The sequence below is a fragment of the Chenopodium album genome, chromosome 6 (assembly GCF_948465745.1).
Source record: "Chenopodium album chromosome 6, dcCheAlbu1.1, whole genome shotgun sequence".
In the NCBI taxonomy this organism is placed as follows: Eukaryota; Viridiplantae; Streptophyta; class Magnoliopsida; order Caryophyllales; family Amaranthaceae; genus Chenopodium; species Chenopodium album.
In genome coordinates, this window is record NC_137839.1 from 71072043 (window position 1) to 71144131 (window position 72089).

The window sequence follows — 72089 nt, forward strand, 5'->3', positions numbered from 1 at the left end:
ATTCAGAAGATCATATCATCAAAAGCTCTATTGTTCAGAGACGCGTGGACATAACAAAAAGGAAACTCTTTTGTTCAGAGACGAGTGAACATCGAAATAGCAAGACGGCATTCACTAAGATTGTGGAAGTTGTCACCAAAGATTTGAGAAGATAGCACGAGATGGGCGGTCTTCGACGGCATTCGCTAAGATTGTGGAGGTTGTCACCCAAGATTTGAGAAGATAGCACGAGATGGGCAGTCTTCGACGGCATTCGCTAAGATTGTGGAGGTTGTCACCCAAGATTTGAGAAGATAGCACGAGATGGGCGGTCTTCGACGACATTCGCTAAGATTGTGGAAGTTGTCACCAAAGATTTGAGAAGATAGCACGAGATGGGCGGTCTTCGACGGCATTCGCTAAGATTGTGGAGGTTGTCACCCAAGATTTGAGAAGATAGCACGAGATGGGCGGTCTTCGACGGCATTCGCTAAGATTGTGGAGGTTGTCACCCAAGATTTGAGAAGATAGCACGAGATGGGCGGTCTTCGACGACATTCGCTAAGATTGTGGAGGTTGTCACCCAAGATTTGAGAAGATAGCACGAGATGGGCGGTCTTCGACGGCATTCGCTAAGATTGTGGAGGTTGTAACCCAAGATTTGAGAAGATAGCACGAGATGGGCGGTCTTCGACGGCATTCGCTAAGATTGTGGAGGTTGTCACCAAGATATGAGAAGAGTGGTTCATGATGAGGCGGTCTTCAACGACTTTTGCTATGATTAGAAAGGTTGTCACAACAACAGCAATGCAACAACAACAATCGGTTACTTTCAGAGACGTGTGCTCGACGGTTCAAGATACGTGTTTCTTAACTCTTTTATCTGTTTAACTAAAGCTAATTTTGCAGGTATCGGCGTTGCAAGATTGATTTAGGATCGCATAACGTTCTGAATCATTCTCCGTCCCTATCGATACTATGACTTTTGTTTTCGAAACTTGCGTTTCTCCAAACTTAGTCAAAGTGGGGGCTTCTGTAGACACCCATTTGTGTCTCCCCAAAACCAAACCCAGTGATGAGTACCTTTCGCGTCGAATCATAATCGAATGAAGTGAAAGTGTGGAAAATCTAGTGTTGCGGAAAGTTTTAATTTCTTTTCTCTTCTCTCTGTTTTTGAAAACTTATTTTAAGAAAACAGCCAATCCAGTTTGGTTGGTCCATGATATGGTTCCAATAGTAGTGTAGTTGGATGGGGCTTGCAAAGACCTTTCCAACGATATATTATAAGCCCAATTCCGATGAATATTGAGGAAGTTATGGCCAATTTACTAAACTGGGCCCGGTTTGAGCCTTATATGTGGCCCAATGATCTAGGGGAGGGCCTAATATAGATTTATCATTCCTAATGTAATTAGGAATGGTTTTAGTCTTCTAGATTCTTCTAGAAGGTTCTTTTCATTCCTAATTCAATTAGCATTGATAAATTGACTTTTGTTGACTTTTCAGAGATTTAATCAAAATCAAATAGCATTTTCGAGGAAATTATATGATTTTATCCTCCAGTACGGCAAACTTATTTGATTTTCGAAAACGCGTTAAAACCAGGCTTGGCGCCTGACTCCAGGCCTGGCGCCTGGCGCTAGCCATTGGCGCCTGGCGCTAGTGTTGGTGTCTGGCGCTAGTTAGTCAGGGTTTGCGCCAGCTCTGTTTTTTTTTGCGTCAGACTCTGTTTTGTTTATTTTATCTTTTTGGCTGATTTATCTATAAATAACGTATTAAAAACTCCGTTTTCATTCATCAACAACCAGCTTTTCAATTATAATCACCTACAATCAGTTTTTATTCGCAATCATTAATTCTCTAATTCTCTTAATCATTCACCAACTCTCATCAAGATTTTCTTGATTATTCTCTCTCTCTCTCTCTTTTCTAAACTAGCCTTTTCTCAAATACAAAATTCCGCATTCACAAGATCTAAAAACACCTAGCCATATTCGAAGTTGCCTTCGCCCTAGACGTGAAAGGTTTAATTTATGAGGGTTTGGTCTCAAATCTCTCTTTCAATTATTTAATTTAATTGTTTTGATTATTATTTTCCTTGAAGTTACTAACGTGTGTATTTTGTTATTAGAAAGAGGTACGAAACATCAAAGTAAGTGCTTTAATGGTTTTAATTGATATTATGATGTAGAAATCATGTTTAGATTGTTATTATGATATTCCTAGTATCATGTTTAGGGAAAAGGTTATAATATCAAATATGCTTATTATGATTGTTACGATGCTTCCTATGTCTCTTCCTAATATTTATGATTGTTAGTATCATGTTAGGGCTAAAGATTTGATTTTTATTGCTTAGTGACATGCTAAGGTTTGTTATTAATCTTGTTAGTATCATGCCTAGGATCTTGCTATTATTATTATGCTTTAATATTAACATGAATATGATTATGATTATAATTGTTATGATTTATGATGATTATTATTATTATTATTTTGATGATGATTATTTTATTTATGATGATATTATTATTATGATTATTATAATTATTAATCATGATTGATTATTTATTATGTTGCTTGATATTTATTTTTATTGCTTGATCACTCCTTTTATGCATGTTTAAAGGGAATTTGTACTTGTAATCACGCTTAATAAGATAATTAATAATTTTGTTAGGGTTAATTTGATTATAATTTCAAGTGATCGCCAATAATAGATTTATTTGTGCATTAATATTCAACCAACATATATAAACAGGTTTAGGGTTAATCTATTGATTGCATGTTAATTAAAAAGCGCACATGAATACGATCAGAATAAAGTAGAGGCCTATTATTAGGGCAGGTTCAATCTCTTTTAGGTTGGATTTGTACCTTCATCCCCGAACCCTTATTTGGTTCTAGATCTTATGGAGTTGACAATCTCTTAGATCGTTAAGGGGTGTAACCTTCACCTCGTGAACGGTTTACAAGTTCCTAAAACTTGTTGGCGACTCTTTTGCTCTATCTTCTTCCCTTTTGGACGCCACCGTACTTTAGTGTATGATCACAGTGGGGTTCAAGCTAGTGGGATTAAAACTTGAAATTATTCCCTACAATAAGGGTTTAGATATTTTACCTGTAATTAGTACTAAGCAAGTCAAAATTGAGCAAAATCAATCTATCGCAATTCCCAATTCACAATTGTTGTTGTTCGTACAGTACACCAAGTCACCAAGTCCACGAATTTCCTCCTTTTCTTGCAACAATTCAGCTCACAACATTAAACCGAGCATCGAAGAAACCAGAAAATTTTAAAAAAAAATTACAGAGGAAGAGTAGTCATTAATGGCGTTGGCAAAGGAGTAGTTGGAGAAGATTAAACAAAGTCTTGATTTAGGAGGGAAATTAAGTCAGTAAAGGAATTATCTTGATTACCCGGTTACCAGTCATAAGGTTTGTTAAAAGAATATGGGTTTAAAAGTTGGCATTATTATAAGTTAACTTAAAAGTGGGACTATTATAAGAAGATGAGTAAAAAGTAGGATTATTAATTTCAATTATTCCTTAAAGATACGAATGGTTGAATTAGTGAATTGGCAAACGCAACTAAAAATGTGTCAACTAAAAAAGAAACGGATGAAGTATTATTGATTTTATCCTTAAAATCACTTATTTTGTATAATGTATTAGATTTATCCTACGCAGTATTAGTTTTCTAATCTTATATTTATTAGAAATTACACATTAATAAGCAATCAAACTCATTATAAAATAAAAGTCACCTTATCTATAATATTGTTAAAACTCATGGGGACAACATGCTAACGACGTGTGTCACTCATATGCCACATATGCACTACATGTCATCCTATGTGTCATCCCTCTTCTCTCACCATATTGAATTGTATTAATGTATAGTCTCTTTAACAAAAACTCTTCATTGATCTAATTTTAATGCTATATAATACAGTAGTGTTTAATTTAAGGAAAATTTGTAATTATTAATCCCAACTTTCACCCATTTTCTTTTATTAATCCCAACTTTCAGTTATTACTGATTAATCCTAACTTTAGTACCCATTTTTTTTTATCCGGTCCAATAGGTTACCAAACCTATTGTACCCGGTTTAATCTGACGTGGCAGTAGCTATTGCAAAATTAATTTATTTTTTCTTTTTTTTTTTAAAAACGGTAAACAAAACACCCCTTTGCTATTTATTTCCCTCGAATTTAGCCGTTGCAACCCCTATTTCATCACTCTTCTTCTTCAAATTTCCCCTTTCAAAATTAGGCCCTTTTGTAATTGGAATTGTAATTTGTCCTTCAAATAAAATCGAAATCCTATTTCCTCACTCTTTTTCTTCAATGGCTGTTGGTTCCTCTAGCTCTTCTTCAAACACAAGGGGAGGGACATATCCAAGAACTAGATGTTCATGCGGAATGGTTGCGGTGGTTCGAACAGTCAAAAGGGGCCATAATATTGGGGCTAAGTTTTATGGATGTCCGAAATGGCCAGTATGTGTAGTTGGGTTGTTTAATTTCATTGCTGGGTACTCAAATTTCAGTTTGTTTGAATTAGGGTTGAACTTGTAATTTATGACTAAATTGTTGTGTTTGGATGTGCAGGAAACCAATTGTAATTTTATGAAATGGGTTGATTGCAATCCTGTGGAGGAAGATCTACGCTTTCAAATATTTGAGAAGGATACAACTATTGCAGAAATGGAGCTCCATATGAGTTCATTTGAAGATAGAGTGAAGAAATTGGAGGGAAAGAAACTGAAATTGGAAGATTTGGTGAAAGAGTTGAAAAAAGAACTCTCTCAACTTAGGATGCAACTTGTAAGGGCATCAAGGACCGAGACTCAGTTGTTTATGGCTCTATTTTTCTCATGGTTGTTGTTTGGCATAGTTGTTGTGTACTTGAAGTAGGGGTAATGTAATGTTAAGAGGTTATGGTGGATCTTGTAACAATGACATTGATCAATAGAATGCAGCTCTTAGTTTTTCTATAAATTTTGCAATCATGTCACCATAATAGTCATATAAACATGCATCTAATTATATAAGTCACCACAACATAACATCCAAATCCAAATATCAATGTTATACAGCACAGTTGCTGTCAAAATTAGGCAAAGTTAGGCAGCTAAAATAAACCAAAATGCTGCCACTCCCAACATACACTACTTAAGCATCCAGTTTGTACACACATGTACCAAAAGATTACTGCAAATACCTCAAACTGTAATCTTAAAACATTAAGGTTGTATTCCTTGGTGAAGGGTGGATTGCTGGCTTGACTGACCTAGCTGGTTGACTGACCTGGTCATTGGTCTTCCAGTTGACCTTGCATTCCTTGACTAAGACATGAATTAGAATGTAGTTAGTAACAAATAATTATGCATTCAAAGAACAATAATTCACTAAAGTTCAGTTGTTCCTAACCTCAGTGATTAAAGACCCATCATTTCCAATTAAAACACCAATTCCTCTAGGCAATTGATGTCTTCCCCTACCTCTGGCTCTGCCACTTCTTCCCTGTCCCCTCCCTGAGCCACCAGTTGGTGCAGGTGCACTAGAAGATGATCTTGTTCCCTGCCCCCTGGAGCCTCTTCCTCCTCTGATAGCTCTGCCCCCTCTTCCTAACTGTGTAGGCTGTGCTGTGACATTATGGTGTTGTGCTGCAGCAGTTGTGTTCAGTTGAGGCTCACATGGTGCAGATACAATGGAATGGGGTTGCTCTCCATTTTTCTTTGGTCTTCCCCTTGCTCTTTTAGCAGGTGCTCAGATTGGATTAATGTGTCCCTATTTGGACACCTCCTCTTATTATGCCCCTTAACTTTGCAAATTGTGCAAGTCATTTCAACACCAGTTTTTGTCAAGGAACCAGGTTTCTTTGGATTCTCAAAAGGATCTCTGATGCTATTCTTCCTATACCTTCCTGGACCTATTTTGATTGGGGGTGGGTCCAATGCAAGGGCTACTTTAGGCCAGTATCTCTCTCCAGCAAGGGGTGGAATTGAACCTGTACCACAACCACATTAATTAGCAACAACACCATGCAATTCTTATAAACTAGCTAAAGAAACCATGTTACCTGCATATGATGTTAGGTAAACCTCTCTCCTGTAACAGGGATGAACAAATTGCTCAGCTTCCTTGTTGGCAAAGAAAACACATGCTACAGCATGACAACAGGGAATGCCAAGCATGTCCCATTTTCTGCAAGTGTAGGTCTTTGCCTCAAGGTTTACAACCACCTGATCAAGGTTGTAAGACACATTGAATAGAGTGTCACTTGAGGGGAGAACTTCACAGTAGGCTGCCTTATTTTTCTCTTTGTCAAGCTTTGACTGTATTCTAGGACAAAGATAGGTAGTTGTCTTTTCCATGTCTTGCCTTTTTTTCACCATTCTCTGCATCAATTGACTTCTAATCTCCTCAAGCATGAATAACAGATGCTTTGTCCTTGCATTTATGATGAATCCATTGAAAGTTTCTGCAATGTTGCTTGTTATTGCATCAGTCTTCACATCAGTGCTTAAGAATGCTCTGCAGAATAGATGAGGATTATATTTTTGGAATGCTAGAGCTGCTTCAGGGTTCATCATCTCAAGCTCAGTCAATGCATACTTATAATCTGCCTCATTACATGACTTTGCAATTTTCCAAAATTGCAATTTCAACTCATCACCTCTATAAGTCTTGTGCCACAAGGCAAAAATGTGCCTTGCACAATGCCTATGTTCTGCTTTGGGCAGAACTGAAGTAACAACATTCAAAATTTCCTATGTAATTGCATTATAAACAAGCAAACAAAACCAGAAAATGAGCAAATTTTCTCTTTGTCATTGAAATTAAATAAAAATGATTCAATATCAGAGAGAGGCTAACCTGATGCTCATTAGAGATAATAGATTATCCTTCACCTTCACCAAGGTCCAAGCATGCTACCAAATGTATGAAAAACCACTCCCAACTCAGATTGTTTTCCCCCTCTGTCACAGCCCAAGCTATGGGATACATTTGGTCATTTGCATCCCTACCAACTGCACATAACAGCTGCCCACCAAGGAAAGTCTTCAAAAAGCATGCATCTACAACTATCACCTTCCTGCATCCTTCCCTCCATCCTTTCATTAACCCTTCAAAACACATAAAAAGCCTCTGAAACACTGGTGGTGGTTGCTTAGGCATGACTGTCACCAACTCTGATACAGAACCAGGGCTACATTTCCCCAATTCAGCTAAGTATCCACCCACTTTCTGGTAGTGTTCATGCATAGAACCATGTAGCAATATGTGAGCTGCATATTTGACTCTGTAAGCAAACTCCCTTTTAACTACCACCTTGTATGCTCTCCTTATGCACTCAATTATTTCTTTTGCAGGCCAGTGAGGCCTAGTTTTGAACACCTCAATAAATTGCTTGGCCACCCATGAACACTTCGTTTGCTTATTCATCTGCATGTTTCTCTGGCAAGTGTGCTGACTGACAACCCTCTTCACCATCAATTCAGATTTTCTAGAATGCCCTGAAGCATAGACATAAAAAGGGCAGCCCTCACTGCACTTCACCCCTACCCTTTGCCCTCTCTTTTTGTTACTATCAGCTATAAACAAATTCTTCCCCTGCAGAATGGCATATTTTGCTACTGCCTCCTTAAAATCCTCCCTGCTAGCAAATCTCAACCCTACTTTCCACTTAAATTGACTAAAATCAGCGTTAGGGCCTACTAAAAGACTAGATCTCCTTCTTCTACCTACACCATCATCCTCAGCTTCAGAAGATGGTGGGGTGTCTTCATCTTCCTCACTGTCTGCATCACTCAAATTTGCATGAGCACCAGTGACAGTACCTTCTCCTTCTGTTGGCTCAGCCTGTGAACTAAGCCTCCCTGCAGCTGCTTCCCTTTGCAAATTCTGGGCTAACTCTACTATCCCCTTGTTCCAAGCATTCACTCTCTCTCTAGCAGTGTTGTACTCATCATCACTGACATCTGAATCAAATTGTTGCTGCTCCTCTAAGATTTCTTCCTCAAACTCATCCTCAAACTCTAGATCTAAGTGCTCTAAAAAAGCATCTCCCTCATCTTCAAACCCTGAATCATCATCAGTATCCACATCACTGTACACTTAAGCAACAACTTTTCCCTTCCCCTTACTACTGTCTCCCAAAACTACTCCTTTCCCCTTACTACTGTCTCCCAAAACTACTCCCTTCCCCTTACTACTGTCTCCCAAACCAACTCCCTTCCCCTTATCTGTAGTACACTCAGGCACAAATGTTGGATCTCCACTATCACTCTCTTCACTGTAATCTCCAATCAACTCATTCAAAGTGAGTGGACTGTCAGGCCTATTATCATACCAGTCAAAGTCATCAACAGCTGCACTTGGTTGTCTTTGATGTTCAACTGGTGAAGTGGTTTTCTTCTTTGTTTTGGTGGAAGGGGTTTTGGTGGATGCAGTTGGTTGTTTAAAACCTGAAGCTAGATCTGCTTTTTGTTTAGGTGCATTATGAATTAGTGAGCTGGGGGTTTGCTTTTCAGTAGGTGAGGAGGCATCAGTATCCAATGGGGGTTTTTTTTTATAATAAATGTGGGGCAGTGGGCTGTTTTCTTCTACCACTGGACCTAACTCCTGGAGTCAAAGCATCTTTACTTTGTGGTGGGGCCTTTTTTGGGGTATGTTTTTTGGCTTTTGTAGTAGCTGCATATGATTGAGAAGCTTGGGTTAGGGGTTGGAAGTGTGTTTCAACACGTGGGGTTTCAATTGTTTCAAGTACAGGTGCCTCTTGAACAGGCTGTACATATACCTCCACACATCTATGTTTGTCTCCAAAATATGAAACCTCCCAAACATCATCGTCATTCATCAACTTCCTCAACCCATTGGTTAAACTCACTTCAGGGAATAAATAACACAGACCCCCATAATTATTTCCATAAATCCCCTCAACCAGTTCAATTAGCCCAGAATACGATAAAACATCAGGTTCTAATTGCTTTGTCCAAGCAGACCCTCCCCGATACACTAATTCACCATTACTAACAAGCTTAAACACTCCCCCATACCATATCTTCAGAGTAAAGGTACCAACCATGTTAACCTAACAATTTGCATCAACATTAAACAACAAAGCAATCAATTCTACCAAAGCCTAGACAAATAAGCAACAATTACACCCAGAATTCCAAAAATTCGCAAACAATAACAATTACCTACCATTCAATCAACCATACACTTTTAATCATTCCACAAAACAAAAATAGCATACATTCATCAAATTAAACTACAAACGACCTAAAGTTATCACATTTTCCATAAAAAGATGCAAACAAACACCATTCAAGCATCATAACAAGTACGGATTTAGGGTTTTACCTCAAATGGAAGATCAGCAGAGTCTTGCTCCAAGTTCAGCGCTTTTACCCAAAATGGAAACTCGATCACTTGCAAATATGGATGAACAGTCGCTTTCGCCTTTATTGTGGGCTGTTGAGAAATTTTTTTTCCTGTTTATGGCAAAGAAGAGAAGCTTAAAAGGGAGGAGTAATGGCGGGGAATTAATTAGAACAGAGGGGTGGTTGAAGGAGGTGGATCAGCATTTAATTAGGGAGGGAAATCACCTTCCTAAGTCAACAAAGGAATATGTTGACTTCTTAAACCGGTCACCAGTCAAAATGGCCGGATAAAAAAAAAGGGTACTAAAGTTGGGATTAATCAGTAATAACTGAAAGTTGGGATTAATGAAAGAAAATGGGTGAAAGTTGGGATTAATAATTACAAATTTTCCTTAATTTAATTGAAAAACTTTTCATATTGACCTCTTATTACATTTTCATTTAGTTATTAATATTGTTCAACATTAACTCTTCTAAATTAATTTAATCAATTTATAATTTAAGATTATTCGGGGTATCGCCCGGGTCAATAACTATTAGGGATTAAATTTACTATAATAATTGTTAAAGTTAACCTACAAAGATCGTCTTACAATACAATCAATGTAATGTTGCCTTATATAAGACTTATGGTTAGGAATATAGGAAATATACTATTGTGATATATTTTCCATATACATCTTATAATACGTATTGGGGATAACTTGGGTTCCGCTCAAGGACCTAAGCTATTGGTTTAGGTAAGTATCTAATGCGTTCTTCGACTGGAGAAGTTATTTTTAGGGGAGAAACTATGCGGTTTTGGGATTTGCGCGCTCCCTGATTAGAACCCGTAAGAGAGTCAAATGGTTTGGACTTGAGTCGGTCAAAAAAAGACATACAACCTTGGCAAGAACGCCGTTCAACAGAATTTATTTCTCGTGCTCCTTTAGGTTCTTTAAATTATGGGTGGGGTGGCTACCGAGATCAATGCAATCAATTATATATATCTCTCCTAGAAGTTGGTTAGCTACTTCATTCTCATTTTGTTTTAGGATTTTTCCTATTCGTAGGTCGTCATTTGTGGCATGCGGGTTGGGCTCGGAATATAAGAAATTTTTGTTAACGCTCACAAGGTCTAAACTGGCTCTGACACCATGTAAAATATTTATGAGACACTACCTTGAATTATATTGATGATCTTGACCAATATTTATAGCCTACGAAAGATAAGATTAAAATTTTACGTAAACTTTTTAAATCCTAAACAATATCACACTACTAGAAAACAGGTAAATAGCGACGGACTGCTTCCGATGGACCCATTTTTCCGTCGGAAAAGTCGAAAATTTCGACGGATTTCTATTTCGTCGGATATTTCCAACGAATTTAAGAATTTCACCGGACATCCGTCGGAAATTTACGACGGAAAATAATTCCGTCGGAATATATGTACTTTCCGACGGAAAATTCCGTCGGAAAGTACCATTTCCGACGAAATAAAAATCTGTCGGAACTTTCTGACGAACTTTCCGTCGGAATAATAATAAAATAAAAATTCCCAAAACCCTACCCTATCTTTTTCCGCCTCTTATTTCTCTTTCCCCCAACTCTTATTTTCACCTCTTTCTTTTTCCACTTCTCCTTCTCTCTCATCTCTTCTCATTTCTGGTTTTCCTTCAACCCATTTCTCTTTCCTCTTCTCCTTCTTCTGTTCTCCTTCAGTCCTCTTTCTCTTTCCTCCTTTTCACCTTCTTCTTTCAATTTCCTGTCTCTCTATCCTCTCTCTAGCCGCACAACCTATCTTCTCTTTTATCTGATCTCTTGCTACTCCCTCTCTTCTCTTTTATCTCTCCTCCATTTTTGATGTCCGAAGCTAGCCCACGAAGCACCCCGATGTATTTCTCGACCAAGTTCTCGGCATGTTGTGGTTTTAAGGTCAAGTTCAACCATGGAAATGCTAGATCTAGCGTTTCCATGGTCGAATTTGGCCTTATATAACCAATTTTAAGACCAATTTCAAGACTTTGAATCGTTGTGGTAAGTTTTTTGGTCTGATTTCAACTTTTTTTGTTCTGGGATTTTAATTTTTTTTCTTTTTTTTTTATTAATTTTTTCGGGTTTTTTTGTTGGGTTTTGGCGATGGTTTGATGTTGTGAATCGGCGGTCTGTTTCCATTTTTTGTTAATTTTTTTTTGTTCTGTTTTCATTTTTTTTTCAGGTTTCAAGTTTTCATTTTAATTTTTTTTCTTTGTTTTTTGTTAATTTTTTCGGGTTTCGGCGGTGGCGATGGTGGTTTTAGATGTGGGTGTTGGTGGTGGTTGGTGTCGGTGTCGGTGTGCAGTGGGGTCTGGTGGTGGTTGGTGTCGGTGTGTAGTGGGATCTGGTGGTGTGGGGTGGAAACTGGTGATGTGGGTTGGTGGTTGGGGGGTGGCGGGAAGCTTTTTTTTTTGTTTTTTTTTTAAAAAATAATTTTTCGACGGAATTTCCGTCTCAACATACCGACGGAATACAGTCTGTCGGAAACTTGCGACGGACTTTATCGGGCCTGAAAATCGCTTTTGACGAACTGAATTCCGTCGGAATTTCCGTCAGAATAGTGTTTCCGACGGAAATTCCGTCTGAAAAGGCCCAAAACAGGGTGTTTTCGACGGATTTTTTCCGTCGTTATTTGCCTATTTTCTAGTAGTGTCAGATTACCATAAATCTATCTTAGAATATCATTAACATATATTAATTCTAAGAGAAAGCGGCATAGGAGGAACCAGGGGTGGCGAAAGATTGGAGAACATGTAGCGAATCTCACAAGGAATTCTCATACTTTAGAGTGTTTGAAGCCATTTGATAGATAGATTTGTGCGACAGTGAGTTTTACGACGATGTAGTGGATTTTGAATTACGTAAGTGTAATTGTGGGAAAGAGGGTGGCAACTATGACTCACCAACAAATATTGTCGACCAAGGTTGAATGGAGAAAGTGTGGCGGTGTTTATGAGGGAGGCCTAAGAAAGAAAATAAGTGGCGGTAGTGTGGTGCGGTGGTTGTGAGAGAAAAAGAAGAGGGAGATAAATAGAGAAATGGTGGCTAAGAGGGAGGAGAAAAAAAAGGGGGGGTGTTGGTGGTGGATATGGGGGCTCGGAATTGAATCAAGAGAGAATATGTAGGTTAGGGGTTTGGGATGAATTAATTAGTTAGGTTACTTTGATTTACTATACTAATTGAATCTAAGGGTATGTTAGTAATATTAGATTTATAAAAGTGAAAATAAGGTGAAAAAAATAACTGGTACATAATGCCATGCCATGCCACAGGTCTTTTTACATTACACTGTTCTCCATCTCCTTTTACACTTTTTAATCTTTTTTTTTTTTTTCAACCCAATGCCATGCCACAGGTCTTTTTACATTACACTGTTCTCCATCTCCTATTACACTTTTTAATCTTCTTCTTTTTTTTTTCCAACCCAATGCCATGCCACAGGTCTTTTTACATTACACTGTTCTCCATCTCCTCAAAGTAAAAAAAAAAACTTGTAAATTCTTACTAATTTATCACCGAATAGAATTTAAAATTAATTAATGCATTGCCGGCAAAACCATACACATTAGATAATTAAATACACTAGATGCACCTAAGTATCTTGCCCTGCCTGTACATTGTACGGGTCAAAAGCCTAGTTATCCTTAATAAGAAAACATCAACAATGGTACGGTAGTTATAAAGGAAAGTAAATAAGGACAAGACACTTTCATAAAAAAATCAATATATACATATATACTGAAGTAATCCTTATAATTATCCCCTAAATACATGTGTCATCACCTCATTACAAAAATTTCTGCCAAAAATTTTGTTACTTTTTATTTTGGTTTTATTTATTTATTTATTATTTTTATTTATTGAAAGAAGGGTTTTTTTTTATTTATTTTATTTACGGGAATTTTTTTTTATTATTTATTTTTTTTTTATCACCCATCAAAAGAAGTTTGTTACTATCCCTCCGTCCCTAATTTTTTTGCCCCATTGTTAATATTTAGTTCAAACTTTTTTAAAAAAACTTTTAAAACTTTGACCATTAATTGTCATTGATCTATAATAGTTAATGTAGTCATGTGTAATCTTGTTGCGTTCATCTCATTGTGTATTTTATCGATATCAATTTTTTATAATTTTTAAGTGAATGGAATAAGAGATATATGCATTGTAATATAAGGTGTGTCTTGGAGACCGTGAAAAGTCAAATGCGGCAAAAATAAAGGGACAAATGTAGTATATCTCATGGAAAAGTTTTGGGCTTTTTTTAGGGAATGATGCCCAACAATAATTATTTAAATAAATTTTAAAAACATAGTGATAAAGAATAAAAAAAATGTAAAGTAATACAAATTATAAAATACTATTTAGGATATTATCCAAAAAAAGTTTTTGTTTTTTTTTAAAAAAAAATTTTGGTATCAACAAAAATAACATGAATAGTGAGTACTTTTTAATTAAGAAAAGAATATGCTTTCATACTTAAACTTTATTAATCCTTCCCTCTCATTAGTTGTATTATAATTTAAACATTGAAATGAATATTATGGTATATCACAATGTTTATTGTAGGTTTTTTTTTTTTTTTTTAATGATTCATTTTGTACAATTTCTAATATAGAAATAAAAAAAATATTATTGTATCGGGGGTAACAAGTGTCACATTCAGGTGCTGTTTTTTTCTTCCAAAATTTCCCTTTCCTTTTTAGTCAAAATATATATTTAGTCAAACAAAAAATTTTATTGACTAGTTATTGTAAAATTGTGCGTAGTATTTGTTTATTTTTTGTTATTGAAAGAAGTTTGTTACTACTTCCTCTGTCCCTAATGTTTTGCCCCATAGTAAATATTTAGTTCAAACTTTAAAAACTTTGACCATTAATTGTCACTGATCTATAATAGTTAAATGTAGTCATGTGTGATATTGTTGCATTCATCTCATTGTGTATTTTATTGATATCAATTTTTTTTTTTATAATTTTTTTTTACGTGAATAGAATAAGAGATATATGCATTGTAAGGTGCGTCTTGGAGACCGTAAAAAGTCAAATGAGGCAAAAATAAAAGGACGGATGGAGTATATCTCATAGAAATGTTTTGGCCTTATTTTTAGGGAATGAAGCCCAAATTGAACTTTTTATTTAATGTTTTTATTTATTTATTTTTACTTCTAATGATTCATTTTGTACAATTTCTAATAAACAAATAAAATAATATTATTGTAAAATTGTGCGTAGCACGGGTTTTGAACTAGTAATTCAATAATAAAACAGACATCGGGAGTGACACGTGTCACATCTTGTTGCTATTTTTTCCCTCCAAAATTCCCCCTTCCTTTTTAGTCAAATTTTTTATTTTTTTGGAATATTTATACAATACCACTATAATAATATTATTCCATATCTTTTGTATTTTCCTTATAATAAATGTATACCTTTTTAGTCGGTGTCCTTAATTCTTCCATACACATTTACTTAAAATAAAATATTAATCCAATTATATTTAATTAATCATCTTTCAACGGAGTATTAGACCATGTTCATTTCACCTTAAATAAAATAATATTAAGTAAAAATAATTTATGTTCAGTAAAATTAATGTTAATTTAGCAAAAATAAGTTCAGTTTAGCAAAAATAATTTAAGTTCAGTAAAAATAATTTTAGTTTAGTAAAAATCAGTAAAATTAAAGAAGTAATATAATAGAAAATCAGTAGAAATAATTTCAATTTAACAAAAATAGTTTCAGTTCAGTAAAATTAATTTCAGTCTAGAAAAAATAATTTAAGTTCAACAAAATTAATTTTAGTTCAGTAAAAATATTTCAGTTCAACAAAAATAAGGTAAAGTGAACGGGGCCTTATAATATTTTGCCAAAAAAAATTAATAAAATTGATTCTTATTATTAAACTTTAAGGGTAGTGGTTAGAATTGATCTCAAGGTCTTCTGAAATCGAGAGGAAGCTCTAACCACTTGAGCTATCCCTCACTCTATACATTCAAATTAATTAGTAGTAGTAGTACAATTTTTACTTTGCCTTTTAATATAGATTATATATTATTAAAATTTTACTTTGCCTTTGAATATAAGAGCAATATAATTTCTATATATTTGATGTGTATGTTTTATCAAATAATTTATTTGTTAAATATAATTAATTTTTGTAAGAAAATAAGCTTAACCTTGCATGGCACGGGGCCTAAGCTTGTACATAAATAAAGACAAGACAATAAATAAATTTATAAAAAAAAATAAACTATTTTGGAATTGTAAAGGCATACATGGGATATTTATGCAAGTTAAGTATCTATGTTAAACATTAGCGTAAATTTGAAATATTTTATATCTCATATATGAATAATATTCCAAAGTTGCAACTAATATTTAGCGGACGTAATATTAAAATCTCTAGTTGCAAAATTTATTAATACAAAAGTACAAAATAAATATGAGATGAGTGAGTCTTGTTGGTAGTTGAAGCTGTTTTAATTGCACAAATATGTCATTTTTTTATACCTTAAGAAATGCATGATGACAACAAGGATGTTTGTTATTAGTCACAAACGTCATAATCTGTAAATTTTCTTTTGGTCAATTTTACGTGGGCACAAGATTCATTATTTGGCATTTATCTTCAAACTTCTCCTTTTGTGGGAAAATTGTTTGCTTGTTCCTTTCAATTTAAGGAAATTCGACGTACACGTCCACCTAGCTTGCTTAGCTAGTAAAAGGTGTATGTCATACTCAAAATGCTACGAGTAATAAAAAGTTATAAATCTCTTTTTGAATTTAACACTTTAAAGCTAGATCTCATTTTGATTTTAACCCTTTAACAATTAAAGGAGAATTATTATTTATTTAAGGCAATTTTTATGTTTTTTGACAACATATTTGAGGCAATTTACAATAAGTAATTGATTGTAGGATGTAGAAAAACGTATGCCATGCTTACCAAATTGTCCTAATTGTGTGAATGGATATTTTTGTCTTAAATGGGGAAGGACTAAAGATGATTTTTTTTTTTTGGGTGAAAAAGGACTAAAGATGATCGTATAATGTACTTATGCTTTGATCACAACACTTTGCAAGTGGGTAACGAATAATGAATATTGAACAATGCAATATTTTTTGACTTTAAGAAAATATACTTAATTGGTTCTCAATTTCATTAGCCACTTATTATTGGATCTTTAATTCTTATTATTCATTTCTTTTAGAGTTTGAGTCAATTAATCAAATGTCTTAGAACAACATATGATAAATGAAGAACAACTATACTTGGTACAAAATGCCTTATAACAACAGTTATCATACGTGGAATCCGAGAATACATTTATTATATAAATAATAATCACATAAATAGTATTGTAAAACGTAAAACTTGCATTAGTAGCTTCCGCTTTGGTATATTATAACACGCAACTTAATACTAGTAGAGAAAAGTAAACTTATACTTAATCATCATATCATAAACTTAAAAGCATAGATAATGGTTTAGTAGGGCAAGATCAAATTAAAAACATAGCTAAATCTCCAAGATTAAGCCTTAATAAAGTGAGTTGACATTTAACAAGGTGAAATCCCAAATATACCCCTTGAAAAACCATTTCATTTCTTTTCTTCTTCCACCTCAAAAGCAGAAATTGGGTAAGTGCGGGAAATACCGGTAGGGGTACCAAAGGTAATTTTACCAGAATTAGGATCATCAATATAAATTTCATTAAGAGTGATCCAAATTAAGAGCTCCTTAGCTTTAACTCCATGAAGTTTCTTCATCCGACGATTCTCAACAAAGGCCGTAACATGAGTATCATATGATACTTGTTTACCGATCTTTTCGAACCGGTGTTGGATCGGTTTTTTTTGGGTTAGCCACACGAACCCGGTCGTACGATTATACCCGACTTCCTCAATATCATCCATGGGTAGTAGACCATTGGGCATGTTGATTTCGAGTAAAAGCTCTTTTGATTTTTGCTTGCATAGGTCTGAACCGGTGTATATTTCTGCGTTTTCGCGGTGTTTTTCTATGAACTGAGCCGACATTTTTGGAAGTTTGTAAAAATACGTTAAAGTTAGGACAATCTTCTCGCAACACTAAAATTAATATAATTGGAAGGTATGGGGTTATAAGGAATGATGGGGTTTAAAAGGGTTTATATAGAGTCTAAAGGAGTTTAAGTATGAAGAAAAAATTAAATTTTTTATGGGTAAAGAATTAAATTTTTGATGGGTATAGTTGGTTGGTGACTTGGTGTATATGTAAAGAGGTAGTGTTGCATTTATTAGTTGTTTAAAGGTGTTAGTTTGGAGGATGGAATAGGATTCTTGAGGATGTGGAATTTAGATGGGGTATGAACGTGTGATTGCCCTCCCACATGGAAAGTTGTTGGGAATTGCTTGATTTACTAACTTGTTTTTAATTGATGGATGTATGAATTATGATTTATGAATGAATATCATGCATTATAGAGGGTGGGCAACGAATTGCTCGAAATCAAGGTTGGTTTGTGTCAATTCGGTTTGGATCATAATTGTGTGATTAATACATACTTTAACTGGTTAATGTCTATTCAGATCATCATAAAATGATAAATGTTTTGATGTGAAGATAACCAAGTAAATTTCTTAAATCAGGTGATAGAAGTTAAATTACGATGCACGTTTCGATTTTACATTTCGAGTAGATTATTAAGTAGGTTACTCAATGATAAAATATCCTATCAATTTTTGTAGTGTTCAGTTTCACATAAGGTGTCTTAGGACCTTAGGTTTAGGGGTGTAAATGACCCGAGTATTAACTTGTTCATGTTCAAGTTCATTTAAGTTAGGCGAGTTCGAGCATGATCCCGAGTTTTTAAGCGAGCTTAAATTTCTGTTCAAGCTCGGTTCGTTTAGTACACTATATCTTCATGAACGGTTCGTGAACAACTCGTTTATTTAACGAGCATTTCATGAACGAACTTAATAATAATCGAGCCTCTCCAATAAATGAGCTTTGTACTTTTGATATTTGAAAATTCAAAATTAGCATAATAATTGAATCTTAATTATAAATTTTATAACTAAATCAACTATTGTAAATAAATCAATAATTCATGAACATAAATAAACGTGTTGTTCATGAACTTATCTGAACGAGCATATCTATAACTATATATGTTTGTGTTCAAGCTCCTTTATTAAACGAGCTTCAAAATTTGTTCAAACTCGGCTCATTTATTAAATAAACGTACATGAACGAGCTTCAACCAACCCCAAACACGAGTAGTTTATTGATGGGCTTGGTTCATTTACACCCCTACTTAGGTTGATTTGTAAGATGACATAATAGAGTTAATAATTTAGGTCTGAATTGAATTATTTGAATTGGGTAATGACTAATGAATGCGGGTTTATTGGAGTTGGGCCATAGTTGAGTATGTTTTTTTTGTTTATTTTCATGTCAAGTAGAATAGGGTAGTTCATTTTGAATCAAAGTTGGGCTAATCTGTTTGAGCTCAAAAGAACAAAGCATTAAACTAGGACCAACAATTTATTTATCCTCTCAGATTGGTATATTATTGATTAGTCAATCAACAATATACACATATCACAAGACGAAAACATTTATTTACATACAAACCATAACAAAATCTGTCATTGTTTAGTACAGCCTTTATTTAAAGCCACCACAGATTAGCTACAACAGTTGATAAGCTTGATGAAAGGACTACAAAATCAAGCACTACTGAGGATTTGGAGGCCGACTGTTGGCAGAGGCAACGCGAGATCCCCATTCCAACAGTTCTTTGCTGGTATCGTCTTTGTGCACAAGGATTTCGATAAAACAAAGAGAGTCTTTATATTCACCCGTGGCAGCTGCTATTGCATCAATCAGTTGTTCCTCTGTTTGGACCTGTATTTTACAATTGTTCACAACAACAAATTAAAATTAACACTTGACAAGATGAAGAATTTCTTAAATCATTTGCTAAGCCACATTTTTGTTATCAGCCGTTTGATAATTGAGAAATTATGCACCATATGATTGATCAATTGCTTTTAAAACTACACATGATTCTACATCTCTTCAAGTGGCCAAAAAACTGAATTGATCTTATGCATTAAGGTCTCAGTTGAGCTAATGAACACGAGTGAAAACATGCATCTACCATATAAGTCTAAGAAAATATAACTAGAAGGAGTTGCAGAATTCAAATAAGTTTATATTAGTGGTAAATTACCTTTGCAGTCCAACAATTTCCTTCACCATTATGGATAGCCTTAATAAAGCCTGTATAGTTCCAGTTCTTAATCACATTGTAGGGGCCATCATGAATCTCGACTTCAATTGTATATCCGCCATTGTTGATGAGAAATATTATCGTCTTCTGTCCACAACGAATCATTGTTGAAACATCTTGAGCAGTGACCTAATAAGATAAAAAGAAACTGTCAGTTTTCCACTTTGTATCGTATTTCACCAAACATAATAACTGTACTTTAAATTGTTAGGATGGCAGACTGAATAGCAGCCTCAATACGCTGAACTGAGCATGAGATTCAAAAAGAAATTACATTTGCAAAAGTGGTAAATTTTCATTAACAGCTGACCTGAAAGCTCCCATCACCAATGAAAGCAACAACTCGCTTGTCTTTGGCAGCTTGAGCATATCCCAATGTAGCACCAACAGACCAACCGATAGACCCATATTGCATCTGAAATTCAAACCTGTATATATCGAACACACATCCACAGTTTCAGGCATGAGTAATACATGATCAGACTTTAGAAGTCATTAAACACTTTCGATAAAAAGGAAAGAACCTTGAAGGTTAAAGGTTCATTAATAAGATCTACCATACATTAGCAGCCAACATTCATAACCACAAAATGCATGTATATGCTTGCATGTATTACTTTCTATCCCAAACCCATTGGCCGGCAATAAATCATCATGAATGACTTGTACACCATGGTATGTACTTATGTCACAACGGGATCCAATTCAATTTTGTACACATGAAATGCATAAAAGTTGCAGAAATAGTTTCGATAAAGACTTGGTGGTTTCCAGGTGTTTTGACTTACCCACATCCTTCTGGAAGCCGGAGCTTTTGACAATTGAACCATGAGTCTCCTGTTTCTGCAATCAGTGCAGTATTCCCATCAATCATAGCCTGTTTTCATACCATTTCCAATATCAAATAACAATTGAATGAAATTGAACTTATAGTCCATCAAGAATATAGAAAAGTATGCAAAAAGAATTGAACTTATAGTCCATTAAAGGCAATGAATGTTGTGTGCATAAATTGAAAAACACCATGAATGCAATAATTGTTGTGTGAATAAATTAAAGAATATGGCTTGCCTGTATATGCTTGAAGAGAACATTGACTTTGAGAGGTTCATCCTTCCCACATTTTAGAGGCATTCCTGGAGGGGTATATATCCGTCGATAATTTTCCATTGCTGTGGTGTTTCTCTTAAGTTTTTTTGCCAATGCACTTAAGAAGTCATCCATGAAAACCCATCCATATGAGGGACCATTAGCAATAGTCACGCGGTTAGGCTGCACTAAGATCATTTTTTCTTTCTTGATCAGCAGGGAATACCCAACTGAACTATAATCATTAAAAATAGGACCCACGAAAACATAAGCATCAGCTGATTCGACCACTTCACCAACATAGTTAGTACTGACAGCACCCCAGTATGTGCCGATAAAGTGGGGATGGTGTTCAGGCACCAGCCCTTTACCTGATGGCATGACTGCTATAGGGTAACCACATGCATCTGCAAGTTCTACAAACGCCTTTTGCGCCTTTGCCACCCTAAGTTTGGGTCCGCCAATAATGACAGGTTTCACGGCCTTGTTTAGAAACTCGGCTGTTGCTTCCACTGCAGCTTCTAAGCCTAACTGATTGCTCTTACTGCATTGCAAACTCAGTGTCATAAACCAGAAACAGATCATAGAATTTACGTGTTCTAGTTTTATCTAATATATACAAGTAATAAAATAATTATTAAAAATTTAAAATGCATACTGTGGTGCAAGGAAGTATGGAACAGGATCCCTAGCAAAAGTCGGATGAGGAATTCCAGGCAGATTACAGCCTATGCTAATGTAAACTGGCTTGCTTTCCTTTAAAGCAGTTGAAATTGCGGTGTCTATCAGCTCATGTGCATCATCCAAGTTGTTCACCACCGCCTATTGTGTTTATATGATCAACACATTATACATCAAACATGAGCAACAGAGCACTCCCAACTCAAAAAATGCAGCAAGTAGGTAACATGTTGATCCCTTGTCCAATAATTTCGTAAAAAGATGCATATTGTGTGACCTTGAGTTGGTTAACTAAAAGCAGGTGAAATATGAAACTTACCCAAACATTTTCCAAGTACCTTAACAACAAAATACTCTATGTATTCATAGGTACTAATTATATGTCATTGTGGTATAATATCTTATGTGCCATTAACACAGTGGTACCCTATAAAATGTCATTATAATCCTAAAAATAGCTTTAATGACCGTTAGAGTACTGAGTACATGTCTAATTAGTACGAAAAATATATTGTTTCGTTTTCTTGAGACATAGTTGATGTAGTCATGTAGGATGTAGCCACGCAAACCAAGAAAATGTGAAAATAAGAACCATACATGTGAGTATTTTTGCTTTAAAATGAGATGAGAGATAGAGAATGAGGGATAACCAAAATAACAACTAGTAATTTTTTATTTTCATAATTGGTAAAGAGGATCTTGATCAGACTTCAACCCTCACAATTCACCCAAGCACCCTCACTTGGTAAGATTCGAACCCCAAACCTCTAAGATCTGAGGTAAGAAACTTACCAAGTGAGCCAACACTTTGTTGGTTGCGCCTCTTGTAAAGGTGAGAAGTTAGAAAATTGAAACCAATTACTGGTATTTTATGCATACATAATATCAACAATCTTACTATACTTTCTGTTTCAAAACATATAGCAGCCATTTCTTAGGACTTCTCCTAAATACTCTGATCATACCAGTTTTAGAAATACTGCATACATATTATTTGATGCTTTCATAATTACTACTAGGTAAATGAAGGAAATATATACCTGAAAACAAGTGACAGTCTGAAAGCAACGCAATTCCTGAGTAAAATCAGGCAACCCAATAGTATGATGCAAAATCCTATTAGTCCCATAATCATTAGAATTGGGTCCACCAACAATACAAATGACAGGTAAATTCTCACTATTAGCTCCAGCAATAGCATTAAGCACACTAAGCCCACCAACAGTGAACGTGACAACACACGCGCCAACACCTTTCGCTCGCGCATACCCATCAGCAGCATACCCTGCGTTCAGCTCATTGCAGCAACCGATCAAGTTCAGCTCCGGCTCATCAACAAGATGATCTAATAAGGTTAAGTTGAAATCGCCGGGAACCGAGAAGACGTCTCTTACGCCTATTTGAACTAGCCGGCGACCGAGGTGCCGGCCTAGTGTACCTGCACCAGGTTGAATGGGTTTGACTGGTAAGGCTCCGTTATTCATTGATCAAAACAAGTTTAAGGGAATGTAGGGAATGGTGTTTTAGTGTTTGGAGGAGTGGAAGGTTATATAATTAGGCACTTGGAGAGTAATCAGTGGGCTAAAATGGGGGAATTTGATTAATTAATAATGAAAAGAAGGGGATAAAGTGGGTTTGGTTTGGTTCGGTTTGATATAGGCGGCGGAAACAGGAAACCAGACTCTGTTTTTGGGAATAAGATAAATGGAAATGATGGGAAAACAGGGGAAATTATGGGATTCCTAGGAATAAAGGATTTGACAAGTTTGGGTATTGTTGAAATAAAAAAAAAAAAAAGGTCCACCGTTTGTAGTTTTTGATATAAACGGTGATCAATTTTGATTTTTCTGTCTTGTTCTTGGGGAAGTAGATTCTTTTCTTAAATTTCTTAAAATAATACGAAAGTACTACCTTTGCTCTGAAAATTTTAAGGTGCAGCAGCCAGTACCTTTAGGTACAGACAAAAAAATGCGGAAAAAACATATAGCAGTTTTATAAAGAGCATTCAATTTTTTTTTTTTTTTTTTTTTTTTTTTATTTATCTAAAGAACATATGTAATATTAATAAAGAACATGATATTACTATTTAATGAACATTACTTGTATATACCCATCATAATTTTAAGACAAAATTTAAAGAACAATTCACAATAAGTAATGAACATTATATCACAAATAAAAGTACATTACACTGATAATCAAAGAACATGGACATATGTTCTTTTCACTTTTTTTTGGTGCAAATATGTTCTTTTTACCTTAGGTATATGTTCATTACATTTTAATAGTATGTTCTTTTCACTGACTATATGTTCTCTACATTTATATAATATGTTCTTTCCTTGAAACGTCTGTACCATGCAAGGTACCCACGCCTGTAGGAACCACACATTGCCTTTGCTCTGCATTACTCGTAATAAATGGGTATTATTTGTGAGATATAAAATATTCATTTGTTGCGAGTAATGTGAAGCAGAGGTAGTGTTATTTATAATAATTTGACATAAAATATAAATACTCTCTCCATTTTTAAATACTTACTTCATTTCTCCATGCGCGGAGTTTTAAGAGAAATTGGATAAAGTAATAAAATATGGAGCTAGTGGAGTTGGTGAAAGAATAAAAACTTATAAAAAACCAAAAGTAGTGGGGAGAATTGAAGGAGAGAGAATATGAAATTTATAATGATGGGTCCACTTGGTCATGAGAGAAATTAATTATATATTGTAAAAGCTTTCTAAATAAGAAAATGGAGCAAGTATTTAAAAACGTCCGAAAAAGGAAAGTAGAGCAAGTATTTAAAAACGAAGGGAGTAATAAATATCTAATTACTAGTTTAAGTCCCGTGCCATGCACGGTCATAATTAAATTTTAGAACAAATAAATAATAAATAATGGTGTTAATTCAACAATAATTTATCCAAAAAAATTATGTGTTATAAAATAACTTGAATTTCAGTTTAAACCAATTAGGGGTGGCAATTCGGGTCAGCAGGTCGAGTTCGAGTCAGATTTCGGTTTGATTTTTGGTTATGCTTAGAAACTATCAAAAATAGTGTAAAACTTAATATAATTATGAAATATGAAATTTAGGTCAAATTATCCTTGATTTGTTTCAAAAAAAAAAAGGTCAAATTATCCTTAGAAACCATCAGTTTAAGGTTTTGGTTGAGGCCCAAACAAATATGTTTTATACTCTATCAAATAATTAGATTTAATTTTCTAATATATGTTATGTACGTTTGTACGAAGCATACTATAACAAAATGATTTTGTTTCTATAAACCTTATGTATAATTTTAAAATTTATACAAAGAATTTATACAAAGAGATATTTCTTTTTTTTATTAAAATAAATTTTTTTATCACATGATAAAAGTTGGAGAATTTTTTTAATATAAATATGTAGAATTAAATTATTTTACTCGTATCCATTGTTAATTGATCATGCATAAATTTGATATTTAATGGTGAATTGAAACTATATGTAGATAGTGTTGTGGAGTATGAAAATAATATTGGAAATTTTAAAAGATTTTATACTACATTTCACATTATTACTATTTTGTGAACGATATGGTTGATACGGTGTATATATTTACTATGTATACATAAATATTATATGATAAGAATATATAAGAATATAATAAAATATAATAATTAAATGAGGAAATAATTATATAATAAAATTAAACTATAATATAATAATTAAGGAAATAATGAAATTGGCGGGAAAAAAAATGAATGACATTATGCCAAGTGTCATTAGAGGTTCGCTTTTAGTATAGGTTAATAGATAGATTACAAATGAAATGAAATGGGGTTCCAAAAAAAAAAAAAAAAGGTAATAGTATAGTTTCTTTAGTAGACTTGTCGAGAATGAGTGTGTGTGGATTTTAATTTTTCTCTGGCTTAGTGGCTTACAAGCTGTAAAGTTGTCAAAATTTGAAATTTATGTTTTTTTATAAATGGAGAGTTGTTAAAATTAAACCCAATTTGTATAGAGAGCAACTATGATAAATTAAAGTGAAAAAATTTAAAATTGGTTAATATAAACAAAGTGATCCAATGTGATTTGTGAAAGCAAAGTGATTTAATATGATTTAAATATTATTACTATGCAAGTCTTGTTTCTTACTACGTAGTTAAAGATTATCTGGTACCAATGATTGATCACATTTGTTGATTTTACTAACAAATTGAATTATATGCTTTGATTAGCAATTAGTATTACCTTTATTTCATATTATTTGCAACTTTATGGTATAAAAATAAAATATTTAAAAGTTTTTCTCTAAAAAAAATAATAAAAAATTAAAAATTTACTTCAAAGTTGTAAATATGAAATGGAGGTAGTTTTAGGAATTACAAAGGTTTATATGTGGCTGGTCACACGATATGGTCAACCACTACAGGGGTTACTTGGTCAGTGTTAAAAGAGTTACTTTATTAGTGTTTTAGGATTACATAACCAGTATTATAGGGGTTACTCGTTCAGTATTTTAGAGGTTACTTGATCAGTGTTATAGGGGGTTAGTTTGTTCTTTTATTTGTAGTCACACAGTGTGACCAACCACGCACAAAACAAGCTATCTAGCGACTAATAGTACAGTGTATATATAGAGAGCGCTTTGGTAAGTTAGTATGCAATTGCTAGTTGTTATTTTTATTGAGTTGGCAATAAAAAAACAACATACCTAATCCTTATAGTACTCCAATAGGTTAGAAGTGATCAATGGGTGGGCCTGGCCAGGCCGAGGTATAAAAAAAAAAAACTATCCATTTCTCGAGCCATGCCAAGCTTTGGGCCGGAAAAAGTGTGCCCAACCCGCCCAAACTAGTCGGGCCATGCGGGATTTTTGGGACAATTTCGGGTCTAGCAAAAGAAAAAAAAAACTAAAAATGCATAAAATCTATTTCCCAAACCCTTCCAAACATTTTTTAAAATCGGGCCGGGCCGAGCCCGACCCAATTTCAGGCCAAAAATTCTGCCTAAAACCCGCCCAAAATCAGGCCAAGGAGCTGAGCTTAGCGTGATCAGCTCTACAATAGGTTAACATGTTATCTTTTCAAATGGAAACCAAACTTCCAGATTTTCCCTCATTTAGAATTTTAAAGACAATTGTAATAAAGCCATCTATTGGAAACTGTTGGGGAAAGCGTGCATGAGCTCACACGATGCATTTCAATGCTAGATAATGGTAGTCGGGAAACGAAGGTAACTAATATTTTTCATGAAGGTAATCGCGTGGCGGATTGGTTGGTCACCCGTGAAGTCTCTTAAGACAGGGATTTAGATATTCTTAGTTTTATTTCTTTAGGACTTGATAGTATTTTAGAAGAGGATGCTACGGGAATGGCTAGAAGTGGGTATGTAGCGGGCCGTGCCTCGTTGAGGCTCGTGCTGGGCCATGTCGTGCCTGCAACTTGGCGGGCCGTGTCGTGCTGGGCCACCATTTGGCACACCCCAGCCCAGGGCGCGGCACGACACACATGCCTGGTGTGCCGGGCCAGGCTGGGCAACGGGCTGCCCATAATTTTTTTTATTTTTTTTTTAAAAAATCGATATATATTTTTTTGAACAACTTTTAAAATGAGTATATTTAACTAATTTTATAAATTTATGTTTTTGTTTATGTTTTGGTATTAATTATATTATTATAGTTCTTTTTACTATTCTTATATTTTTTTTATTATTATAGTTCTTTATGTTTATGTTTACGCTTTATTATTATTTATGTTAATTTTATTATTAATATATTATTATAGCCGTTTTATAGTCATTTTATGGCTGTTGGAAGCAGCGAATTACTGTTGTTTTGCACGGACCGTGTCATGCTGGGCCGTGCCGACCGGTCGTCCTGCGGACCAAATTATCGTGCTGCCACTTCCGATTTTTCAAAATTGTGTTCACGGCACGGCCCACGACCCACTTTCGATCACAATGTCTTGCCGTGCCGTTGGCGAGCTCGGGCCGGGCCGGGCCACCACCGTACCGTGCCCATCTTTAGGAGTGACTTTTCCACGCCCTAGCTCCTCCGTAGGTGTCTTTTGTTTTCCTTGTTTTATTGTAGTGTGTTATTTTCTTAGAGCATCTCCAATGGTAAGCTACAAAGGCTTGTAGCTTGCTTTGCCATGTCAACTTTTAGAGCTACAACCTTTTTAAGCTACAAAGTACTCCAATGGTAGTTGTAGCTTGATTTGCCACATCAATATTATTTTTATTTAAAATTGTAAAAATAAAAAAATAAATAATTAAAAAAAATAATAAAAAAATTATGAAAAGTGAAAGATACATATTACAATCATTACATTACGAGTGAATTTGTTACGTGAAACCTATTGTCCTGTAAACTCCTATTAAAAAAAAAAAAAAATTCTTCTCACCAAAAAAAAAAGGTCAATATCACTTATCTATATGTAAGTTGATAATAATGAAAATAATATCTTAATATTTATTTTTGTAGAAATAGATAAAAAATGATATTTTTAATTTAATTTATAAATGTACTGCTCAAGAGAGCAGATATTTTAATAGTGCTCCAATGGTTAAGCAACACTTTTATTATTTTTCATATTTGCGAGCAAGTCCTTAAAAAACACCATTGGAGATGTTCTTATTCCCTTGGCTTTGCCTCATTTGAATAAAATAAATACATAAAAAAATAATTTAAAAAAAAAAAAAAAAAAAAAAACCCTATTGGAAACCTCTTATTCAAAAAGCCCTAGTCAACATTTTAATTTTTTTCGTTTTGGGCCAAAGTTGTTGATGCAAAGTCAGAGACTAATTACATTTTAAAGCCCAACATATTGCCTAAATCGAGCCCAATAAGAAAGTGTCTAAGTACTTGTCTCTTGGTCTCTCTCCAAATGTTACCCATGTGACCTTATTACTTTTTGTCCAACATTGATTATTTATTTATTTATTATTTTCAATCAATTTGGTCATGAAATAAATTAATAAAGTTTGGATTTTTTAAAAGGCAATACTCCATATTATTTAAACTAGCTTTCTAGTCCGTGCAATGGCACGGGTTGTTTATAGAAAGTTGTATTGAAAAGTAATGATTGAGGAATGTGTAATCTAAAATATAATTAAAGAAATTAGATTTTTAGGGCTCTAATTTAAAATGAGGCTTTAAAAAAAGAAGGTGAAGGGACTAAAATTAAAGAGAGAAAAGGAAAAGGTTGAATTGAATAGGGGAGATGAATATGAAGCGTGTATGAGAGAGATGAAAATATAAGTTTAATGAAATAATTAAGATAGTGTAATAAAAAATTAAAAAATATATATATGAAGACACGTGGCACATCTAGTGTAAAAGAAGCTAGAAAAGTGTAACAAAATGGAGACATGTGTATTTTCCGGTTAGAATTTTTAAATACTAAGTATAGATTAAATTAGTTTAGCATAGATGTATAATGCAAGTATAATAACAACTTTTCCTGGAAAAAAAAAGTATTAACGCCGTTAATTTTTAGTTGCAATAAAAGAATTTTTTTTATCTTACAAATAATACCCGTTGTTGCAACTAAAAATTAATGGAGGTAGTATACAACTAAGGTTATACTAGTAACTAAAAATTAAAGAAGTCATGTGTGAGATGTTCTTAAAATTGTTTCATTACATATATACTTCTATAATATCTATTTTTATAGAAATTATTTTCTAAAATTAAAGATATTAATGACTAAAGTTATGTATTGATAAGGGTTTTTGTTAGAGATATCGGAAAATATATGTGTGATATATTTTCCGTAGATATCATTTAAGAGAATAATATATTTAATTAGGATATTTATGTTAAGATATTATTTTGAGAATATATCTTTAGGGTTTATGGTTAGACGTATATCTTTTAGGAAGATTGTTTCCTATCTTATGAGTTTAGGTTTTGTATAAATACTCAACCTATTGATGAAGGCAAATTTTTATATGTGGCTGGCCACATGGTGTGGCCAGTCCGTTTCATATAACGGACTCCGTTATACCAAACGGGTCCGTTATTTTAAATTAAAAAAAAATAAAAGGTGTCTTTCTTTTTTTTTTTTTTTTTTTCATTTTATTACATCAAAAGATTCTTCTTTCCCAAAGTTTTCTCATTTTCTCTGTTTCCATTTTTTCTCTCCTCAAACTATTCTACTTCCATTTTCTCTCTCCTCAAATTCTTCTCCTCAAATTCTCTCTCCTCTAAATTGTTCTTTTCGTTGATAATGACTAAAATCAAGATAATCTTCCCCAAGGGAAAGAAATGATCGACATATACGCTGAACTCTCCTACATATGATATAAATCAAACCCTAATTTTAGTAATTTTTCGATTTTCCTGTCATCTATGCTCTGCAATTTGAACAAGTATCGTGAGATTGTTTTTGGTGGTGTGAAAGAATTCGTGAGTAGAAATCAAGCAATTTATGAAGAATTACTAGAGAATGAAAAGAAAAAAAAAAGGCAGATGAAATGGAGGCTGCTAAGAAGATGCTGGAGGAGCTTGCTAATGTAGAAGATACAACAATAGTTACTTTTTTCATTATGTAGGGATTACTTTTAAAAATTACAGTGTACTTGTTTTAGGGGTTACTCGTTGGTTTTATAGGGAGGGGTTACTTGTTGATTTTACAAGGGTTATTTGTAAAGTTTTAGGGGGTTATTACTTGTTACTCGTAGTTTATTAGGAGTTAGTTGTTTGTTTTACAGAATTTGTTGTTAAGTTAGAGGGGTTACTTGTTAATTTTTGTTCAGTTTCAGGTGTTACTTGTTAGTTTTATAGGGGTTACTTGTTATTTTTAAGAGTTACTTGTTAATTTTTGTTAGAGTTACTTGTTTATTTTAGTGGTTACTTGTTAGTTTAACAGGGGTTACTTGTTAATTTTTGTTAGGGTTACTTGTTTATTTTAGGGGTTACTTGTTAGTTTAACAGGGGTTACTTGTTAATTTTACAGGGGTTAGTTATTAGTTTTACAGGGGTTACATGTTAATTTTACAGGGGTTACTTGTTAATTTCTTCAATTTCATTGTATTTATTTTCATCTTCCAGATCCAATACCTGATTACTGGTTTAGATTTCAAGATTCATCAAAGAATCTTCAATTTGTTCGATCTCTAATGATTCTTGTGAATCAGGTAATTTTTCGAATTCTTCTGCCATTGTTATTCTTTAAATTCTGGAAGAAAAATTGTGTGAGGTTTCGCTCAATTTTCGCATTCGTTCCTTGTAAATGAGTTGTTATGGGTTTTAAGGTTTAGAAATTTGCGCGTGTTTTGTAGAGCCATTTTGTTCAGCGTTTGTTTCCTAATCCCGTTATACGCGCGTCGTTCTCCGTTATTTTGCTGACTTGGAAGCAGGCCACACGGTGTGGCCTGCTGCACCAAAAAGGCGCCGATTGATGAATAATAAACAAGCAATTTATTCTATTTCTTCTCCCTAATTTGTCATGGTATCAAGAGCGGGTTAAATTTTAGGACCGTTCATAAAAAAAATTTCCCCCCTACCGGTGGGTTAGAAATTAAACCCACCGGTGGGATGAACCTTTAGCAAAAATTACCATTTTTTTCACATAGTTTATTCCGCTGTGCAAGTTAGTGTTGGTGCAGAGTTTGAGTTGATGACTTGATGTATACATTACATCATGCGTGGTTAATAATTTAAAGATTGAGATTAAGTTGTTGTGGATCCTCCAGGACGAATATTGGGGGCGGCATACATGAGGTTTTCACCAAAAAAAATGACTATCTTGTGTCGTGAGACAAGATATATTTGGTTCTCCTTGTGCCGTGAGACAAGGTTTGTGACTTGATTCGAGCATGATTTTGCTCCTTTTGATATGAGTTTGGTTTACTCTTAAAAGACCAAGAGATTTGAGTGTGGTTTACTCTTAAAAGACCAAGAGATTTGAGTGTGGTTTACTCTGAAAGACCAGTAAAAGATTTGAGTGTGGTTTACTCTGAAAAACCAATATTTGATTGAGCTCGGTTTTGCTCTAGAAAAACCAAAATTGTTATATTTGCTGGTTTGAAAAGAATGACGTTCCTGTTTGATCGATGACAAATGAGTTTGAAAAGATACGTTCTCATCATTGAAGAAAAAAAAAATGAAGGCGACATCACCAGAGAGTGCATCTCGACTTCAACAAAAGAAGAATTTCCAATCGCAACGTTCGTGTTACTGTCGTTACGATTGCGGGAGGGTGTTAGAGATATCGGAAAATATATGTGTGATATATTTTCCGTAGATATCATTTAAGAGAATAATATATTTGATTAGGATATTTATGTTAAAGATATTATTTTGAGAATATATCTTTAGGGTTTATGGTGAGACGTATATCTTTTAGGAAGATTGTTTTCTATCTTATGAGCTTAGGTTTTATATAAATACTCAACCTATTGATGAATAATAAACAAGCAATTTATTCTATTTCTTCTCCCTAATTTGTTGGGTTTTAGATGCAACAAGTCTACTAAAAAAGAACAAATCGGAAGGGAAGCTCTAATCGTCTAACCACTTGAGCTATCCCTCACCCTTTCATCTTTATTTATTATTAATATTGAATGACACATGATCATTAACATTAGAACTTAGCAAACTCAACCGTAGCCTTACCATCATGAGGCTTACTAAAGAAGTGCCCAATATAATCGGAGAAAAGAACATCTTTATAGATGGGCTTTGCTCCTTTATCTATAATCTGTTGTAACGGACCAATAACATCATTTGAAGTTGGATGGACAAAAATTGGGACCGAAACTCTACTTTTGCTTGCATTAGGGATAACAAGGTGCTCCGCACTCTTATACTTGCCATTGCTAAGTATTTGAAGCACGTCACCAACATTGACAACGAGAGCACCATCGATAGAAGGCACATGAATCCAACTCTCATCATCAAACCGCCGAACATAGAGGCCACCAACGTCGTCTTGAAGAAGTATGGTGATGATTGATGCATCTGAATGAGGACCGGTACCAAAGGTTAACTCAGGGTTTGGACACTTAGGGTAAAAAGTTAGGTTCATTCTCTTGCAACCCATCAAAAGAGACTCCTTTTGCTCATCAATCTTATGGACGTTTAATCCCTTCATTAGCATGTTACAAAGTTTTCTTATCACATTTTCGGTACTTCTCAAGTATTCCAATGCTTCATCCCTACATAGAAAAAAAAATAATAATAAATTAATAGACTCATGATTATAAGACTTGAAATTGCATATTTCAGCTTGAAAAGTCAGGAATGTTACAAAAAAATAATGGCTATTACTCATAATCAACTTTATTCTAAACTTTAATTATTATTCTCGTATTCCAATTATTTTGTTGTTGCCCACGTTTCTACGTTATACACATTATATATATATTTTGAAGATTGAACGGATTGATCAACAATTTTGCTCTTTATATATATATATAGTGGAAAAAGAATACTTCATAAAATGAATTGCATGATCACTCACCTTGCACATGTTCAAAACCACCCCTGATCTTATTTTAACCCAATTTATCAAGACACTCCAGTCGTGGATTTAACTCTAATATTATGCTAAAGGACCAACTCAGTCAAAAATCTAAATCCATGACAATAGATCCTCATGATTGGGTTTTTATTATATAAAAAGTTCCATGGATCACCCAGTCACCCTAACACTTTGCTTATATTAGTTACTCCATCCGTCCTTGTACTATTTTTTGTCCCATTTGAATTTTCAAGATATATCTTAAACATATACTTGTATATCTCAATTTCTATACCTGTAAATATTATAAAAACTTGATATAATTAAATTTACAATGAGACTCATTAAACAAAATCTCACATAATAACTACCTTTTATAGATTAACTGGAAATTATGTCTAAGTTAGTTTTTGAAATTTAACACAAATATTGGCAATGGAACGAGCAAAAGAATAGGGACATAGAGGGTTGGAATTAACAAATCATAGAAATCAAAAGCCAAATAAAAAGAAGTTTTTAACAACTTTACCTGCATGGAAGAGGCCAATGAGCAAGGGCATCCTCCTCAGAAGTAACAAAGAGACTAAGGTGATCCTTCCATTCAAAAACCTTCTCAAAGTCAGGTGAAAAGCTAGTACCATACTTGACATTTTTGGAGGGTGAATTCTTCTCCAAATACTTGGCCTTCTCCTCAACCGACAACTCGAAAAACCGGTGCGTGGCAGCCTTGATTTCATCTAGCACCTTAAGAGGCACTCCATGGTTGACAATTTGGAAAAACCCCCATTTTTCTGCAGCATTACAAATGAGTGTTTCGATTTCATCCTTTTCTAAATTCGACATGTCAATGATGGGGATCGAGTGATCTTCACCATCTTTAGTAAGGGTGACTTTTTGTTCATTGAACCTCTTTTCTTCGGGTTGGATGTATTGGTTAGGCAAAGAGGTAATACCAATATCAGCTAGACCCTTTACACCATGCCCTTGATTTCGGACAAATTCGGTGATATTTTTTGGGCATTTTATTGGAGACATTGGCATTATAATTGTTAGAAATTATGGTGTTTTAGTGATCAAGTAGTTAGGCTGAGAAATAAAGAAATTGATTCAAAGTAATCAATGTTTATAGTCCGAGTTCTACTACTTTATAGTTTGAATTATTGGTTCTTAGGACTTCTTACTAGTAATTTTTTTTTTTTAATTTTTTTTATTTGGTTACAACTTTTCTTTTGCGTTTGAATTTTTCCACTAAAGTGAGCAAAGAGTGCAGTGGAAATAATAAAAGTAAAGAAAATTCGAGCTAAAATATGTTTTTGTCAGTAGCCTATTACTCAGTACAATAATTCTAATCTTAAAAGTTTAAGTGATTTCTAATAAAATCAAATAAGTTTATGATAATCTTATAAAGTGGGATTATTAGCTAACATAAGATATACTATGAAATTATCAAATCGCTTGAGGTCTTATTAGATTTGTGTTAACGTGTAGTTTAATTTAATTTTCAAATATATAATTTTCATAAATACTACTCCGTATGAAATTAATCGATCGCATATGAATAAATAAAGATGATATGAGCTTATCACTTTTAATCTATTTGATCTGAACTTTTATATTTGTTGTGATATTATAGTAAATAATATAACATCCAGTTTTGTGTGTGGCTGGCCATATCATGTAACCGCAAGTAAAACAATAAAATAACTCCTAGAACACTAAGTAACCCCCTATAACACTTACCTAGTAACCCTTGTAACACTGACTAAGTAATCCCTATAACACTGATAAGGTAATCCCATGATGATTCGCTACACAGTGTGACCAACCATATACGAAAAGCTTATGATCATATAGCACTTAAAAATACTAAACTAAACATAGCCTTATTCATCAACCTTTTGTTTAGATAACTTATTTTAACTTAACGAAGGATATTTAAATTTATGTTACCTATAAATTAAACTTAGTAGCCTTCATTTCTTATGAACAAAACTAAGTTGATTAGTCGTCTTATTTTATCTTAATTTATTTTATATATTTAAAATAAATGAAAATAAGATGAACAAAATACTATCTGATTCAAATTAAAACTATCACTTAGGGCCTGTTTACATTTACTTAATTTTAATTCAGCTCCAATCAGTTCAGTTCAGTTCAGTTCAGCTCCTAATTTCCTTCTCTCATAAAATATTCATTTTATCTCAGCTCAATTTAGTTCAGTTCAGTTCAGCTTCAATCAGTTCAATAAATGTGAACAGGCCCGTAATTACCTAGTTATAGAAGTATATGACAGTGTGAGTAGTATGACAAATGGTGTTCACGTGTAAGCATCAATTAGGGGAAAAAAAAATTAAATTCAACTTATATGTCATGTATAAGAAAATTAAAATAAATTATCAAATTCAAAATTTCTAAGCTAGGGTGCTAACAAATTGAGCACTCACCTGGTAAAAACATGTGCAACAACTAATCATCCAATATTTTGACAAAGGTTCCAATTTACTTTTAATTTTTAGTGAAAACTAATTCAATTTGGTTTATATTCATGCACTCATGCTTGCCAAATGCCAATAGTTAGGGCAGGAAGCGATTATTTTAGACAATTACCAACCTCGTTATCCGCTGTCAAGTTGGACTAGTACCTAGCTAGAACTTTCAACGATTTCACCATCATAAATATAGAACATTGATTTTAGTAACATACAAAATATCATTAGATAGATAGATCTATATACTTAAATATATGTTATTGTATAATAATAAGATAAGAAGAAGCCAAGGGAACTTATTTGATTGGCGCGATAAGAGAAATCCCCATAAGTGAGTCTTGAAGTTTGATCCTCCTTAAACAATAGAAACATGAGAGATGATCAATATTTATTAAAAGTTAGAAAGATATGTAGGAGTTTCATTTAATTAACAACAGAGTAGCTAAATAGGAGTTTTATTTAGTTTACTTTAGATTTGTGTTTAAAATTGAGGTCTCCTATTTCTTTCTTGTTTAATACAACAGGATGTGACAAAACTCCTATTACATACTTGGACACATTAAGAGGTTCAAATTATATTTTTTTTTTACTCATAATTTTTCTACATACAGTTGAATTAATCAAAAGGTGGTGTTATTTATGGAAGATCACTCAAAGGTCGTGTTATTTCCGGCAAATTTTCCAAAATTATAACCTTTCAAAGCCGATTCTAGTGAATTATGTTGGGTCACATATATAGTTAAGGAATGTCTTAACTCATTGCTTGCAAAGGCTTTAACATAATTAAATGGTTTGTTCAAAATTAAAAGTATTAAACATCAATTAATGGACGACCAATAATATTACAACTCTAAATCATATGTGCCAAATGCCAATACAATTATTTGTTGACAAGGCCTACTCCACCAACCGTACCCATTCTGCCTATATTACACCACACAAGTGAAGTAACACAATCAACTAATTAACAAAAACCATCAAACCAATGGAAGTCATTATCCAAGAAACTTCAACAATTCACCCTTCCAACCCTCCCTTCGACCACCCACACACCCTCCCCCTCTCCTACCTCGACACCGACCTCAACCTCAATGTCACCTTTCGCTACTTCCGTGTCTACGCCAACCAATCTCAACACCAACCCGACCCATTTAATGTTATCACTGCCGCCATAGGGACCGCCCTCGGTCCCTATTACCCTCTCACCGGTACCCTCCAAGGTACAGTTGGTGGCCGGTTTGAGTTGTATTGCACCCCAGGAAAGGGTCTCCCCATAATAAGGGCCTCCATGGACTGCTCCCTGGAGTCCCTTAACTACTTAGATGACCCGGATGACACTCTCGCCGAGTCCCTAGCCCCGAACCCGGGTACTACAGAAGCAATGGAACATCCCATGATATTACAACTAACTTTGTTTAAGTGTGGTGGGTATGTTCTTGGGTCAGCTGTTCATAACATGTTATGTGATGGGTTAGGTGCATCAGAGTTTTTTAATGGGGTGGCTGAGTTGGCTCGAGGAGCGACTCGGCTGTCGGTTGAACCGGTTTGGGATCGAGCTGCTTTGCTTGGTCCAAGAGAACCTCCCCGAGTAGAGTTTCCGTTCGATGAGTTATTGAGTTTGGATAAGGAGTTTTCGCCTTATTTGCAAAATGTTGGACCGACTGTTAGGGTTTGTGTCTCAGTGTTAGAGAAATGTTTGGACCGGTTTAAGAAGTATTTGTTTGAACGGTCCGGTTCGCGGTTTACCACATTTGAAGCCTTGGGTGCTTTCATATGGCGAGCAAGGTTTGTATTGGCATACGTAGTACATTTTTCTTTGTTTCATTATCTACTTTATTAAAATGAAATTAGATTAGCATAGGATATATGATTGTGAAACATATACTACGTATAAAGCTTAAATATATATTACTTGTACTTCGTAGAATTTATAAGTTTTCTCTTTCCATATTTTTATCACAAAAAGTCAAATTAGTTTTTATATAAAGAAGAATGAAGTAAGGCAACATTTGCTTTCAAAAAACAAAAACAAAGAAAAAAAAAAAACAAAAAAAAAAAAAAGTAAGGCAACATTTTGGAAAAAAAAATCATGGTCATAGTCTAAAAATTCTTTCCATTATATTTAGAGAATGCAACTATTCACAAAATTTGAGGAATCTTCTAATTTATTTCCAAAACATAAGATAAAATATTTATGCATGTAAGTTCTTATTTAATTGTTTGTGCATTTTAAATTTAAATATATCAGTTTTAAAATTTACTCCGTATTAGAGAGTAATTGGCCACGTACAAAAATTTGTGAATGATCAAAGAAGATCGACAAACTTGTGGATAGTCGATTTTATAAAGACGAGGCGGAGTAAAAATTAAAAAGATGCTCTTCAAATCCTTAAAACTTGCGTTGACTAGTATACTTGAGTTTTAGCCGCACATTGTTACACTATTGTCATTATCTTCTAAAAATTCTAGGCTAGATATTTATCTATCAATAATTCAACAACTAATTATTCCCTTTTTTTTTTTTAATGAAGGAACTAATTATTCCACTTTGTATGACAAAACAGGGTGAAAGCATCAAATATACCAAATGATACAAAAGTCAAGTTTGCATACTTAATGAGCATAAGAAAGCTACTAAGTCCACCCCTACCTAGGGGATATTGGGGCAATGGATGCATGCAAATGTACGTTCAACTCACTGCCGGAGAAGTAACCCATCAACCCATTTGGGAGACTGCAACCTTGATTAAAAATAGCAAGTACAACGCTAACGACGAATACGTAAGATCGTACATCGATTTTCAGAAGGAGAGCTACGAGAAGGGGATAACGGCGGGGAAGGAGGTGAGTGGGTTTACTGATTGGAGGCACATTGGCCATTCAACGGTTGATTTCAGATCGGGTGGTCCGGTTACCGTGTACCCTCTTTCCAAGCATTTTTTAGGGAGTATTGAGCCATGTTATTATTTACCTTATTCTACTAATGATAAAGGGAAGAAAGATGGTGATGGGTTTAAGGTTTTGGTGTGCTTGAGAGAGTTTGCTAAGGATGAGTTTATGGTTGAAATGGATAAGTTTAGTAGATTGGAGTTTGAGTTTTGTTAATTAATTGCTAAGCTATTGTATTTGAATTTGGCCTTATTAATAATACAGTATAGATTTCGATTTGTCTAGTTTTATATCCTTAATACTACCTCCGTTAAATATTATGTGCGACGTTGTAACAAATATATTTGACATTTGATTACTAATATTGGCTATCTATTCATATTTGTATGCATATATTTGACATTCCGTCCTAAATGAATTTATTGTTAAATAAAATACATTCATGCATGGTTTTGCGTATTTGTACAAGTCATTAAGGCTTTTTTCTCCTCTACATCTTTTTTTCACTTACTTCAATTCTAATATGTTTGAATATGCATGCTAGATATGATATATGGACTTTGAAATTTAAATAAAACACGACTAATTAACAAGTAATATTTGATAGGTTAATTGGATGTGTTATGATTCCAGTTTGAGGTGGGTCCATGAAATTGAGTGAGTAGAAATAATAATAAAAAAAAAAATAAAGGTTATTTTCACATGAATTTTTAGAGGCTGAATGTTTTTTTGAAGGATTGAAGCCTGTGATGGTGTATAGACCAGCCGCACACTCAAATATGCAAGAACGCACACATAACTAACAATGAATAACACACACACAATGACACAATGACACACACAATGACACAAGTACTACGCACTTTTATTAAACATCTGACTATAGGCCTATAACTTATTCACTTAGGCATAACTACCACCCAAGCGCCCACTACTTATTGTAACTGCCCACTACTTCACTATACCTCCCTTGATTGTGTATCTAGGTCCTATTTTTTTAAGCTTCCGAACAAAGCATAGTAGAGCAAAAATCAGTAGAGTAGAGCAAAAATCAGTATAGCAGAGTACATTTCACAATTATTATTGTTGCTGCTGCAACTGCTACTGTTGGTGTTGTTGTTGTTGTTGTTGTTGTTGTTGTTGCTGTTGCTGTTGTTGCTACAAATTTTTTACGACCATCATTAAAACGATCGTAAAATTGGAAATTTGTGACCGTTTTATAGGCGGTCGTAATTTTGCTACCGTTTTAAAGACGGCCGCAAGTTTACGATCGTTTTTAATCTATTAGACTGTCGCAATGGTATTTGAATAATTTATTTTTAAAAAAATGTCAAAAATAAAATAAATTAAATTAAAATAATTGTGACCGCCAAAAACGGTCGCAGCTTGCGACCGTTTGTTAAACAGTCGCTATTTGCGAGAATTGCGACCGCCTTAGCAGTCGTAATTGTATATTTTCTTAATTTTTAAAATAGAGTATAAAAGGGTTCCAAACCTAGGTTTTTTTTTTACACAGCCGCTCTTCCTCTTTTCTCTCCCTCTCTCTCTCTTCTCATGCCCCTCTTCCTCCATTTTCCTTATCTCCTCTCTATCCTTCTCTTCCTTCTGATGTCCCTCATTTCTCTGCTTCATTCTCCTCTTTCACTCTCATCTCCTAATTCTCTGAATTTCATTACCGAAAATGAAACAAAACAAAGCCGGAAACTCGTTGCTCATTCTAGCTTCAGCTCAAATCGGAAGCTTTGCTTGTGGTGTTGATGTCGGTGCTTTCTCTCTCCTCCACGCTACTCGTCACCACACACACTCGCGCCACCATCACGACCACACACTCGAGCCACCGTAACGACCTCCACCGTCACAAGAACGAGCCTAAGAGAAGTCAAGGTTTTCTAGATCTGATGTTTAATTTAGGTTATATTATTGATCTATATTTATTGTTTTTAATTTCTGATTATGTGTAATCGTTTTATTGTAATTTTAGTTTATAAATTTTGAAAGATCTATATTATTGTTTTATTTCTGATTTGTGGCTTTTCTGAATTTTGTATGATTATTGTTTTATTGTAATTTTAGTTTATAATTTTTGAAATATCTATATTATTGTTTTATTTCATATTTGTGGGTAATTTTCTGTATTTTGTGTAATTATTGTATAATTGTTTTATTTCTGATTTTGTGGGTAATTTTCTGAATTTTTTATTATTTTGTGGGCGGTGGTGATGGGTTGAGGTGGTTTCGGGTGAACAGCGGTGGATTGGGGTGGTTTCAGGTGAGCGACGGTGGGTTTACGTGGTTAGGGTGGGCAGTGGTGGTGAGTATAGTAAAGGTGGTTTGGGTTGGCAGTGGTGGTGAGTAAAGGTGGTTTCGGTGGTTGGTGAGGCTGGATGTGAAGTACGGGGGTAGTGGGATTTTTTTTTTGTTTTTTTTTGTAAAAAAAAAATTTAGCTACGGCTTAAGACGGTTGCTAATTCCAATTTTGCGACCGCTTAATTAACCGGTCGCAATTATTATTTTTTGCGATCATTTTACTGATGGTCGTTGAAAATAATAATAACGGTCGCAAAAATTTGCGACAGTCAAACGGTCGTAATAATGATCTTTTGCGACCATTTGAATTACGACCACCACCATATGACCGTTGACGGTCGCAATTATTTTCAGCGATCGTCAGAGGCGGTCGTAATTTGGCCGAATTTTAGTAGTGGCAACTGCCTCCTTATATAATTCCCCAAGTGAAGAGAAAGAGAAAGGGAGGAAGCCATATCCAATTGCCCGACAACTAGATTCGTACTTAATTCGCTTCCAATGAGCCGCATCAACCACAACCCGTCTAGGAACTGTAGGGAATATTTTCAAGCCTTTAAAATCCCACTAGCTTGAACCCCACTGTGATCATACACTAAAGTACGGTGGCGTCCAAAAGGGAAGAAGATAGAGCAAAAGAGTCGCCAGCAAGTTTTTAAGGAACTTGTAAACCGTTCACGAGGTGAAGGTTACACCCCTTAACGATCCAAGAGATCGTCAACTCCATAAGGTCATGAACCAAAATAGGGTTCGGGGATGAAGGTACAAATCCAACCTAAAAGAGATTGAACCTGCCCTAATAATAGGCCTCTACTTTATTCTGCTCGTATTCATGTGCGCTTTCTGACTAACATACAATCAATAGGATTAACCCTAAACCTGTTTAATCTATGTTGGTTGAATTTAATGCACAAATAAATCTATTATTGGCGATCACTTGAATTATAATCATATTAACCCTAAACAAGATTATTAATTATCTTATTAAGCGTGATTGCAAATACCAATTCCCTTTAACATACAATAAAGGTGATCAAGCAATAACAAAATAAATCATCAAGCAACATAATAAATAAATAACATCATGAATAATAATTATAATAATCATAATCATAATCATGTTAATATTAAAGCATAATAAAAATAGCAAGATCCTAGGCATGATACTAACAAGATTAATAACAAACCCTAGCATGTCACTAAGCAATAAAAATCAAATCTTTAACCCTAACATGATACTAACATGAATTAACATTAGGAAGAACATAGGAAGCATCGTACTTTTAATCATACTTGATATTAAATTTACCCTAGACATGATACTAGGAATCAAAATAACAATATAAGCATGATATCTACATCATAAAATCAATTAAACCATTAAAGTACTTACTTGGATGCCTCGTACCTTTTTCTAATAACAAAATACACACGTTAGTAACTTCAAGGAAAAATAATAATCAAAACAATTAAATTAAATAATTGAAAGAGAGATTTGGGACCAAACCCTCAGAAATTAAAACCTTTCACGTCTAGGGCGAAGGCAATTTCGAATACGGCTAGGTGTTTCAAGATCTAATGAATGCGGAATTTTGTATGAAAACCAAAGTTTAGAAAAGAAAGAATGCCAAAAGATTAAGAATTGAGAATTGATGAAAGAAAGATGATGAATAAAGAGAATTGGAGAATGTTGATGATTATTGATTGTAGATTGTAGAAAATTGATAATCGGTGATTGGAGATAATTGGTGATGGTTGATTGTAGATCCATCACAACGGAGTTTTTGGTACGCTATTTATAAAGAAAATCGGCCAAAAAAGATAATTTATCAAAAAAGAGTCTGAAGATCACATAAACAACTTGGCGCCAGCCCTGGCTCATTGGCGCCAGGACCAGTGGCTAGCGCCAGGCGCCAATGGCTGGCGTCTGGCGCCAATCCTGGTTCCAGGCGCCAAGGCCTGGGGTTGGACGCCAAACCGGCTTTTAACACGTTTTCGAAACTATGATAATTTTACCGTACTGGAAGATAAAATAATATAATTTCAGTCGAAAATGCTATTTGATCTAATTAAAACTCTAAAGAATCCTAATTGAATTAAGAATGATAAGACCTTCTAGAATGTTCTAGAAGACCAAAACCATTCCTAATTACATTAGGAATGATAAATCATATTAGGCCCTCCCCTAGATCATTGGGCCGTACTTAAAACTCAAACCGGGCCCAGTTTAGTAAATTGGCCATAACTTCCTCAATATTCATCGGAATTGGGCTTATAATATATCGTTGGAAAGGTCTTTGCAAGCCCTATCCAACTACACCACTATTGGACCCTTATCATGGACCAACCAAACTGGATTGGCTGTTTTCTTAAAATAAAGTTAAAAAACAGAGAGAAGAGAAAGGAAAAGAAATAAAACTTTCCGCAACACTAGACCTTTCCACACTTTCGTTTCATTCGATCATGATTCGACGTGAAAGGTACTCATCACTGGGTTTGGTTTTGGGGAGACACAAATGGGTGTCTACAGGAACAAAGTCAGAGATTGTGTCAAAGGAGAAGACCCTATCAAGTTAACATAGACATCACGACCACAATCCCAGGAATAAAGCAACACATTTGTAGGTCTGAGGGCCACGTCATTGCCTCTAGAAAACCCAATGCTAACCTCGTTTTTAGCTGAAATCTCATATCGATAAAAAACATCAACAAGAGTATCCCGAACAACATTATAGCGATGTTTAATATCCACCATACTAGCATACGACACCACATGATCACCGAAAATATCCCCAGTAAAAACCCTTGAACAAGCAAAGCACGTAGAGAACAATGGAACACCCAACCGGTACACTACTAGAAATAGGCAAAATAGCGACGAATCTCTTCCGACGGACTGGTTTTTCCGTCGCAAAGTTCAAAAATTACGACGGATTTTTTCCCTCGCAAGTTTCCGACGGATTTCAATGTTTTCGACGAATTTTCCGTAGTAATACTTGCGACGGAAAATTTATCCGTCGTAATTTTCTTTTTATGACGGAATATTTCGTCGAAAATATGTTTGCGACGGAATATTCCGTCGGAAAAAGGAATTACGACGGAAATAATTCCGTCGAAAATTATAAGCCTTTTTTTAAAAAATACCCAAATTGACTTAACCTAAAAAATCGAAAATTCCAATTGAAGGGGAAACGGGAAGCTACGAACAGAAGAAAGAGAAGGAGATAGAAAGAGAGAGGGAAAGAGAAAAGGGGCCACACACCGCCGTCGGCCGTCCCGCTTCCGGCGCCGTTAACTAGAAATAGAGGACGAAAAGGAGAAAGAGAAAGAGGACGAGAAGGAGTAAGAGAAAGACAACGTTGGTCGAAGTGCCGGCTTGTTTTCCGTCGAGCCTCCGTTGAAGCTGCTGGTTGTTTCCGGCGCCGCGTCTAGGTAAGTTGTTTTTGTTTTTTGTTTTCTTTTTTTTATTCGTTTTTTTTAAACACATTCAAATCTGACTTGACCACCACAACCGCAGCCTCCGGCCTACTCCCTTCCCTCGCCGTGGCTAAAGCAGTTGGTAAGTTTTCCTTTCCCCAATTTTTTTTTAATAATAAACCCTTATTTATTTAATTTAATTATTTTTTTAAAATATTTTGTATGTAGGATTTGTACAATTAGATGGTTTAATTGTCAAAAAGAAGTGCAGATCTAAAGGTTAGTCACATTACAAACCCTAATATAACTTAGTTTGGTTTGGTTTTGTTTAACATAACTTAGTTTCGTTAAGTTTATTCTAATATAATGTGTTTTAGTTTAGTTTAGTTACTTTTTTTTTTGTAAGTATGTTAGTTTAGTTAAGTTTAGTTTACTTTTTTGTAAGTATGTTAGTTTAGTTTAGTTTATTTTAATATAATGTGGTTTAATTTAGTTTAGTTTTACTAAAGTATATTAGATTAGTTTAATATTATGAAACTTTAGTTTGGTTTATTTTAATATAATGTGGTTTAATTTAGTTTAGTTTTACTAAAGTATATTAGATTAGTTTAATATTATGAAACTTTAGGTACGTTTTGTTTGTTTTGTTTAATATGATGTATGTTAGATTACTTTAGTTCATTATAATCTAGTTTAGTTTTGTTTAGTTTAATATAATGTTTCTTACTTAAGTTTAATTTTTTATAATGCATGTTACTATATTTAATATTATGATATGTTAGTTTAGTTTGGTTTTGTTTGGTTTGATTTGTTTATATTAATGTTATGGTTTTATGATATGTTTGTTTATGTTAAGTTTAATTATGATATATTTGTATAATTTTTTGTATGTTAGTGTAGGGAATAATTTCAAGCCTTTAAAATCCCACTAGCCTGAACCCCACTGTGATCATACACTAAAGTACGGTGGCGTCCAAAAGGGAAGAAGATAGAGCAAAAGAGTCGCCAACAAGTTTTTTAAGGAACTTGTAAACCATCACGAGGTGAAGGTTACACCCCTTAACGATCCAAGAGATCGTCAACTCCATAAGGTCATGAACCAAATAAGGGTTCGGGGATGAAGGTACAAATCCAACCTAAAAGAGATTGAACCTGCCCTAATAATAGGCCTCTACTTTATTCTGATCGTATTCATGTGTGCTTTTTAATTAACATGCAATCAATATGATTAACCCTACACCTGTTTAATCTATGTTGGTTGAATTTAATGCATAAATAAATCTATTATTGGCGATCACTTGAATTATAATCAGAATTAACCTAACAAGATTATTAATTATCTTATTAAGCGTGATTACAAGTACCAAATTCCCTTTAGACATGCAATAAAGGTGTGATCAAGCAATAAATAAAAATAATCAAGCAACATAATAAATAATCAACATCATGAATAATAAAAATAATAATAATATTCATAATCATCAATTATAACGATTATAAGCATAATCATGTTCATGTTAATATTAAAGCATAATGAAAATAGCAAGATCCTAGGCATGATACTAACAAGATTAATAACAAACCCTAGCATGTCACTAAGCAATAAAAATCAAATCTTTAACCCTAACATGATACTAACAATCATAAATATTAAGAAGAACATAGGAAGCATCGTAACAATCATATTTAATATTAAAAATACCCTAGACATGATACTAGGAACCATAACAACAATATAAACATGATATCTACATCGTAAAATCAATAAATCAATTAAAGTACTTACTTTGATGCCTCGTACCTCTTTCTAATAACAAAATACACACGTTAGTAACTTCAAGGAAAATAATAATCAAACAATTAAATTAAATAATTGAAAGAGAGATTTGGGACCAAACCCTCAGAAATTAAAACCTTTCACGTCTAGGGCGAAGGCAACTTCGAATATGGCTAGGTGTTTCTAGATCTAATGAATGCGGAATTTTGTATGAAAAAGTAAGAAAGAAAGAATTGAAAGAAAGAATGCTAAAGAATTAATGTTTGTTGATGAAAGCTTGAGAATAAAGAGAATTAGTGAATGAAAGACGATGAATGATGATTGTAGATGAATGAAAACGGAGTTTTTAATACGATATTTATAGAGAAAATCAGCCAAAAAAGATAATTTAACAAAACAGAGTCTGACGCACAGAAAACAAGGTTGGCGCCAACCTTGGCTAACTGGCGCCAGCCACCAATGGCTAGCGCCTGGCGCCAAGCCTAGTTCCAGGCGCCAAGGCCTGGGGTTGGACGCCAAACTGGATTTCAACGCGTTTTCGAAAATCTGATAAATTTCCCGTACTGGAAGATAAAATAATATAATTTCTTCGAAAATGCTATTTGATTTTGATTAAAACTCTGAAAAGTCAACAAAGTCAACTTATCAATGCTAATTGAATTAGGAATGAAAAGAACCTTCTAGAAGATTCTAGGAGACCAAAACCATTCCTAATTGCATTAGGAATGATAAATCATATTAGGCCCTCCCCTAGATCATTGGGCCGCACATAAAGCTCAAACCGGGCCCAGTTTAGTAAATTGGCCATAATTTCCTCAATATTCATCGAAATTGGGCTTATAATATGTCGTTGGAAAGGTCTTTGCAAGCCCCATCCAACTACACTACTATTGGACCTATATCATGGACCAACCAAACTGGATTGGCTGTTTTCTTAAAATAAAGTTTTCAAAAATAGAGAGAAGAGAAAAGAAATAAAACTATCCGCAACACTAGACCTTTCCACACTTTCGTTTCATTCGATTATGGTTCGACGTGAAAGGTACTCATCACTGGGTTTGGTTTTGGGGAGACACAAATGGGTGTCTACAGTTAGTTTAGTTTTAATATCTTTAAATAATCATTTGCATAATCATATGCCTAGATACCCGTTCAAGGCATACACATTAGGAGTATGTCTTGAATAGTCCCTGGTTGGGACTGTCCTTGTACGTTTAATCTCACTTAGGTGGTGAATGTATTCCTTTTTTTTAATTCTAAGGAAGATCCTTGCTTGTCATTTCTCTACAATGTTCTCTAGGTACATATATAGGTGTTACTAATCGCCTATATCGTATACTTGGAGAACTGTAGGGAAATGCTGCCAGATTTTCCATAGAATTGAAATCCTGGCATACATTCACTAGTGAGATTGAACGTACAAGGATGGGTTAGGTTGGAGTGATAAGGACCCTTGGAAATCATTTCTCTTCTCATTTTCATTTCCATAACACTTTGATCTGTTATGAATATATATTGTGCTTTGTGACTAATGTGATTAATGGCATATGTGTTAGTTGTGTAGAACTTGTAATCATGAAACGAAAAGAACGTAGCTGGATGTACGAAAGAAAGGTTGGGAATTCTATTAATCTTGAGTTCTTGAAGGGGGTAGATGAATTCCTTAAATATGTGGAAGATCATCCCGAGAGTAGCAACCCGAATGAAGTTAGGTGTCCATGTTTTAAATGCAAAAAAAAACGTCTTTGGGATCCGGATACGGTTAAACTTCATTTGTATTGCAGCGGTTTTTTACCTAATTACTGTGAGTGGATGTGTCATGGGGAAGGGTTTCCAGGAACTCGTAGAAGGCAGTCAAATGAATATCGTGAAATGGTTTTGAATGCCTTTGGTCAGTCTCAAGATCAAGGCCATTCTGAAGAGCCACCCGTTTCATTAGAGAAGGAGCCTAATGCACAAGCCAAGCCATTTTTTGATTTGTTAAGGGCTTCTGAACAACCGTTATACGAAGGGAGTTCATTTTCTGTGTTAGAGATGGCTTCTAGAATCACTAGTCTAAAGTGTGAGTATAATTTGCCGCACAGATGTGTTGATGGATTTGCTTCTTTGGTTAATGAAGCGATTCCTAACAACAACCACATGGCCGAGACATTCTATGAGGTCAAGAAAATTGTTAAGGGGTTAGAGCTGCCCCATGAAAAGATTCATGCATGCTCGAAAGGATGTATGTTGTTTTGGAAAGATGATGCTCAATTATCTACATGTAGGGTGTGTGGAAACGACCGATACAAGAAGACTTCTAAAGGTAGCTTAGTGCCTTTGAACGTTCTATTTTATTTCCCTATCACACCTAGGTTGCAAAGGCTTTTTGCAACTAAAAACATTTCTGAGGAAATGACATGGCATGCTAAAAATCCTCGAGTTCAAGGCACAATGGCACACCCTAGCGATAATGAAGCGTGGAAACACCTAGATAGTTGCTTTCCTGAGTTTGCCTCTGAACCTCGTAATGTTCGACTTGGCCTATGTACGGATGGATTTGCTCCACATGGTCAGCTTGGGGGACAATATTCTTGTTGGCCTGTCATTTTGACCCCTTATAACTTGCCTCCGTCAATGTGTATGAAAAGACAGTTCATGTTTCTTTCGTTACTCGTTCCTGGTCCTAAAAACCCTAAGGGCAACTTGGATGTTTACATGCAACCGCTCATACACGAGTTGAAACCGTTGTGGGAAGTTGGGGCAAATACTTACGATATTTCGAGAAAACAAAATTTCAATCTTCGAGCAGCCATCCTATGGACCGTTAGTGACTTCCCGGCTTATGGTATGTTATCTGGTTGGACCACAGCCGGTAAGAAGGCTTGTCCATATTGCATGGAGAAAAGCAAAGCATTTTGGCTCGAAAATGGTGGTAAGGTTTCTTGGTTTGATTGCCATCGTCAATTCCTTCCGACAAATCATCCTTTTCGAAATAGTAAAAATGCATTTTGTAAAAACAAGGTCGAAACAGGTTCACCACCTCACATCATGTCAGGAGAGGAACTTTGGGAATGTGTGAAAAACCTCCCGAAAGCAACAGATGGCCCCCGAGGCACTGAAACGTCTCAAGAATGCAAAAAAAGGGTGGTTCAAGCAAAGCACTCTAAGGGACCTTCCATATTGGAAACATCTGCTTGTTCGTCACAACTTAGATGTCATGCACGTTGAAAAAAACTTTTTTGATCAGTTGATTCACACTATAATGGACGTGAAAAAGCTATCTTGTGACATGCCATCAGCTCGGAATGACATTGCTAAATACTGTAAACGGCCCCAGCTACATCTTCAAGAGGATGATAGAGGAAAAGAATTCATGCCAAAGGCTCCATTTGCTCTTGACAAGGCTCAGAGAAAGGTTTTGTGTGAGTGGGTCAAACAGTTGCGGTTTCCTGATGGTTACGCTTCCAATTTGAGCCGATGCGTTGATTTGCAATCAGGTGAGTTACATGGAATGAAAAGCCATGATTGTCACGTGTTCATGGAGAGGTTGTTGCCCACTTCTTTGAGAGAATTGCTCCCTACCCGTATATGGAATGCAATTACAGAGATAAGCCAATTCTTTCGCGATTTATGTTGCTACACAATTACAGTTAGCGACATGGAGCGATTGGAAAAAAAATAGCTGAGATCCTGTGCAAGCTTGAGAAGGTTTTCCCCCCATCTTTCTTCAACTCCATGGAGCATTTACCAATTCATTTGCCATATGAGGGCAAGTTATGTGGACCTGTTCAATATCGGTGGATGTATCCTTTCGAAAGGTAAATCAAAGGCCTTTTCTTAACTCTTACTTTCATCTCTTTCATTGCTTTTCGTTACTTATACTTCTACGGCTATATAAAAATAATTACAGGTTCCTCAATCACCTGAAACGAAAAATTGGTAATAAGGCTCGTGTTGAAGGTTCCATATGCAACGCTTATCTCACTGAAGAGATATCAAACTTCTGCTCCAATTACTTTCAGCCCTCAGTTGACACAAAAACACGAGATCTAGGTCCAAATGTGAATGCTGATGTGGAATCCCCGGCTGACAACGATGAAATCCCAGAGCTGTTCACGGTGGATAAGGGTCGTATGTCAAATTTGGGTAAAACTCGGTATTTAGATGACAAGGAACTCGAACGTGCTCATTTGTTCGTTTTAAGAAATACCGGCATTCTTGGTGAATACGAAAGGTATATATGTTTAGGATAAACTTTTGAAAATCCACTAAATTTAATATAATTGCTGCAATGATTAACCATGTGTCATTAATCTATTAGGCAGTTTGAGGACCACATTCTTAGTACTCGAACTTATTTGCGTCGAGAAGATGTCATGGAGAAATGCGAAAGTGAATTCCCTGATTGGTTTCATCACAAGGTGATAATACTTTTCGAACATTGCATATCGATTAACTTGTGATAATACAATATATTTCATTTTAATTAGTGTGACATTTGTATTCGTAACTGTTATAGGTGAGAGAACAGAAACCAAGTTCCGATGTGTTGCGAGCATTGTCTATGAGGCCTTTCAAGCGTGTTCGAACTTGGAACCAGATATTTTTCGGTGGCTTTAATTTCCACACACAGTCCTATGGCAAACACAAATCTACGATGAATTATGGGGTGTGTGTCTCAAGTGAGGACGGTGGAGAGTACTTTGGCATTTTAAACGACATAATTGAACTTGTCTACACCGGTCCCGAAAAAGAGTACAAGACTATTTTGTTTAGTTGTAGTTGGATGGATTGTGGTAAAGGAATGAACATTCATGAACAATACAAGCTTGTAAAAGTAAATCACACTAAGAAGTATCCCAAGTATGATCCATTTGTTTTATCTTACCAAGTGTCTCAAGTGTATTATGCATCTTACCCTAGCCTTAAACGTGATCGGGTTCAATGGTGGGCTGTATTTAGATTTCAAGCAAGGTCGGTGATTGATGCTCCGATCCGGTGGATTTAGAGTTTTTGCAGGGTCCTTCACCACAAGTACATGCAACGCTTTGTCCACCAACTGACATTCCAGACTATGAACTTGATAGTGATGATGATGATGACGATGGCTTTATTATCTCAAGCGATGAAGAAGAAGAAGAAAGCATTGGCTCCAGTGATAGTGACGAAGAAGAGGACATCGATGTATTTTTAGATGACACTAGTGATAGTAATAATGATAGTGATAATTATAGTGGTAGTAGTGATAAGAGTACTGAAGAGGAGAATATGTAGTTACTCCTTTAACTATTGTCTTCGAATGTTTAGTTTTTAATGACTACTCGGACTTGTAATATTGCATTACATTTTTGGTCTCATTTTATTTTTTTAATGTCTTATGGATCTAATTTATGAATTTACAATGTGCGATCATGGTACTAACAACTTTTTCAGGTGGTCATCATGGGAGGAGGAAATAAAGGAGAAACGTCCAAGAGGAGAAAGACTAAGGGGAAATCTCAGGTTGTACGTGTTGACGAGGATGAGTCAATGGAGGAAGAGGAGGCACATGATTTGGGGGCCTCTCAAGAAATCGTCAATCGGAGACAGATTCCTAGGCATGTACAAGGGCAACAGGAGCAACAGGAACAGGAGATACAGGACCCGCAACCTAATGACTTGTTGGAGTTGGACCCTTCCACACTTTGGTGCGTATGTATTTGTAATGAAATATCCTTAAATTGATATTTACTTTGATAAAGTGAATTTGTATTACTTTTACCATGTTTTGTTCACTTTTTGTTGATTATCTACTTACATGAATTTGTTCCTTTATTATAGGTTTGATGATAGGCCGGTGAAGAATGTGCTCTTCGACTCGCTAACCGGCTACTATGTTGAGCCTTGGAGGAATTATGGAGAGGTTCATGAAGATTCGAGATAGCACTTTTGGAACTTGTTCAGCGTATGATAACTTTAACCTAACATAATACATGTTTTATAAAGTATATCGATGGCGTTGAATTTTGTAATAAAGACATTTTCTTGATTTGCAGAAAAAATTCAAGTGGGCACCTGAGTTAAACAACCAAGTGAAGGACACTTTCGAAGAAAACTTTGCAAATCGCCTACGTGACACGTTCTACAACATCACACACAGGATGAATGGAGGCAGACCAAGATGGCTTAATCAGGATGTCCACGGACGCATGATGCGAATTGTTGTCACCGATCCAGATTATAAGAAGCGATCGGAACAAAACAAGAAGAACCGAAGAGGCGGATCCATGGAACATGTCGTTGAACCGACCCACTTTCAAGGTTCAATGTCATCTGTACAACATGCTAAAAGGATGGTAAGGTTCCTACAATATGTCCAGTAACAATTAAGTCATTTGTCTATTATTGAATTTTGGTGGGCTAACATGTTTTCATTGATTTTCTGCATGTATATATAAAGGCTGCAAAAAACCAAGGCCAATTACCAAATGCCCATGATCTTTTCTTGAAGACACACTTCAAGGAAGTGCCTGGAAAAGGCCAAGTGGCTGCCAACAACAAAGCAAAAAGGATTGTGGTAAACACTTATTATATGAGTTGATATATGGCAAATTAGCAAAGTAGAACTCATTATATGCTTATTTGGATGATTTTGGATGAGTTAGGGTCGAAAATTGACATATGTGCTTTTTTTTCTTAATTTCTATCCTTAGTCACTTAAAAGTATGTGATATTGGAATGTTAGAAGAAAGAACGAGTCCATTTGCTTGAAAACTTAGAAAATAGGCATGATTTTAGCCATATAGGCCAAATTTGGATGATTTTGGATGAGTTAGGGTCGATATTTGACATATGTGCTTATTTCTCTTAATTTCTATCCTTAGGCACATAAAAGCAATTGATATTGGAATGTTAGAAGAAAGAACGAGTCCATTTGCTTGAAAACTTAGAAAATAGGCATGGTTTTAGCCATATAGCCCAAATTTGGATGATTTTGGATGAGTTAGGGTCGAAAATTAACATATGTGCTTATTTCTCTTAATTTCTATCCTTAGGCACTTAAAATCAATTGATATTGGAATGTTAGAAGAAAGAACGAGTCCATTTGCTTGAAAACATAGAAAATAGGCATGGTTTTAGCCATATAGCCCAAATTTGGATGATTTTGGATGGGTTAGGGTCGATATTTGACTTATGTGCTTATTTTTCTTTATTTCTATCCTTATGCACCTAAAAGTATGTGATATTGGAATGTTAGAAGAAAGAAACCTTACCTTATATTGTTGGTTGTTTTTTTAACAATATTTTTTATTATCTTCAATATTTTGTAGGAGACCTACCAGAAGAAGCTCGAAGAAACAAGGAGTCAGGAGATTCAGAAGAGTCCCAATGAGTTGTACTGGGAGACGGTGGGTGGGCGTAATAAGAAGGGGCGTGTGAAGGGACTTGGCCAAGGTGCAGAGCTCTACTATGGCAAACAGATGGGTCGAGGTTCCCGTTCTTCACAGCAATACACGCCGTCTGTCATTTCTCAAATGCAAGCCCAGATGGAACACAGGGTGCAAGCTCTCCAAACTCAAACGGAAGCCGAGATGGAAAGGCGAATTGACTCCCGAATGGCTGAAATGGAGAGGAGATACAAGGAGAGTATGGATGAGATGATGAGTCGTTTGACCAACAACGACTCATGTTCCACCATTCATCCTCAGCATCGAGACCCAAGGAACGACCCGAGTAGTGGTGGAGAAGGCTAGGGTTTCCAGGCGATTGCGTAGCTTAGCTTTAGTCTAGCATAGAATCACTCTAACCTAGCTTTTGTTTGGTATAGATACCAAAATGTGGACTATCTTTTGTACTAGGACATAATTATTATATATATATGTACATAAATAAAATTTCGTAGGTCGGTAATTAATTTTTTTTAAAACAACAATTTCAGGACTCAATATTTAGTTTTTTTTTTTTTGTCGATTTACCATTAAAAATATTCAGGTTTGAAAATGCAGAAAATTACAGAAATTTGTTTTGGGCTGGAACTATAATTTACGACGGAAAAAGCGTCGCAACCTATAATTTACGACGGAATTTTCTGTCGTAATTTATAATTTGCGACGGAAAATTCTGTCGGAAATATATAGGTTGCGACGGAATTTTCTGTCGCAAACTCTAATTTATAAATTCCGTCGCAACTTGTAAATTTCCGACTGAATAAAATCCGTCGGAAAACACTTAATTTCCGACGGATTTTAATTTCCGTCGTAAATTTCCGACGAATTTTCGACGGAAATTCCAGATCCGTCGGAAATTTCCTACGGAAATAAAATCCGTCGGAAATTAAGTGTTTTCCGACGGATTTTCATGTCCGTCGGAATTGACCCTTTTTCTAGTAGTGCCACTAAGACTTACGCTCCTATATATTTTCTAGGAGCTATGCTTAACCAAATTACACCTCAACATAAGGGAAATTCTCTGTTTCTCATATTGAGAAACGAAATTTGTTTCTCATAAGGGCATTTTCGTGAATAAATCAACAGCTTTTTTTTTTTTTATTGTTGTGGGCTTCACAATTGAATAAAGTTGTTGGTTTATTTTACGAAATGTCATGTGAATCTCATTAATCTAGTTGGAATTATTAGAGTGGAACCTACCTGCCGAATATTCTAGTTGGATTTATTAGAGTGGTAGTGCTACTTAGACTTTTTACAACTTTATTTGTAGTAATTCTTTTAAAAAGAAAAAAAATATTCCCTCCGTTTCAATTTGTTAGTCCCATATACTATTTTGGGCGTTTCAAAAGATTAACCCATATTGAATGTATTCTAGCTTTTAACTTAGTTTTTATTTCCTATTTTATACATATTAAATTATGATTGGTTAAATTAATGATTGTGCATTGATGACATGAGTCTAAGTAAAGAATTATTCTCTTGAATTATGCAATTATACTTGACGGTTTTCTAAAAAAAACAAAAAAGTTTAAATAAGGCAAAACTATTTATGAATTGTTTTTTACATTAATGTTAGATTCCAAATATTCTTCTTTACTTATTTTATATGATAGATTCCATATGGGACTATGGTATTGAAACGGAGAGAGTAATAGGTATTTGTTTTCAAAACACGCACTTTAATTGATATTTCTCGACAAAATTTTCATAATTTTATGAAAGAGTACCTTTCATCGTGTTTATTTTCAGATTCAGTACAACATAATTGCACGTGGATAAAGAAAGCAGTCAAAATACAACCTTAACCTACTAGAAACACTGCATGATGATCTGCAAGACCGCAATTAATCATCAATATATATAGGTGGGTCACAGGGTCAGTAATTGAATAAACCGATAGTAGACTAGTAGTTAGGGGTGTTCAAATCCGGGTACCCGGGTTTTCGGGTACCCGAAAATCCGGGTACCCGGGTTTTCGGGTACTTGATAGCTTGTCCCATGTCCCGACCCGAATAATCCGGGTACCCGGGTTTCGGGTACCCGGATTATTCGGGTCGGGACATGGGTACCCGGATCTTTTTTTCTTTTTTTTTTAAATTAACTTTTTACTTAATATTATGTATTTAACTATTTATCCTTGCTGTAATTTAATTTATTTTAATAAAAAACCTGCTGCATTTTTTTTGTAATTCAAGATTTTCAGATTTTATTTTTTGTAAAAACCTGCTTTATTTTTATTTTTTTTTTGTTAAAACCTGCTGCCTATTATAAGAAACCTGCTGCACTTTTTTAATTTTGTAAAAATCTGCATGAACATATTCAAATACATGTCTTAACATAATTAAAGTACTAATTAAAAGCTAAAGTTTAGGGAAAGTAATTAGTTACATAATTCCAAACTCACAAATTACAAAGTACAATAATAGAACAAAGCCACAATGCAAATCAAATAAGCTTGGAGGTCATGTTTCACTTGTGAGATCCGAAACTTCAATTGTCTCATCAATAATAATTGTTGGTTGCTCCAAAACCAAGTCTTTAATTCCTACAAAACCAAATAATGCAAAAAAATAATTACATATCAAATATATTATGTATAACATAGTAAAATAAAGTAATAGATAAAGTTAATTAAATCACCTTCTTCTTCCATACTTTCCAACTCAAGCAAATTTTCCTCTATAGTAATAGGGACACTAGAACTACGCATCCAATCTTGGCCACAAACAAGAGCTTCTACCATTTTTGTGCTCAAAGAAGTCCGAAAGGAATCTAGAACACGTCCTCCCGTGCTAAAAGCGGACTCGGAAGCAACGGAAGAAACCGGAATAGCAAGAATATCACGAGCCATAGTCATAAGTATTGGGTATGTTTTTCCTTGTCCACTCCACCATACCAAAATATCGAAATCTACATCACTAGGCTCTAATTTATCCCCTAAATACTTTTCCAATTCGGTCATTCCTTTGGAAGATGAATCATTACCACTTTCCCTTACAAAACTATCCCTTAACCGAGATACATTGTTAAGACCCTTTTTTTGCTCTTGTCCACCTTTTTCACTTTGACTTGTAGAGGCAAGTTTAGAAGAAGATGACTCTACTTTTTGTGCATAAGACTCATATAATAAATTCAATGCATCTTGAATGCGTTGACACAAAGTATAGGAACTACTAACATCATAAGAATTACGCACAATGTGCTCCGTATACTTCATCTTATTCCTAGGATCAAGAATCAATGCAATGAACATCAAAATATTAATATTATGAACATTTGCCCAATACTTGTCAAATTTCAACTTCATTTGCATTGCCATTTTCTTAACATCATCATTCGGGTCATTAACATAGTCATATATTGTGTACCCAATATCATAAATCTCCTCCACAAAAGTATTTCCCGTCACATAACGGGATCCGGACAACTTCAAAGTAGCATTATAAAAAATTTCAAGAAAAGGCAAGAAACTTTGAATTTTATCCCAATCCTCATCATCCGGAGCACCCCCTACCGGTTGCTTCATAAGCTCTTTAGTGTAAGGAGAGAACTTTGTTTTCATATTCTTAAAGGCTTTCCTAAACACTAAAGCACTCTTAAGCATCAAATAGGTGGAATTCCACCTTGTTTCAACATCTAGGCAAACAAGACCTTTGGAAGTGATTTTCTCCTCTTCAACACAAGACTTGAACTTTTGAAGCCTAGAAGGAGAAGACCTCACATATTTCACAGCAGCTCTAACTTTTAAAACAGACACATTCACATCTTTCAAGCCATCTTTGACAACCAAATTCAAAATATGTGCGGCACATCTCATATGCAAAAACTCAGAATTCAACACACACCCATCCCAAAGATTAAAGATTTTTTTCAAGTATTTTATAGCCAAATCATTTGAGCTAGCATTGTCAACTGTTACAGTTAAAACCCTCTTTACATTCCATTCTAACAAACATTTTTCAACAGATTTACCAATAAGCTCCCCAGAATGACCAGCAACAGGACAAAAGTTAATGATCCTCTTATGCAATTTCCAATTATCATCAATGAAATGAGCAGTAAGACACATATATGACAAATTTTGACCCGATGTCCATGTATCTGTAGTAAGACATACTCTAGATGACAAATTATTGAAAACGTTCATTAACTCCTTCCTTTTCTCAATAAAAAGACCATAACACTCCCTTGTAATTGTAGCACGCGAGGGAGTAACAAATTCAGGACAAGCAACTTTACAAAACTGACGAAAACCTTCACGTTCAACGAATGCAAAAGGCAGCTCATCTACAATCAACATCTTAGCAAGTGCTTTTCTAATCTCATCATAATTATATCTCCACAATTTAGGAACACTAACAGTTTGAACAGTCCCATCGGTATTAATCTGTGTCCTAGACTCAAAATCTAAGATTGTTTGAGTTTTATCTTTGTAAAATGGAGCTTTTTTACACCTTTCAGTGTGTCTCTTCATGCCATTAGTTCCATTTAAACTTTTACAACCAATTACTGTTCCACAATAAACACATTTAGCATGATCTACATCATTTGCAAGCACGCAAAAGTGATCCCAAGCATCAGAGGTTTTTTTCTTCTTACCTCCATTGTTTTCGGCTTTTGGTTTTTTCCCCGCTCTCTTCTTCTTATGCCATGTTTTCGGAGCCTTCTCCAAAATTTCTGCCTCATCACTATCATCAGATCTTTGGTTCCCAACTGTTTCATTTGAATTTGTCACCATCATGTCATTTGAATCTGACATTTTCTGGTAAAAAAACAAACATACATAAATCAGTCCATTCATTTTAAAGCTGAAAATTACATTGTACAAGACTACAATGTACACTAATCACTTATTCTGTCAATGCCTAAATACCGAATTGATAATCTACATAATATCTTGAAACTAAAATTCAGGTCACACATGAAATAATTCAAAATAATGCACCATTATTCGAGCAAATCAGCATAAAATAAAAATGAAAAATAAAGATAAGAACAAATTCGAGCATGCATGTATGAATTTGTCATCTAATTAAACACCATAATACACTATCAATTAGCACGAAATACAGTATAATACACTATCAATTAGCACGAAATTAACATGAGAATAGAATAAACACCATAAAACACTATCAATTAGCACGAAATACACTATAATACACTATCAATTAGCACGAAATTAACATGAGAATAGAAATTAAACACCATAATACACTATCAATTAGCACGAAATTAACATGAGAATAGAAATTACCTGGACTGAAGCCTTGAACTCGCTGAAACTCGCTGAAACTCGCTGGACTGAAATTACCTGGACTGGAACTCGGATCGCTGAGAGAGAGTGAGGGGAAACAAGAAGAAGGCAGTTTCGTGAGGGGGAAGAACGAAGAAGGCAAGAAGAAAGAGTTGAGAACCGCAGGATGAGAGAGAGAAAGAGAGGAAAGAGGGAGCGGCGGTGAGTGGGGAAAACCTAATGTCACGAAATTAGGTTGGGGGTGGGTCTGAGTGTCTGACTGTCTGAGAGAGTGAGAGGGTAAATTTTTTTTTTTTTTTTTTTTTAATTTTTAATTCGGGTATGCGGGTACCCGTTTCTTAAAAAATCTGCCCCATATCCCGACCCGGATTGAAGGCAGTTTTCCCGGGTCGGGAACCCGACCCGCAAAAACATGATTTTTTAAAAAAAATCCCATCGGGTAGTTGCCGGGACAGCGGGACAGTGGGCCGGGACATTCGGGTCGGGTTTTTTTGAACACCCCTACTAGTAGTAGTGCTTGATTTTAGTAATGACTTTCGTGAGCGAATTATTGGACTTTAAATTGTACACAATCATCAATTACAAAGTATTTTGTTTTATTTTGGTGTAGGTAAGCATTAGATACATTTTTTATTTTTAAAACATCGTATTTCTCGTTTTACATAGGAATTAAGAATAGTGAAAGTGATGTACAATATGTTTCAAAAAAAAAAAAAAAAAAGTAATGTACAATAATAATGTCTGCAGTAGTATGAAATGTTCAGGGTGCTCCGATCCTTGTGATGATAATTTTTTATGAAAATGTAGTTGGAGTGGCTTTTCTACATCTTATCTATAAGTTTTTTTTGTTTATTTTCGGGAGCACAAAAAATTGTGTGAAGGGCATTGGAATAATTACAAAAGAGAGTCCGTAGTATATTTTCATTTGTGGAATCATGACTTTGTACCATGAATAGGGTAGTAATTAATTTTTTTAGGAGATATTAGGTCATGTTCATGTCACCTTGAAAATAATTTACAAATCTAAAATTAATTTTGTTGAATTAAAATTATTTTTGATGATTACTAGTTTACACAATTAAAGCTTATTTTTACTAGTTTACACTAATTAAAACTAATTACTAGTTTACTCTTTTATATATATTCATTCTTTGAAATTACTAGTTTACACTAATTCAAACTTATTTTTACTGATTCTTTTTTTATGTTTGTTGTTGGAAATAATTAATTCGTTTAAACTGGTTAAAACTTATTATTATCTTTAATTACTTATTCTCTTTTATTTTTGTTCTTTGAAATCAATTATTTTTGTTATTTAAAACTTATTTTACCGCAGTAGATTTTTTTTATTGAGTTGAACTTTTTTAAACTTAAATGAAATTATTTTTTATTTATTTAATATTATTATTTTAAGGTTAGGGCATGACCTTAGTGTGAAAAAAGGGATATAAAGGTAATTTTTATATGAAATAAAAATTGAAAGTTTAGGGGATGTTTGTTTAGAGGGATAAAAGAGGGGGAATAGGATAAAAGAGGAGGGATTAAACAAGTCTTTTGTTTGTTTAGAGGGATAAGGATTATGAAGGGGGATAGGATGTGGATAAAAAAGAGAGTTATCCCTCCAAATTAGTAACTAAGGGGGGGTGGTATAAGGGATGGGGACTAAATTTAATGGGTAAAAGACATTATTACCCTTAATGAAAGAGAAAGAAAAAGAGGGTGAAGAAAGGATAGTAAGGGTATTTTTGTATTTTTATTAGTTATTCCAATCTAATCCCAACTCTTACCAAACAATGGAATACACTATTTTTATCCTTATCCCATCTATTAATTCCACCTTTTTATCCCACCTTCTTATCCCACTTAATCTCATCCCTCCTACCAAACGCCCCATTATATATAGGCACACTATTTCGAAATATTTGAAATGGAATACTAGAAAGACATTACAGGACGGTGGTAGTGTTAATTTAGAAATTTTTGATATAAACATGGATAAATCGATGTGTTTTATACTTAGTCATTATTTTCGGTTTTTGTTTCTTTGTTTGTAATTTCTTATAATAGAGTATACAATTAATTTTGTGTTTCAACCATCAAATTAAGTTTTTGGTTAACTTAGCTTGATCTTTTAACATTGTATTAATTAAGAACCAGCGTGATATAAATTAAAGGTCACGGGCTCACGACTGGGTTCAAATATCATCCACGCACATACATCTCATTTATTTCAAGTGGAATATAAAGCGCAATATATATGGTGAGACCCTTATTACATCCATAACTGGACATGGTAGAATATATTAAAACCAATCTCAAACTTTAAGCCACTAAGCACCGGGTTAAGTTTTGGTTGAAATGATCTTTTTTTTTTTTGGTTGAAATGATCCTCTAACATCTTATATACTGCTCTTGGGATTTCATGATAACATTCTTCTTAATCATCTTTTTATTTTTTTATTTATTTTTTTATTTTTAAATTTTTGCTTTTCAAAATATAAAATAATGACAAATGGACTATAAAATAAATAAAGCAGTTGCGGCATTGAATGAATAATTGAATACACTCCATTTTTCTTTCAACATCAAAGTTTCCATTAAAAACATTTAGGACATGCATGAAGCAATATAATGAAATAACTAATTCAGTCAATAAAGCATGATCCACTTTTTGTAATTGTTTTGTTTCTTATGGAACGAACGGTAAGTTCACTCACCTAGTAACAACACTTTGGTTAATTAAGTTGGACTATAATTAATCAAGGTTGAACTTTCCATGATTTCATCATACCAAAAACAGAATATTATCAATACGTTCACTACTCCATGTCTCCAGTATGTGATTTTGACTAGCTTATTAGGAACATATGCTTGAACTTTCAACAATTTCATTCACTATTATACATAAGAATATTACAATGTAACCTACTCCTCTATTCCTCTTTATTTTTATTCATTGACCAATTTTCTGTCATCAAACAAATTCTAAATATAAAAAACAACAAGAAATGGATATATAGAGTATAAGATTATGAGCACCTGAAAAGGATGAAAATTTAGATTTCAGCGCGTTATTTTGAATGGCTAGTCACACTGTGTGGCCAACTGTTACACGAGTAAACTCTAACCGGTCGAGTAACTTTCGACTAACCGAGTAACCCTTTATTGATCGAGTAAGACTCCGTTTACTTCACCTTATTTTGACTGAATTGAAATTATTTTTATCAAACTGAAATTATTTTTATTGAACTGAAACTAATTTTACTGAATTGAAATTATTTTTGCTGAGTTGAAATTATTTTTACTGAACTGAAATCAATTTTACAAAATATTATTTTTTAAGGTGATGTGGACATGACCTAACTCTAACTAATCGAATAACACTTGACCAAGTAATCCTTGACCGATGGGGTAACCCTTGTCTGACTAAGTAACCTCGGCCACACGGTCTGATCTGACCAAACACATATGAAACTTTATGTTTAAATTTATTCTTCTTATCTTATGTTTACTACTTATTTTAAGTTGTATTTATTAAAAGGAAAAAATAATTATGAATTATGGATGCTTCTACTATGGTCATTCTTATTGTGACCATCACTATTCTTAAATCTTATTGGTTGATTTTTCCTTTTCTTAAAAAGCTTGTCAAACCTCTTTTTAATTTTTTTTTCTTTTTTTAAATCATTTCTTTTTTCTTGAAATCAATTTTTGATTTTTTTGAAAAATATTACTTTTATATTCATAATTATTTTATTAAAATTAGTTTTTAATAAAACCCAATCATAAGATTAAATTTTTTTAAAAAGTTTTCTTCATTGTTCTTCAACGTTCTTCAAGGTTCTTCATTTATGAATGAAATTAACCACTAATTTATGATTTAAGTCTCGTAAATACATTGACGCATCAAAAATATGACTCGGTCTACACAATATATGCAAAATTTTAAGGATTCTAAAACCAGGGTTCTAGCGAATCTAAGTAGATTTTAATCCTAGAATAATATATTTTAATTGAACAATTTCAATCAAGGGATGCAAAAAAATTAAACATTTTAAGTTTTTCGCTCATCTGGGTTCGTCATGAAAATTTGAGAAGAGGCTGTAACATATTTTGTTTGAGACCTTGTTCGATCGAAAAAAACGAAGTTGGAATTTAAAATCTTGTTTCTGTATTAGGTTTTCATCAATAATATGCTAATAGGACATTACCTATAACAAATAATTTTATTGTTTATTCTTCTACGATCATAAAGAGTTTTGTAATTACATGGAATGCTATGATTATGAAATTTGTGATTATATGTATGTTATCATCAAACAATAATTTTCATTAGATCATCAATGTAAATTCAATTTGACTGTTAATAATTAATCTGAATTACATTGAAAACTTGAACATGTTTATTATCATGAACAAGAGGTTATCACCGTATACAGTATAGGTCATTACATTATAAAATGGTATATGCCAAACTTATTTCATTAAGTATTTATTTAGAAATGTGATTCATCTAATTAAATATCAACGAGCAACAACCTATGATTTGTTCATTTAATCTGGCACTGGCGTGATTTTTGCAAATTAAAAAAGGAAAATTCCCTGTTTCTCATATTAAGAAACGAAATTTGTTTCTCATAGGGCATTTTCGTGAATAAATCAACAACTTTTTCATTATTGTGGGCTCCACAATTAAATAAACTTGTTGATTTATTTACGAAAATGCCATGTGAGAAACAAGTTTTGTTTCTCATTTGTTTCTCATCACTATGAGAAAGTAGGGCATCCTCATCAATAATTCTATATTTCTATATATGGTTAACTTAACAATTTAAGTCTAAATGTCTTTAAATATTTGGCAAAAGATTGTCATGCCAAACTTATGTTACAAATCTTACTATATCCTAATTTAAAATATCATGCTTTCAATAAATCGAGTTATTATGGTTAATTATTTATCATCATAAAATTACATTTTTAATCAATACTCCATCTAAAAATTAGCAAGTTGCGATAAATCGATATAAAAATTAGCAAGTTGTGACAATAATATAAAAGTTAACAAATTATGACATATTAGACCCTTTTTTGCTTCATCGAGCTAGTTCTTAATTATTGTTTTGTTTTGTTTTTTTTTTTTTCAATTTTTTTATGTTCTCGTTAATACTCATTTAATGCCCTAATATTTCTGCTCTCCATGCCCATACAAGTATACAACTAAAGATTATCAAAGAATAATAACCAAAGACAATTGTATGAACAAATAATTTAAAAATCTCAAAAATGAAAGAGAATTCCTACGATTTAATGTAATCCTCTTTCGATTTTTTCGGTCATATTTTTCTTTGCTTTCAATAGGATTCAAGAAATGAATATTTGAAGCATAAAAAAAAGTAAAGAAAAGAGGAGAAAAGAAATATATTAAATTTAAAAAAATGAGGATAATTCATAATTATGTGTACAATATGCTCTTATATTATTCTGGCAAGAAAAAAAAACTTAAACGTCACCAATCACTAACTTAATTTTAGACTATGGTCACTTCTTAGCGTTTATATCAATATGTCAAAACTTAGCTTGTTATCTTTTATTTGTACCAAAATATTGTTGATGATTACTTTTATATCAATATGTCACAATGATACATTGCTAACTTTTATACCAATAATATGGTTAATTGTGTCAAAATAAGATAAATGATTTTTAGATGAGTAGAGCACCACGAACACTACCTAATTAAATTAGCCAAATGAATATTTTTTTTTTTTTTTTGTGGACAGAATTAACCAAATGAATTTGAGGAAATAAAGCGTAGCCTGATAAGAAATGTTGATGTAGATGTTAGATGATCAGTTATAATGTTATATTCAAATTTGGTGTATAATTTGGCCCAAGGCTTTGGAAAGCATGCATCAGGTGGAGGGCATTGATAACAAATTTACAACGAGATATTTGCACTATAAGATGTGATAGTAACAGTTTGTTTGTTTGGGTTTGGGTAATGTTAAGGGAAGGAAAGGAAGAGAAGGGAGAGGTAAAGGGGAGGAAAGGGAAAGGAAGGGGAAGGGAAAATGATGGGTTTTCCCTTCTAAATATCTTTTTTTTTTTTTTTTTTTTTTTTTTTTTTAATATTTTTAGTTTTTTTTTTTTTTTTTTTTTTGACAACATTGGACTAAAAGAAAAAACTTAGCCATCATCAAAGCTAACCAGGTTAACTCTACACCCATTTGCTAAATCATGGGCTCTAGCCACCTAGGAAGGATCATTGTTGGAGGAAACAAGGAAGGAAATTAACACTTTGTTTGGATTAATGGAAATGGAGGGAAAGGAAGGGAAGGGAAGGGAAATTGAGGGATAAATTAACTTTCATTTGGATAACAAATGTGGAAGGAAGGGAATTGAAGGGGAGAGAAATGGAAGGATTAAATTGTAAGAATTTGATCTCTCCAACAATGGAGAGATTTGGAAGGAAAACTCATATTTCTTCCCTCCCCTCCCTTTCTCTTCCCTCCCCTACACCTCCCTCCCCTTCTTTTCTTTCCCATTTCTTTATCCAAACACACCCTAAAGGAAGGAAAAACTTGGCCAAACTTAGCCATCATAAAATATTTCATTGTTGGAGGGATCATTCTTGCTTCTTTAATTTGATATTCCCTCCCTCCATTTTCCTTCTCTTCTAATCCCTTCCTTTCCCTCCATTTCCTTCAATTCAATCACACTTTAACGCTTTGTTTGGATAGGAAACAAGGAAGGAAGCGAAGGGGAGGGATAGAAGAGGAAGGGAAGAGAGAAGAAAGGGAAGGGGAGGTGAGCTCCATTTTCTCTCCAAATCTCTCTAGTTTTAGAGGGATTATGTTTATTAAAGAAAGAAGGGAAAATGGATCCTTCCCTCTCCTTTCCCTTCCTTCCCCCAATCCTTTACCCAAACAAAAGAGTTTGTCCCCCCTCCCTTTCTCTTCCTTTCTTTTCATTCTATCCAAACAAAGTGTAAGTGTTTTTTTCTTTCAGCAGCAACTACTAATAGCTAGAAAATACATTAGATCAATGTGGTTAAGCCCCTTGGTATCAATCTTCTTAGTTATTGGATGCTTCATTCATTCTAGGACTATTCAATCTTCACGTATTTGACAACATTTTACCCAATTTATTAGATAGTTTCTTACAACAATTTTTTTATTAAGTACTTTCTTACAAGTTTGGAATTTATTAAGTATTTTCTAACAAAAAATCCTTATTTTTAAGAAGGAAAATTTGCAAATTGCAGCCATTTAAAGTTCGTATTTTGCAAATTGCAGCCATTTTAAAAAAATTGCAAATTGCATCCCAAAAGTTCGTATAAATTGTAAATTGCAGTCGGATTCAACTTTTTCATCGGTTTAAATGTCGAAAAATCTTCGGGAAAGGTTTTAGGGGCCATTTTGGACTTAAGGGTCTGAATTGAGCTCAGAATTAGCAAAAAAATAACCTAAGTGTCTCATTTTTATAGTTTTTCATAAATCGATACATTTTTGTTACGTAAAACAAGGAACTAACGTTATTTTTTTTGCTAATTCCGAGTTCAATTCGATCCCCTAAGAACTAAAATGGCTCCCTAAAACCTTAACCGAAGATTTTTTGACATGTAAATCGATGAAAAAGTTAAATTAGGCTGCAATTTACAATTTATATTAACTTTTGAGCTGCAATTTGCAATTTTTTTTAATGGGTGCAAAATACGAACTTTAATGACTGTAATTTGCAAATTGTCCTTTTAAGAAATACTTGGGTGAAAGCTTATAATCATATGAAGGATTTCGGGAACTTGCTCAGAATGGATTGTTCTTTTTTTTTTTTTTTTTTGGTTACATATTCTTACAGTGGAATGTTTCTGCTTTTATATTTTATTTAATTTTGCTAAATATATTAAAAGAGTGGGTGTAATTTAAGCCATTCAGTAATATAAGAACTATTCACGTGTTAATTTTTTTGTATGAAGTAACAATTATTCCGTATTTTATGTTTTTTTTCACAGAAATTGTTTGCATATAATTAAGAAGCAATTTGAGGAATTAATTAATCACTCTCTCTAGCTTTTCCTCTCCCAAAACCCTACCCTTCTCAAAAAAATTCTCCGGCCATGGGGCTCGTCGGCGGGCGTGCGGCTCACCGCCCATGCCACATCGTCGGCGAGCCTCCGATCTACTTCCTTAGGGTGTTTTTTTTCGTTTTTCGTTTTAGTTTTTTGTCCGATCGGCCTAGCAACTTGCGCCGCTCCCCCTTTTCGGCCGCCTCTTTTCCTCACCAGCCTTGTAGCCGGCTTGCCGCCGTTCTTCTTTTCCGCTTCCCCGCCTGTCTCTGCTCCTCCGCCTTGCCCGTCGCTGCGACGTTTTATAGGAGAATGGGGAGGGAGAGTTATCTCCCTCTGAGTCCCTCGCGTAGGGCCGTTCTCAGTCTGGTGTTTCCAGCCGTCGTTGCCGCGGTTCAGGGGTTTGTGGGGTTTGGGCCTCTCGGGCGGGTCTCTGCGGTTCGGGCTTTACTGTCCGGCGGTGTGTGGTTTGGGTTGGTGAATCTCAGAGTATTGGTGGTGGTGCTCGGATGGGCTGCGGGGTCGGTTGTTATGGTCACGTTCTTAGTTCTCGTTTTTAAGTTTCCTTCTGTTTTTTCTTTTAGTGGTGTGTGCGGTGTTTGGGTCTCTTTTTTTTTTTGTCTTTGTGTGTGTGGTTTATTCGGGTTTGTTATTTTTTTGTGTGTGGTGCGTTTGTGTGCTATCGGGAGTGCAGATCGGTGTGCCGATCTTCTGGTGCAGGATTTGAGCCGGGTTTTTTGGCTATGGAGCTTTGGTTTGATCTTCTTTTGGTTTGAGCTGAAGGGTTATGCTTCCAAGCTGAAATCCGTGTTTGAATCGGAGATTGTCTTGTCAATGATAAAGTTTACGACACCATATTTGAATTCAGGTTGAGGAGTACGGGCTTTTGAGTCAATGAAGGTTCACGTCAGAAACTACAACTTATTGCCAGACCCCCTTGCAAGAGGCTGCATAGGACAACGTTATATGAGACAAGGGTATTTCAAGATGTCAATTTGCACGTGCAATTGTAGTTTATTTTATTTCGAACTTGTAATTGTTTCAATTGTCTTAGTGTTGTTCGATTACGATTTCTTATGTAAGTGCCGTATGGCTTATTATTAATGAATTTTAATCTCCCCCCTCAAAAAAAAAAAAAAAAAAAAAAAAAGAAGCAATTTGAGAGTGTTGATGTGTTGAGTGAGTATAAGAAAAAGGTGGATAAGTAAGAAAACATAAATAAAGGAAGATTGTGTAGAAATTTAATGTGTAAAAATATATATCGAGGTAGTAAACACAGACAAAGATAATAAAACATATTTATTAAAATAGATTGAGTTCACCCTACTAAAAAATCATATAAGGAATAGATTTTCAGTTTTCCAACATGATATAGATTATAGAACTTTTGACTAGACCAATGATACAAGAAACCTTATAATGGACTACATAATATTACAAGTTTACTATAGACATACAAGTTGAAACATCCCATATATTTTGCTACTTTTCTAATTAAGACACTATAAATGTCACAACCGATTATATATATTCTCAAGCTTGTTATAAGACATGAGCAAAACACAACTAGATAAAACAATATTAAATTTTTTTAAAGCTTCAACATAACCTTATTGCAATGACAAACTCAAGATCAATAATCTAGGGTTTAGCCTAATATCGTCAAGACGTCAATTTGTAATCTTAGCAAAATCGATCGTGGCTTTACCATCATGAGCCTTTTTGAAGAAATACTTGACATAATTTGAATAAAGTATCTCTTTATATTTTGGCTTGTCTCCTCCTTCAATTAATTCTTCAAATGGAGCAATTACATCCTTTGGCCTTGGATTCACAAAAATAGGTATAGAAACTCTATTCTTTTGTCCATTCGCGATCACACGGTGTTCAACACTCTTATACTTACCATTGCTAAGTATTTGAAGCGCGTCACCAATATTGATTACAAGAGCACCATCTATAGGAGGTACATGAATCCAACTCTCACCATCTAATCCTCGAACATATAGCCCACCAACGTCGTCTTGAAGAAGGATAGTTAGGGTTGATACATCTGAATGTCGCCCTACTCCGACTGTTAACTCGGGGTTAGGGCATTTTGGGTAGTAATTCAAATTGATTCTTTTTGTACCCATCAAAACCGATTTTTTCTTCTCGTCAATTTCATGGATGTTTAATCCCTTCATGAGGATCTTTAGTAGATTTCTTATTACATATTCAGAACTCTTCATGTACTCCAATGCTTCAGCCCTACATAAATTTGCAATGAAATTGATAACTTGTAAATGGTTAAGAAAATAAGAGTAGCGCATCTAATAAGACTCATATATGTTATTGGATATATCCAATGCTAGCAGGTATCCACATTATATGGTTCTAAAGATGTTTATAATAGTGCATTTTTATAAATAATTTTTTTTATAAGTTACTCACAAAAGTAAAAATGTAAAAAATAAAAAGGAACACAGGGAATATGATTGTATGAGTTAAAATTTCAATATAAAAGATTAAAGTGAACAACATTAATACTAAAATGTCATATATATATATATGGCCTATTTTGTTTGTTTGTTATTTTTGACTGACAATTTGTATGCCCTACTTTGTTTGCATGCACACATTTTTGTGATTTATACTTAAAAATTACGTAAGAGTGTGAGATCTTGTTAGATTTGTGTTGTCAAATTCTTCAAATTATCAACTTTTTGTTAATCATGCATATTGGAGAATTAAAGTAATAAATGATTTAAGTTCTGCGCTGAAAAATGTAATACAAGGATCGACTCAGTTTAACAATATACATACGAATAAAGTATACCTGCATGCAAGTGGCCAACAAGCAAGGGCTTCCTTCTCGGACACAAAAAAGAGGCTAAGGTAATCCTTCCATTCCAAAGCCCTTTCAACTTCAGGCACAAAGCTAGTACCATACCTCACATCGTTCGTAGGAGAATTTTCCTTTAGGAACTTGCTCTTCTCTTGAGCAGACAACTCGAAAAACCGATATGTCGCAGCCTTGACATTCTCAAGTACACTAAGAGGCACACCGTGATTAATAACCTGGAAGAAACCCCATTTCTCCGCAGCATTACAAATTAGGGTTTCCATTGCACAATCGTCTAAATTCGACATGTCGATAATAGGGATCGAGTTATCTTCACCATTGTTGGTAAGGATGATTTTGTCTATATCAAACCTTTCTTTTTCTGGTTGAATGTATTGGTTAGGCAAAGCTTTAATGCCCATATCAGCTAGACCCTTAACACCATGTCCTTGATTTAGGACATAATCTTTGGTATCTTCAAGGTATGTAATTGAAGTGGTTGGCATTATTGTTAGTAGGAAAAATAATAATCTTAAATCGAGTGGTTAAGGGAAGCTAAGCAAAATCCTTAAGATAATGATAAAGCAAAGGTTATTATACTTGCTTGTATTGTTGTATGTGAATATGTGAGGGTGCATGCAACTATATATATGTACTATGTAGTGAATTAGTCCAAAGACTCCAAATAGTAGCATTATTGACTACTGTTGGATTAAATTGATTATTATTCTCTCATCTTCCACATGTTCGACGCATTTTTTCTATTACATGTATTTGGACAAAATCGTTGTTTCTTGAAAAATCAACATCCTAATCTTTATTTTCATCCAAAAGAATTGTCTTGTACTATCAAGAAGGACGGACACAATAATTAAAGTTACTCCCTTCGTTCCTTTTTGAATTTTACATTCAGTATGATGCATAGTAACTAATAAAAAATTAAAGCGGAGTTACTTTTTTTTTTTTGGTTTAAAAGAAAAACTAATCATAGAATTATACATACCATTTACTTTAAGTTTTACTTCATATTATCAATCATTGTAGGAAGAGTACACAATTTACTTTGAATTTTACTATATACTTTCAATTAATAATTGTTGTACTACTTCCGGTTTTTTTTTTTTTTTTTTTTTTTTTTTTTTTTTTTTTTTTTTGGCAGCGATTTGACATAAAGTATTAGAGATGAAAAATATTTAATTGTTGAAAATATTATGAAACGGAGGTAGTATATACTTTCAATTGTTGTACATACTCACTATTTACTCTCTCCTTTTCTATTTTAACCATTTTTTCTAAGTAATATGAAAGTATTATGGTAGTTACTAAAATTAATAGGTTGTTGAAATCAATAAGACATTCACAAATTTTTATATGTGGCAGACCATATCGTGGGGCTGGGGTTACTCGAGTTACTTAAGATAAGGTATTGGGTGCGGCAAGCCGCACCAAACAATTCGTGCGCCAAGTATATATGATATATATGAAGTATTTGATCATAATATTTATTATTTGATAGAAGCTAGATATGTACAACTTGTTGGAGGATATGTGTTATTTAATAGAGGATACGTATAGTTTTGTAGTATGATATGTATTTTTTTTCATAGAATATGTAGTATTTGATAGAGAATATGTACAATTTATCTTTGGTAGAGGATACTACACTTTGTTAGAGGATATTATCATTACCCAATAGAGGATATGGTCCAGCCTATAAATGATACCAAAGACATAATTGCCAATAGAGGAATCATCTAGCCTATATATATAATATCATTGACACAATTATAACTGATATCATATACCCAATAGAGGATATCATAGGCACAATGATATCATATAGCCAATAAAGGATATCATCCCGCCAATAGAGGATGTCATAAACACAACTTTAAATGATATCAGTTTATAGATGATATCATATATATACATAATAGATGATATCATCTAGCTTATATCATAGAACCTGTAGAGGATATCATCCAACTTATAACAGATATCATAGAAACAATAGAGGATATTATCCAACTCATAGAAGATACTCGTATCATAAAAACAATAGAAGGTCGTTTAAAAAACTACAGGAGATATCACCGATCGTATAGATAACATTATAGACATAATACATGATATCATCGGGCCTTTACATAATATCATCTAGACAATGAATGAATAAATTTATACATAGTTTATATTTAGTAATCTTTATTTTTAAAATAAACAAATACATTAATTGTCTTCCTACCATTGAAGGTCAACAATGGCAGAATCACCATTGAATGTCTCGTACTAAGCTTATGGGTATAGCTAACATACTTATTTCTCAACCAAAATACATGCATTTGTTATTAAGACGCTCACAAATCAACATACAATCACATTGGAAATTCAATTTCAACAAATATGCATCACACGATAAAGCCCCAAATCGATTTTTTGGGCAATTTTCAAAATATCCGAGAATCTCAAGAAATTATCAAGCCAATTCAAGCATAAATCATTATTTATAGTTAAATATAATCAACGAGTTTCTCGCCATTGACGATACCACCGACTATAATAACGCCGTCGATGGGAGCGGGCATTGGTATAAAGCAAAAACCTACTGGACTGACAAAACATTTTATCATTCCGAACTGACGCAATAGTTTGTGTTTTCTTGGTTAGGGGTTACTCGGTCTGGGGTTAATCGAGGGGTTCGGTCAGGGGTTATTCGGTCAAGGGTTAGGGGTTACTTGAGGAGTTACTCGGTTACTTGAGAATTTA

General features: G+C 34.2%; 4 protein-coding genes and 1 pseudogene across 4 annotated transcripts; 1 reads left to right on the top strand and 4 right to left on the bottom strand.

Moving 5' to 3' along the window:
- Positions 1 to 16993: 16993 nt before the first annotated feature.
- LOC145637169 (uncharacterized) lies at positions 16994 to 17431 on the bottom strand. Its single transcript, XM_081688659.1, has one exon. The coding sequence runs from the start codon at positions 17429 to 17431 to the stop codon at positions 16994 to 16996; it is 438 nt and encodes a 145-aa protein (XP_081544785.1).
- A 1529-nt stretch (positions 17432 to 18960) lies between these two features.
- LOC145635144 (pyruvate decarboxylase 1-like) lies at positions 18961 to 22970 on the bottom strand. The gene is made up of 7 exons (XM_081686430.1): positions 22482 to 22970; positions 21419 to 21582; positions 20743 to 21304; positions 20460 to 20548; positions 19982 to 20099; positions 19612 to 19800; positions 18961 to 19283 (listed from the first exon to the last, which is right to left on the bottom strand). Exons 1-7 carry the CDS (start codon positions 22923 to 22925, stop codon positions 19113 to 19115), a joined length of 1737 nt encoding a protein of 578 aa, XP_081542556.1. The 5' UTR covers positions 22926 to 22970; the 3' UTR covers positions 18961 to 19112.
- A 9043-nt stretch (positions 22971 to 32013) lies between these two features.
- LOC145637170 (feruloyl CoA ortho-hydroxylase F6H1-3 pseudogene) lies at positions 32014 to 33968 on the bottom strand (annotated as a pseudogene).
- Positions 33969 to 36354: 2386 nt separating this feature from the next.
- On the top strand, positions 36355 to 38560 carry LOC145635145 (tetrahydroanabasine acetyltransferase-like). Its single transcript, XM_081686431.1, has 2 exons — positions 36355 to 37166; positions 37946 to 38560. Exons 1-2 carry the CDS (start codon positions 36367 to 36369, stop codon positions 38484 to 38486), a joined length of 1341 nt encoding a protein of 446 aa, XP_081542557.1. The 5' UTR covers positions 36355 to 36366; the 3' UTR covers positions 38487 to 38560.
- A 29431-nt stretch (positions 38561 to 67991) lies between these two features.
- On the bottom strand, positions 67992 to 69883 carry LOC145635146 (feruloyl CoA ortho-hydroxylase F6H1-2-like). The gene is made up of 2 exons (XM_081686432.1): positions 69318 to 69883; positions 67992 to 68749 (listed from the first exon to the last, which is right to left on the bottom strand). Exons 1-2 carry the CDS (start codon positions 69827 to 69829, stop codon positions 68170 to 68172), a joined length of 1092 nt encoding a protein of 363 aa, XP_081542558.1. The 5' UTR covers positions 69830 to 69883; the 3' UTR covers positions 67992 to 68169.
- Between the last annotated feature and the right edge of the window lie 2206 nt (positions 69884 to 72089).

What these genes read in the sequence shown, in the direction of transcription:
- LOC145637169 (XM_081688659.1), bottom strand. Translation starts at nt 17,431, where the DNA reads ATGTCGGCTCAGTTCATAGAAAAACACCGCGAAAACGCAGAAATATAC.
- LOC145635144 (XM_081686430.1), bottom strand. Translation starts at nt 22,925, where the DNA reads ATGAATAACGGAGCCTTACCAGTCAAACCCATTCAACCTGGTGCAGGT. An exon ending in CCATACTTCCTTGCACCACA is followed by an intron (nt 21,305 to 21,418) that starts GTATGCATTTTA and finishes TTTGCAATGCAG; the next exon opens with TAAGAGCAATCAGTTAGGCT. An exon ending in GAAATTGTTGGACTGCAAAG is followed by an intron (nt 19,284 to 19,611) that starts GTAATTTACCAC and finishes TGTAAAATACAG; the next exon opens with GTCCAAACAGAGGAACAACT.
- LOC145635145 (XM_081686431.1), top strand. Translation starts at nt 36,367, where the DNA reads ATGGAAGTCATTATCCAAGAAACTTCAACAATTCACCCTTCCAACCCT. An exon ending in GCTTTCATATGGCGAGCAAG is followed by an intron (nt 37,167 to 37,945) that starts GTTTGTATTGGC and finishes ATGACAAAACAG; the next exon opens with GGTGAAAGCATCAAATATAC.
- LOC145635146 (XM_081686432.1), bottom strand. Translation starts at nt 69,829, where the DNA reads ATGCCAACCACTTCAATTACATACCTTGAAGATACCAAAGATTATGTC. An exon ending in TGTTGGCCACTTGCATGCAG is followed by an intron (nt 68,750 to 69,317) that starts GTATACTTTATT and finishes AAATTTATGTAG; the next exon opens with GGCTGAAGCATTGGAGTACA.